At 38.8% G+C, this 72,089-nt stretch overlaps 1 protein-coding gene across 1 annotated transcript; it reads right to left on the bottom strand.

The window, feature by feature from the left end:
• Positions 1–41,254: 41,254 nt before the first annotated feature.
• Positions 41,255–43,084, bottom strand: CIPK5 (CBL-interacting protein kinase 5). The gene has a single exon (XM_079044779.1). It carries the CDS (start codon positions 42,750–42,752, stop codon positions 41,430–41,432), a length of 1,323 nt encoding a protein of 440 aa, XP_078900905.1. The 5' UTR covers positions 42,753–43,084; the 3' UTR covers positions 41,255–41,429.
• Positions 43,085–72,089: the final 29,005 nt, after the last annotated feature.

Raw genomic sequence — 72,089 nt, 5'->3', positions numbered from 1 at the left:
ATTATGTATTAGTCGTCGTTTGGGATTTACTAAACAATGTATTTCTTCTTTTTCATACTTTGGAAGAATGTAATGTTATTTGAATCCTATAATATTCGATGTATGTTGTTAACTATGAACCAACGTTTCACATCGCAACCCCGGTGATTCCGCCATCGGTCGGGGTGTGACAGATGTTGAGAGGTTTCAAGTCCTAACACTTGAAGAGTCTGATAACTCTTTGAACCTTGGATCTTCCTAAGAATATTAACACATACTTCATGTGTAAATATGAGGAATTTAAACAAGATAATATGGAGAATTACTAACCAAGACTTGAGATACTTACAAGGATTAGGAAATTGCTTGAAGAAAATGAGACTTGGAGCTTGCATACGTTAGAGAGTAGTTTAAGACTTCACGTAATGTGACATGAGTTTTTGGTGGGATGAGAAATGGGTTTATGCTCATAAGGGAAGGATAGGAGGATGATTTGATAGTTTCTTGGTTTACTGATGGATAATGCATGAATTACTGAGATTCGTATTGGAAATAGCCATTTACAGCTCATAGTCCGTAAACACCCTTGAAATGGGAAAGGGGTTCACAGTCTAATTGAGTTCTCACTAGGGTTTACGGCCAATTGATGTCCCACCACGGAGTTCACGGTCAAAGGTGCTCATGTGAAGGGGTTTACGACCAAAGTGGCTTATTGAAAGTAGTTCACGGCCAAGATTCCTCCCTTTGAAGGTGTTCACGGCCTAAGTGCCTCCTTGGTAGTAGTTCACGGTCATGGATGCTTCTTAAGGTGTTCATGGTCTTAGGTGGGTCCTATGGAAGTGTTTATGGCCTTAGCTAATAGTAAACTCAAATATATTGTCCTTATAATTCAAGTGTTCAAAACTGTGACATAATTACAAGCTCTTGTGTCTACACCATGTGATCTTTGTTTGATTGCATTGTAGATTGAATTCCCAATTTATTTGCACCACTTTGTCTTGCTTATCTTGTATATTTTTCTAAGAGATTACATTATGTGCGACTTTCAAAGTGTATACTTCCTTATATATACACTTATGCTCTCATGGTTTTCAAGGTTCTTATTGTAATAGGGTTACAATTTAGACCTTGCCTGGTCCAAATAGTTTGGGTTGTCACACTCTATGCTGGAGTGTTGAACCAAACTGAACTTCAATCTGCTTTGCATCTCTTGAACACAAGTTTCACCAAGTTTAACCTGTCTAGTTACATCTCCACTAAACAACCCTTTTTACTCATTATCTGTAATACCCATTCCTTATTGATGATAATGTTAAGGTAAGTTTAATACCATTATGAGTTAAATGGAGGGCTAGAACATGTATTTTTCAAGAATATGCAAAAGGGTGGATATAAAATATGTGTTGGTGTGTAATTTTGATAATGATAAAGTATATCGTTGTGTTTATGGGATCATAATTAAAAATATAATCCTTTTTAGTAGAAGTTATGTAAAACAAAGTTGTAGTTGACTCGAATACGAACACATGTATATAAAAAAATGTCAAAATCTCAGTTCGGATGAAGAAGTTATGGATGTCCGAAGTTGAGATAAAAATGTTGCGAAACCATGACGCGACCAGTTAGCCACCACGGCGCAGAGACGCATCAGAATAAAAAAAAAACGGGTTTTAAAGGCCAAAATCGATCTTTTATCCTATTTATCATATCTACACTCCATAGAATAGAAGAGGGGCGATGAAAGAGCGATTTTGGAATTGGATGAGAGATGAATACAAGGGTGATTTTAAGGAGATGATTACACAACAAGATGAAAGGTTAACCCCTCTCCTTGTTAGGCTTAATTTCTGATGAAACCCTAACTTATATATGGCACAAATTTCTGATGTTAGTGGTTTAGTGAGCTTAATAAACATGTTTATGAATGGCATATATGGTAATCTTTACTAATTTCTTGATTTGGGTGAAAAGGGTATGAACCCTGATTTATGAAATTTTGTTTTAATTGAAATTTAAATGATATTTGGAAGAAATAAGTGATATAGATAACATATTAATGGAGTATAATTGATTTTGTCTTAATGGATTAAGACATGTAATTAAGTCATGCTTTAAGGACTTGCACATTAATCTATAGTTTTGTGTTGATAATATTATTATTAAATGGTGTTTGGTTTATGTACTAAGTGATTAAGATACAAGGAAATCAACTCGATGAGATATGATTAATTTGGAGAAAATAGGACAAAAGGCTTAATGAAAGTAGTAAGCCAAATTGATGAATTAATGGGTTTTGTTTTGAGTTGTAATACTCAAGAACTATGTGATATTTTGACAGTTTTTGGAATTTCTGAATCAAGAGCAGTTATTGAATTTCAAGAGTTGGAAATCCATACGCTAAGCACATATTTAGTTGAGTAACTATACTTCTTCTAGAAAGTTAAAAGCTAGATATATTGTGATTATTGTGTATATGAAAAAATTTAATGTGTGAATTATTATTAATTTAAATTATATGAGTAAATTAATTGGTGTAATGGCGATTTGTAATAGTTATTTCTATAGGAGTTAATAAACGAGTGTATCTAATATATATAACATATTATTGCTACACGAGTTAAAGAGTTGGCGTAAGTGGGATTTATAGTTGAATTTTTCTATACAAGTTACTAGAAGTTAAAGTGTGTCTATATAGTTGTTTGTTTTCATGTGGTGTAGTGAGCTAATATAGATGTTTATAGTTAATTATTGCGATACGATGTAGAGAGAGATAGAGAGAAAGAGAGAGAGTTAGAGAGAGATACTGTTAAGTTATAGTATGTTTAATATACTAAATAATGATTATCTGGTTGTAATGTTTAATGAGTATTTTATAAGGATAATTTACAAGTATGAAATACCACATAACGAGAACCTTGTGGTGATGTGTAACGAGTTTAATGGGTCACATAACGAGTATCTTGTGACAACACTGAATGAGTATGGTGAGCCGCATAACGAGTACTTTATGGCAATATCCTTTGATGCTAATTGAGAATTTATTGTTGAATTTTTATATAAAGTGTAGGATGAGGAGTCGTAAAAACATTTTAAAAATTGTTAGTTGAAATAATGTTTTAAGTAGCTATAATGTTGCATTTGATTATTACTTAGCCGAACTATTTTAACCAAGTTATATTAATTTTGAAATAGCTGATGAGTAACTATAAGGTCATATTTGGTAAATTTGATCAGTTAAAAAAATGATTAAGAGTATATGATTGAGTATAGTGAGTTTCATAATGAGTACTTTGAAACTATAAACGAGTATGTGGAGAAATGGTGTGATTGAGAATTATTGAGTATAGCGAGTCTTTATCGTGCGAATTTTGGAGTATAATGAGTCCTTTTGGTGAAATTCATAGATGTGACAAGTGTAATTAATAAATCTATTTTGAGTGATTATCAAGTAAATTTGAATGCCTCTAAGAGATGAAATTGCGAATTAATAATGTGATTATAATTGTTGTTATATATATAAATACATCTATGTTGAGCATGTTACTCTCTAAGCTTTCATAGCTTATGTTGTTTTTGTGTTTGTTGTGTGTTCCTCTCAGGAAAACTTAGAAGGAGTAGAGAATAAGATTAAAGATCCCGGATCAGATCATTGTTGTAGTTTTAATTTATATGATCCTTTTTTATAACTTCTTGTATCTTGTTGATTAACATAATGTACACCAAGAGATTTTTTAAATTTAAAGCGAAAAGTTTGGGTGTATGTTGTGTTAAAAAGTCGAGTATTACCTTATCAGACCTTAATCACTCATGTGCCCCATATATGATCCTACAACTCTGTTTTATCATTATTCAAATGAGTAAACATGAGTTGTTTGGTGGAGATGTAACTAGACAGGTTAAACCTATTTGATATGTGTATATATATATATATATATATATATATATATATATATATATATATATATATATATATATATATTACATCATATCTTAATATTTTTAGCCATTTTTATGCCCATTATAGAACAAAAGATACTTAATCTATTATATGTTGTGTTGTAGAGGTAAAAGACATGCTCGGGAGCGAAAAGGAAGCTGTAAGCTAGGAACTTGGATCAAAGATAAAATGAAGAAAAGTCTCCTTACCACGTCATGGTGGCATTACCGCAACGTGGCATTTTGAATTTTCCCGATGAACCTTGAATACTTGCGGATTACGTGATAAACCCAAAGACCATGTCGTGGTGGACTTGCCACGACGTGGTGGGCCGACTTCGAGAAATATATATATATATATATATATATATATATATATATATATATATATATATATATATATATATAAGGCACATTCCTCCGGAAATTTAACTTTTCCTGGAGCTTTAGTCGACTTTTAAGGCCAATAATGTACTTGGAAGCTTGGAGTTGCAGAAGATCGTTAGAAGCTTGAATTTGAGAGATTTGAGGCAAAACTTCTTATATTTACTTATTCTTCTTGTGTTTGATCATGTATTGTAAGTTGAATTTCATTTTTACATGTTTGTTTGTTGAAGTTATGGGCTAAATACCCTAAATTTCGTTTAGACTAGATTGTGTGCTTATTTATGAGTTGATTTAAGGATTGGATTATGCTAAGTTGGTTATTTGTTATATTAGCTTATTAAAGAGCCTCTTTATGTTTATGATAACTACTTTTCTATTTATTTTTGAGTTTAATTAAGTTTGCATGACCTTACATTCTTGATTAACTTGAATCTTATGATCTTGTGAATTGCAAAATTGTAGTGTTTTGACCAAAACCTAGGGTTAAATAGAAAAGTGGATAAGTAAATGTAGGAGATAATATATGAGGACCAATCATATATTGAATTGATTTAATTAACCAAATAGATCAATCCACTATTAGTCTAACATAACTCGAACCGAACACTAGCAAATTTGTTAGTTTATCTGCTTGATCACCATATGAATGAACTTAGTTGCTAAAGGATTAGGTTAATGAACATTAATCTGGCCATATTAGGAATCGGTAATCAACGAAGAATTAATCCATTGCACTTCCATAAAATCAACCATAATAGCAACTATATCGAATCTAAACGAAATTCTATCATTTATCTTGATTAAAATCATCTTTTGCATTTCTTGATTTTAGTTTTGCTTTTTGTTTCATTAGTTGATAATTAGTTTCTTTCTAAGTTTTAATTTGATTAATTAAGTTTCTAGTGTTGCAAAACAAGAGAAAACCCCATTTCTTTTATTAAATAGTAATTAGGTAATTTAGTAGATAAAATTACCTAATAATTCTGTTCCATGTGTTCGATACCCGACTATTTGTGTTATTCTATTTTCGACTAGGTACACTGCCTTAGGAGTAATAATTAGTTAAATTAGTTGGTTAAAACTAGTTCATAATTATTTTCTCATCAGTATTCACTAAGGATACAAAAAAAAAGACACATTCAAATGACTAGCAGGCATCCCTACTTATAGACTAGGGATTAAACCTAAAACCCTATGGGATAAGTCCATTAATCCATAGGCCCATGAAAGGTGTCAACCAATCACATTCTGCCATGCAGCCGCTTCTAGAACCTTCATCTTTGAGATACATTGCATGAGCATCAACAAAACACATGATGGAGCATCATGAACCAATACGGCTCATTAGAAGTAACCATGATGCATCATGATGGAGTATTCTCCATCATAATGGCACATTCTCCTCCATAGTGGTGCATCAAGCCATTTGGGGCATCCACATTGAGCACCTTCAACTTCTGAGCACCCTTGGACAATCTAGAGCATCCTAGGGTACATCACAACCTAAATGGAACATCAAGGGATAAAATGGCACATAAAGAAATAATATGACGCATCAAGCCACCAAATGGCGCATCATGATGCACAAATGGCTCATCATAGTCATTAGTGACACATCCATGTTTTAACAACGCATCAGAAACACATCAATACTTTGGAGTACACAATGGCACACTAGAGTGGTTCACCTTGTATGAAGGTATCACGTCTAGAACATAAGTGGTGCACCATGTTCCAAAGATGGAACATCCAACTCCCAAGTGGCACATCCTCTGTAACGTCCCGAAAATCAAGACATAAAAATTTTTGTTTTTAGATTAATAAATCGTTAATACATATATTTCCCACAAAACCAGAGTAACTAAGTTTTAGCAAAACATCGACAAATCAGAGTAATTCATAGAAAGCAGAAACATGTGGTGTGTGCTCTGCAATCATCCCGAGCCCTTCCATTTGAAAACCAGAGTACCTGAAACATAAACTGAAAACCGTAAGCACAAAGCTTAATGAGTTCCCCAAAATACCATACAACATACAACCAGATATTATCATGCAACATGCATACATATAGTCACCATGGGCTCCCCCATGGTCTTTATCTAGAATACTATGGGCTCCCCCATGGTCTTTATCTAGTATGTCATGGGCTCCCCCCATGGTCTTGTTGGATTAGGTGTTTAAGCCCATAACTATAATTGGTATGTACTTGACCCGAGAGTAGCATGGTCCATTTCAGGTTGCCTTCACCAGAACAATATGATAGGATGGATATTTGAGAAAGAGGTTATTTGTGATTTATTAATATATTATAAGTATAATATATTAATTGTGAAATCATATTATTTAATTGGTATTGATCAAGAATTAATTTGGAATTAATTTAGTGATCAAAAGAGACTAATTAAATTAACGAGGACTGATTAGGTAAATCAGTATTACATATAGTTTGGGCTAATGTTCCATGCTGATTATAATGGACTAAGAGTTAGTTCAAAGGTCTTATCATATGGATTATTGGATTAAAGGCCCAAGGGAGTGGATTAGGGTTTATAAGTTGAAACCCTAGGAATTCCACACTCTAAATGTAACCCCTAATGCACCTAAAATTGGTTGAATGATTCCTAGTTGAACCCTAGCCGATTTTAGTGCTTCATGACCTCTCTCTGATTATCCTCCACTTGTTCATGGTGTTTGTGACTTGTTTGAGGCATCACACTTGAGGTGCTAAGCTCTTGAAAGGCCAAATTCTACAAGCTACAATATAGAGGTATTCATCTAACATGATTTTATGTTTCAAATATCAAATTGTATGCTAGTTGTAGGCTTCATGCTTTGGATAATTTTATTGCATGTATAACTAGAGAAAAATTAGATCCAAAGCATTAGGGTTGTACGTGCACCATAGGGATCTTAGAGTACATAAAACCCAACAGTGGTATTAGAGCCATGTGTGTTTTCTGTTATTTGATGCAATTGTTGTTTGTTCAAAGCTGAAAAAAAATCATTTTTTAGCCTCTGCCTGATCACCACGAGGTGGTGACGGGTTTGGCATATTTTTTGAATTTCTTGCCTTAATTTGGATTTGGATAATTACTATAAGTTGTTTTGTTGATCAAAATTCAATTTATGTCATGAAAATAATTATCCTCGTCTAAATTAAAAGATAAATTGTCAAATTATAAAATAATTACTAGATTATATGTTAAACTAATTATTTGTATCATTTGATTTATCTACACGAATTGTAATTAGGTCAAATTGGTAAAAAATAATCCCTAAACCCTAAACCCTAAACCCTAAACCCTATATATATATATATATATATATATATATATATATATATATATATATAGAGAGAGAGAGAGAGAGAGAATCAAGTTCAGCAGCAAAATCTCTAAAGAGGAACGAACCAACAAACTATGCATCTATGCATCTATCAAATCCATAATTTATTGGTTAAAATTTGATCTAAATTTTTTTGAAGAGTTACAAAACTTCCCATCAAGTTTTGGAACTCAAAAGTTTTTAATGAGTTACAAAATTAAGTGCATAAGTTATGGAATCCAAAGGTTTTTAAGAGTTTCATAACTTGTCCTCAAGTTATGGAATATGAAAAGTCTCATTCATGAAAACATTAACTCTTGTAACTAAAAGGTTTCAAAAGATGAAAAGATGCAACTCTTAGGTTCATAACTTAAAAAATTAATTAAATATTTTTAATTTTGAATTTTTATATTTAGCACCTTGATGTTTTGAATAATTCAAATTACATCTTTATGGATTCCATTAAATTAATTAAATGTTTAATTAAAAGATAATATTAATAAATCCATAATCACATGGCTTAAGTTTAATTAAATTAAGAGTATAGTTTAATTAATAGCTTAAACCACAAAGTATTTTAAAAGTTTAAAATACACCCTTATACTATATAAAATTAAAAGTTTAATATATTATATATGTATAAGTAAAAAGTCAGTCTTACCGTTACTATGCCTCATTCACGAAGCCAATCTATAAGGGGGGTATAAGGATACTGCCTATAAAATGGTGGTTTAATGGGTGTCCACTCTCACCCACCACTTCCTTGATTGGTGGAGGGTCGTTAGTCGAACGGTTAGGATAGGACATTAATTATCATTAAAAGTATAATGATAATTATAAAGTAACTAAATGTTTTATTAAATTCCCAATCTTAGTTACTTTAGGATAAATGTGAATTTGATGCTAACCCATGAAATTTCACATTGCACCTTATTGGTCGGTTATTGGAGCGTGTATGGTTAACTGGCACACTAATGTGGACTAACGAAGGATGGCAATGGGTCTCTCGTAAATTATCATTGATCAATGGAGTGTGTGTGGTTAATCGGCACAATGATTAGGTGATTAATGATATCGAGAGTACCAAGCTAATTTTCATGGTTATTCATACCTTGTTTGTGATCCTCGGTATCCCAGTCACAAACTTGAAGGGCATAATCGAGATTAAAAATGCCATGGAAAAGTTCAATGAATCTCAAAAGAATCTAGGAATTTCAATTCATTTAAAACCTAATATTCATTTTCGTTTTTTCATGGTGTAAATTGGTAAATCGTCATTTACCTACCTTTAAATATTTTGCAATTGGATTACAACATCCCTCTTCTGAATTCCAAAATATTGTGTTGGGTCCTAGCCTTAATATTTCATTTGGGTGTTATGTTAAGGACTTAAATCAATTAAGTTGAATTTCTCCCTTCTAGTTTTCTAGTTGTGACAACTATGGTCTACCTTATCCTTTTGGAAAAAGCTTTCCTTATAAAGATGATATTTCACAAGACGATCGAGGTGAAAGATTAATCCCTTCTTCGTGCTGTAGTGGAAATTCTCTTCCTCCGCCTCCTCCGATTATTCTCCCTGGCCCACACGTTCGTCGACTTGAAAAGTTCAAGGTCACTCAAACCCTATTGGCAAGCAAACACCAAGATGGAAGGTATGTGTGTGCACATGTCTTGGAGATGAAGTTACACATTGACAGATTGGGAATGTTGGGAGTCGTTGTGTCGAGGAAGTTGGCTGTTGACTTGGTTCTTCAATCACTTCCTAAGTTATATAGTGAGTTCATTAAAGATTAGTATATGACAGACCACGGCATGACCCTCATCGATCTTACATATTTGCTAATTGCTGCTGAATCAGTAATGATTTGGCGCACTGGTAAATCAAATTTGAATGGAATATCTACTTCCCAAACCTCCATGGACATTGACAATGGAAACATTGGAAGTCCATAAAAAGTCTTCTCTTCCCAATGGAAAGGGATTGGCCAAGGTCAAACAGTTTGACCAAATGGTAAAGAGAAAGGCTAACTCTGAGAATGTCCCATGTGCCATTCCGAAAGAGTCTATTTGTTTCTATTGCCAAGAGAAGTGGCATTGGATGCGAAGTTGCTGCATCTACCTGAAGGACCATAAGGATGGTAAAGTCAAAATGTATGAATCTGCTTCAGGTAAGTCCACTATCTAACTCTATTAAGTTCCTATTTGAAGATTCTTAATACATGATGTTTTGACACGTGGAATACTAGGTGTACATTGTTAAGTTATGTGGGTAGTTGTAGTCTGTAGGCCACCGGACCAATCTGGGAAAGACTCTCGAACGGCCCGATGTATCGTGGGTTTAGCTTGCCCTACTTTCCAAATCGGATCATCCCTTTCTAGGGAGATACCTTTAATAGCATCCGATCTCTGACTTGAAACTCCAGAGGCTTTTTCCGTTTATCAGCATAGCTCTTTTGTCGGTCTCGCGATGCTTGGGGTCGTCCCTTGATTTAAACTATTTTTATTCGTCGTTTCCCGAAGGATCTCGGGGCCTGTAAGAGTGTTGTTCGGTGTTTGTCGGTCATCTCAGCCCAACACAGAGGTATTCTGCCTTCGCGTCCTACATGGGGAGGTGAATTGATGGTCACGGTTAATGAGGATCGTGTACCTGATGCCCCAAAAGTAGTGACTCTAAACCCTAAGGCAAACACTATTATCGCTAGGGTTAAGGTCGCGTGATGTAGTTGGCCTCTTACTTTTTAGGTTGCCATAGGAGTTTCTTACTGCGGGATCCTGAACTAGTGAGATGTTGATCTTTGTTTGTTTCTGAGGGCAGGTCGAGTAAGTCTTCGATTTGGGATAGGGGATATCGCTCCTTGAGGATGGGTTCGTTTGATTCTTAGTAGTCAGTGGTCCTATGGATACTTAGCCTTTCCTCTTTATGAGTTGGATAGGCGTTCTATGAGGTTCAAGTCTTGGTTTGATAAATCTCATACTTACTGGGTCATTCCATTGACCGGATACCTTCGGTGGTTTTTTGTTGGCACTAAGTATCCTTGGTGGTCTGGCTATGGAATGGTTTCCTGGGTTGAGTCAATTTCCGAACTCGACTTGCCACGTATAGGTAACATTTCCGAAAGGACTTCTGGAATCCACTTCAGAAAGATTATAAATCTCTAGGTTACCCTCGATGTCCTTTGCTTCTCATTTCTTGTCTCTATTGTGGGCTAGGAACGAGCGTGAATTTTTTTACATAGGTACTTAGGAGTCTAGATGCCAGAGATGATTCGGGGATCTGTCCTTATAAGTTGTAAGGGTTTCGTTAGTTGATTGGTCAAGGCGTAGGGTCTCTACATGAATTTTGTATGGTGAGGATCAAGCCAGCCCCTGTCAAGTGACGCTGTTGGTCTCCTTAGAGTTTGTTGTAATAGATGTTGGATTGATTCGGAAGGGATGTTTGTTCGGAATGAGTGTGCGTTCCATGTACACGTTTGTAATGTTCCCGGCTTCGTCCTTGTTATCACTATTGCGAACGTTTTTGTACCTCGTTTAGTGAGTATTAGTAATATGAGTGTTCCGATTATTAGCGATGGATTTTGATAACATGGTCCTCACCAGGCCTTTCTATAATCGCTTGGCGGGTATGGATCATGTATTGTTAAGAATGGAAGATTGTCGACTGAAGGGCTCTGTCCTAAATCCACAACCACACAAGGAACAGGAAATAGAACGGGATTACGCACTCTAAACCTTTAGAACCTTAATTATATATGGCCCTAATATATACACTAAGCCATTGTGGCTTACCTGCAAAGACCCTTGTTTTTTATACGAATGATATGTCTCGTTCGGACGATAGGATAATCTATAATTATTAACTAAAGCCTTTGAATATCTTTATTGGGAAAACGTACCGTTGTTCATAGGTGATTCCGGGAGGGTCTCTCCTGTAGTGATTGTCAGCACTCTACCTTCCCTGCCAGAGTTTCTTGTTATTGGACAGTCCCTCCTGAAGTGTCCAAATTCATCACACTTGTAATAGGTCGGGCTCATTCTGATGTTGGGGGACTGGGGGATTGATCGTTCTGATCCCCTGCAGGAACGGGTAGGGTGCCCCTTCTTATTGCAATTCTTACAGTGTAAGTTTCGCCAGGCTCCATTATGATGGAAACTGCACTTGTTGCATTTTGGAAGGTTTCCAGCATATGGTCTTACAGATATTGGTGTGGTAGGTGTCGTGGCAGCATGAACCGCAACAGTCTGTCGTCTCTTCGAGGGCTCTTGTACTGTTTTATCCTTCCTCTCTTTTCGGGACTTTCTTTTCTTGCTCTTAGGTTTATGGTCGGGGGTGTTCCTGTCGGCAGCCCCTCGTTGGTGCCCTTGGTTATTACCACGCTTGGAGTTGTTGACACCTTTTTCGTTTTCATTTCCCTTTGTGTTGTTGAGTTGTGCCATAACAGCTGTCACAGCAGCTTTCACTGCGGCTTGGAAGGTAGCGGAGTCTATTCGTAGGATCGGTGTTTCGCCGGTTGGCTGGTTGTTTCCATGTGAGTAACCAAGGTCAGTTCTAGTGTATTCATCTATTTATATTTGCATATAAATTTCACGTGTGGTTGTATGATTCTAAATGCCTCGACCTACATCCTAATAATGTATTTGTGGTAAGGGTAGAAATGGACATTGTACGAATGCTAAGTTTATCATAATAGAATATGGCTATCAATACAATTAGTGAATCCGGATTACATGGATTCTTGGAGGGCGCACCTCTCTTGATTTACAACTACTAGTTGTAACGAAGACATAATAAACCTAAGATGTAGTGCATGTAGTGTAGTGGCTCTCATATGCTGAAGTGGCGCACCGGGCGCCCAACCATTTCGCTCATTTCACAAGTGGCCTCTTCCGTTCTCTGTTCTGCTAAAGCTGCCCTAGCCTTAGCCTTAATGAGTTGTTGCCTTAGGGTGATCACTTCCTCCTCTAAGGAGTGTAGACGGTCGGTGGGGTCCTCCTGCTCTGGGGGCTGGATTGGTATTGCTCCCGATGGGTAAGGCTCGCTAAGGATTCCTCTGGCGCCTTCATCCTCGTCTGACTCCTCATCGGAATCGTCTCCCTCATAGTCCATATCCAGGTACTCCTCAGGACCCACTTCTAGGTTTTCTTCATGAACTTCTCCTGGTTCTTCCTCGATCCATTTGTTGGTCACTACGGCAGGGTAATAGGGGTCTTCGTGGTGATATTCAGCCATGTTGCCTTTGCGAACATGGAAGCGTGAGAAGCGTGTAGAAAGTGTATGTGCGACAGTTATATGATATCCCAAAATGCTCCTATAGTATTTTAATTGTCTATGTTTGAGTTCCTTAAAACTTTTTGGATACGAGGTTGGTAAGTTTCTAGATTCATTGCCCACCATGATCACTCCCAAGCACATGTTGGTCGTATTTTGAATAAATATAGTTGATCAGGCTATATTTATCCCCAATACGACTACATAACTGTTCGGGTTTAACCATGATGCTCAATTCCTCCAAATACTTTTATTGTTATTGTAATGATGCACACATAGGTATGTATTTTATTTTTGTTCAGAGTAGTTTAGTCCCAATGTATTTATAGTTGCATATCTTGTATGATTAGATATGTCAATTCACTATACACATTGCTCTGATACCAAAATGTCACACCCCCGAACCGAAGAAACGGTGGAAACGTCCGGGGGTTCGGGTGACTTCATCTTGTAATATCATCACAGTGTATATAATTGAATCAAAGACAACATCATCATCACACATTCAATAATACAACATCCAGGGTTTTTACATCATTGTATTTGTTTCACAAGAGTTACATGCCAAAATATTAAATGTATGATGGAAATTACAACAAAAGTCCACATGTCCTTGACGACCAACTTGCTTAACGAGTCCCTGAGAATACAAGTTATTTTGAAAATGGTCAACATATATAATGTTGGTGAGTTCATAAGCATGTTTGTAAGAAAAGTTTTGTATCATTTGTAAACTTCCTGAAAATCCGATATTTTCTGTAAAAGAAATAAATGGTTTGAACGCTTTGTATCAAATCTTGTATTAAAGCATGTGTGTTTCTATTTTAAAAATGTATAAAGAGTGTATTCCAGAATTCCCATGTTTTCTGTTGTAAGTAGAAGGTAATGTATAATTGTACGTTTTCCAATAAAATCCGATATTTTCTGCCTGTAAAAGTATTGTGGTCTTAAAACCCAAAGACCGTAGAATGGTGTTTGTATAGTATCACAACTGTATAATTGTTTATGTATTCCGTAAACTTTACAATGGAGTTAATTTCTATGTGAGTCGTTATAACCATGCTTGATATGACGGAATTGTCTGTCATGACGTTTTTCAGGCGTCGACTTGTTTAAGGTAAGACATTTGTCACCCTAGACTGGCCTAGTCTAGCTGTAGCGAACATATCAGGTGTGGGGCTGTCAACCCCGTATAGATCTATACACAAACTCTCGCTCTCCCTCCAGGAGACTCTGGTTATAACTACAGGACTGAAGGTTGTACACTAGGTAGGTACGGATGAAAGAACGTCTCACAAGAACCTTAACTAAATATACGTGAATAGTGTATCACACTATTTAATGTTTTAAATAATGTTTCCATGTATGTATTTAGGTTACAAGGCCCAATGTCTATGTACAATGAATGAATGAAGCTCAATAAGCATGAAATGTGAATACAAGGTCCGTCGAGCATGTAAATGGGCCAACAAGGCCCAATAAACATGTAAAGAGTATACAGGACCTATCAATCATATAAATGGGTCACTAAAGCCCAATAAGCATGAAATGTGTATACAAGGTCCGTCGAGCATGTAAATGGGTCAACAACGCCCAATAAACATGTAAAGAGTATACAGGACCTATCAAGCATATAAATGGGTCACTAAAGCCCAATAAGCATGAAATGTGTATACAAGGTCCGTCGAGCATGTAAATGTTTCAACATGGCCCAATAAACATGTAAAGAGTATACAAGACCAATCAAGCATATAAATGGGTCACTAAGGCCCAATAAGCATGTGATGAATGTATCAGACCCAATAAGCATGTAAATGGACCACGAAGGAATGACGTAATTAGCCCGTTTGTTATTATATTGCTTGTTTTAGCTCAATTATTTACCAAAACGACATAAAAGGCCCACATCTTGTAAAAATGACATTCTTGGCACATTAAGCCGAAAATTTACAATTAAGGCACATTTTTGGTAAAAATGACACTTTAGGCCAATTGAGACCGAAAGTTTACTTTTAAGGGCTCATTTTGTATAAAATGACATTTTTAACCCACTTTTTGATAGGAATAACATTTTTGGCTCAAATTTTATGGAAATGACATTTTCATCCCATTTAACCGAAAATTTACATTTTTGGCCCATGTTTGTTTAAAATAACAATTTAATCCATGAAAAGTCAATAATTTACCCAAGAAACCGTGAGTTGCTAAATAAGACCCATTTTTTTGTGAAACTTGACATATTTAGCCCATTAAAAATCATGAAGGCCCAAATATAAGCTCATTTGTGAAAATTGACACTTTTTGGCCCTTTTTAAATCCATTAATATCATAAAGACCCATTTTTATTTAAAAATGACTCTTTTGGTCCTTTCCAAAACTGTGAGTTAACCATAGGGGCCTCACTTTTGTTTATCTTGTCAAATATGGCCCCTTTATGCGATTTTCTTTAGTTTTCATACATTTTTAGCATGTTTACTTCTTTCCACTTCATAGTAAGTCACACAAGATGGTTTAGTTTTCAAACATCACCAAGTATGGTAGATATTTCGAGTTTAGTAGAGATCTAGCATGTTTTCATAATATAATAACTACATATAACATGAAAACACATATATACATGCATAAATACATAGATCTAACACAAAGCAACTTGTATCCTCCCCAAAACATAGTAAAAACCAAAAAAAAAAGGGGTATGAACTCACATTGGGTGATGGATTCGGTTTTGATGAGGAAATGAAAAGGAATGGAGGTGTTTTTAGTCTAGCTTTCTCCTTTGATGAGATTTTTGGACTTAGGAAGTTCTAAGAAGCAAGAAGAACGAAATGGAGTGTTCATGAGTGATAAGTTCATAAAAATGAATTTAAACTTCTTGAATGGAAGTAACTTACCAAGAATGATGAACTTTGATGAAGTATCTTTGAACACACACACAAGCACTCACGAAAGGTGAAGAAGAAATGGTAGAACTTTCCTTGTGTTCTTGAGGGTTATGAGAGGAATTCTTGGAGAATTTGAAGTGAAAATATAGGTGATGGTGAAGGGTTTCGGTCATGGATAAGAAAAGAAGAAAGAGAGGTCATTACATGGAGGTTAACTACTTAAACCTAGATACTTGTTGGATAAGTTGCATAGATATTTGTAGGTTAATGGTGAGGTGTCACCAATAACCCAATTTAAGTTTTTCTTTTTTTTTAAAAAAAAAAACAAGATTGGGAGGGAAGATAAGAAAGAATGAACATTGGGCTCCAATTAAATAACAATCGAAATTATAGCCCAAATAAGAAATTTTTCGGCCCATTGGGCCCATATACACATTTTCAGCCCAAATGAGTAAAAAGAATGGGTTTCGGCCTATTATAATCAAGGGAGATGGTTTTCAGCCCAATAAGGCCCATGATGAGTCTTATGGCCCAAAATCAATTACTTAGTGAATGTGGTTCCAATTAGGGCCCAAAGAAGGTATCTTAACCCAAAATAATCAAGTTGTGGGTTATTGGCCCGTTAGGCCCAATAAGTGATTCCTGGTCCAATAATATGTTTGAACCGGGAAGTTAGGGTTACAACCCAAATTTGGGTGAATATAGTGCATTGAATTAGGTTTAGGGCTTCACGAGTGAGTTTTGATTCGAATAGTTGTTTTTGAATGAGTAATATGTATAACGTTAAACTTGGAGTTACAATATACAACAAGAATTGATTACATCTTAATAGAATTTCCTAGCCCAAAAATGCTAGTTGTGACAGTATTGTATGATGAATGAGAACCTTTATCTTTGGGAAATTAAGACTAATTCGTTGTTCACATATAGATGTGAGTCAAGTGAAGGACTAGGGGATCTAGTACACTTTATTGTGCACTGGTCGGGTCCACCACAAAGAACGATAAGACTATTCGTCATGATTTACTAAAAGTTTAGTAAATATGGTTATGCTTACAAGTTTAAGTGTAATTCTGAAACATTGAAAAAGTTTCAAGGTATAGTAGAACGAATAAGAAGAATCAAATTAGGAAGAAAGATAAAAGTTTCTCCAATCTGAAAGGAAAGGAGATTACTTTAGTATCGTGTTTTATGATCATCTTAATGATTATGAAAAACATATCACAATTGATCCTCTAAGGACACCTTAGTGCACTTGTATGGCTAAGAAGAGGAATCAGGAATTGTTGAAATGGTTAAATCAATTAAGGTGAGTCATACTTCGTTCCAAAATCAAGTCTTAGAGTCATACTCCAAGACTGTTCCTTGAGTGACATATCTTAAGTAGGTTTATAACACATTTAGAATTGGTAGTTGTGATGTCTTTAAGACAAAGACCAACTAAGACCAATTGTATGAAGTGTTTTTCCTTGATAAGAATCCGCACTAACTCTTGAATATTTGTTTGCCAAGGAGTGTTTCTTGACAAGAGAATCTTATATGTCAAGAAGTCAGTGGGAGTCTTAAAGATCTTGGAAAGTTTCAGGAACTAATCAAGAATAAACCTATTGTGTATCACTAGCTCATGACTTGAGGTTTGTAACCTATCGTGTTGACATATTCTTGTTTCTGTGCCCATTCCTGTTAAAAGTTGACTATGCATATGAGTTCTATGAGTTCTCAATTGTTTGTATAAGGCGAAGGACCTTGATCAGTGAAATTTCATTGATCCGTATAGGTGAGCTGCTTAACAACTTGGAAGACATGGTAGGCCCTTGTGTTGTCAAGTGGCAAGAAATTAAGATTGAACAAGTTCAGTCCATATGAGTTTGAATTTGTCATAGACCTTGTCTTATGATAATGGTTGGGAATGACAGATTCACATGGATAGGAACACATACACCATAAAATCTAAGTGTCATAAGGTTTCTCTCCAATTCATGAAAATGATTGTGAGGAAACGCTTTCACTAAGTAGATTTTAAGGAGATAGCAGTTGTATTAATTGCATTCTCAAATTCGATTATGATTACGGCATCCCTCTTCATCGTTCGAATTGTGAGAAATGGCAAATAGTTTGAACATTCGGAACTTATTGCTGTAAGTTCTGAAATAATTTAGACACACATATGGGCTTTCTAATAAAAGGTGTATGAGCTTAGATAAAGGCTTATCGAAGCATCTCATATCATAAATCTAAACTTTGGTAAGGAAGTCAATAAAGTATTGATTTCTAGAAGTCCAACTGATTTTGGATACATGTCAAAGCTAGTGGGAGCATAAATGTTATGCTAGTAACAAAATAATTGTTATGCTAATGGGATCATAATTATTATGGTAAGTGTTGCAAGTTAGCAATACTATTTATAGGAAACAAAGTTCTAATTTGCAAAGTTGCAAAGGTTGAAAAGTTGTTTCGCTATAGTAAGGGAGAGGATACTTATAATTTATTTTGAAATCTAAAAGTTTAGATTGAATTATTAATAAAACTTAGTCATGGATATATATGAATACCATGTTGAAATATTTCAACATTGGAAATTCTATATATGGAAATATTATAGCAAAAGATTGGTCAAGTATCATGTCTTTATGTAAGACATTATGAATTGTGTCCCATATGCTTCGGATATAGGATCGATTGCATATGCTATAATATTCATGTGTTCTAATTTTCCAAATGCCTAGGGAATTAAGAGGGAAAAGGACTAGAACCGGATATGGCTAAAATGGTTAAACAGCTGTCAAGGACGATCTAAGGTTCGCTAAGGATTGGTTGCTTAAGGACAGTTGGAAGTATAGTAATGGATGGACCATATTGACATTATTATGAATAGACAGAATTCTATTAATAATGCATTGTCATATGGAAAATATGGAAATGTTTTCATAATGGGAGTTGGATATTAAGAATCTATGTGTAGCTTAGAAACTTTTATGCAAGAAGGATGTTCAAAGGAATGTACTTTGAATTTGAGACTTCGCTTCCTTGGAATTGTTTTGTTATCAATCTCCAAAGGAATACTTTGTAATATCGTTGGCAAAGTCTCTTTGACTTTTGTAACTCAACATTACAAAAAGGATCATTGCATTATAGTGGCAAGAATTAGGTATTCTTACACTAAGGATTTGGAATTGTGAAAGGAGCATCACTGAAATGTTTTCAATTGATCTATTTCATAAAGTAAGGACCATAAGTAAACATAGTGTGCATGCTTGGAGCATGGGATAACTTTGTATTAATTCAAGTATTAAGTTGATTAATCGAAACATTATACAATGAATAATGTGTAATCTATATGGTGATTAAATAAAAGGTGTTTTATTTAAATTCAAAAGTTTTGAGACCATATTGGATTCGATTATTCTTATGTTTCACTTCGCATGTTTTGACTTCCCGAATAATAAGATTATTCAAACCATCCACAGTCAATCATACTTTGGAAGTAGGTATTGAGGCAAGACTGTCATGTATCCGTCTGTAGATTGTCTAAGTGTTAGACATAGCACAAGTTTGCTACAGTATTCATGAGTACTCCTGTAATAAGATTTGAGTATTGAATTAAACCCACGCTCATCTGAATCACTTCATGGATTTCATCACGAGTGATTGTGAGACGATAATATCTTATATTCTTGAAACGGAGACATATTGTTGCAGTTTACAAGTCGGTTGCACATTGATGATATGTAAACACACCAGTAACTTGGTGTTATAAAACATATTGTTGTGTGAGATTTGATAAGTAAATAGAGCAAGCATATGAGTCGAAGTTTATCCGTTCCTTTTACCCTAAGAGGGATAAAAGCGATATTTGTGGGCCCCTCGATGATTTAGTGATGACAACCCTAAGCGCTTGGCCAAGCCTGGACTGATTTGATTTGTTCAATTCGTCGGTCGTCATAAATTGGAAATCGGGAAACAACACATAGACGGAGAGAATGATTATAATTCATATCTCATGTCGATACGATATCTAGAATGGGGGAATATATTATCCCTTATCTAATGGACGCGTCAGAGTTCGACAATGGCTTTTGAGAGCTACGATTGATAATCGGTTTTTGGAGTCGTACTTGCAATAATAATTATTAGACTTATCCAAGTGGGAGACTGTTGGATTAGGTGTCTAAGCCCATAACTATAATTGGTATGTACTTGACCCGAGAGTAGCATGGTCCATTTCGGGTTGCCTTCACCAGAACAATCTAATGGGATGGATATTTGAGAAAGAGGTTATTTGTTATTTATAAATATATTATAAGTATAATATATTAATTGTGAAATCATATTATTTAATTGGTATTGATCAAGAATTCATTTCGTGATCAAAAGAGACTAATTAAATTAACGAGGACTGATTAGGTAAATCAGTATTACATATAGTTTGGGCTAATGATCAATTTTGATTATAATGGACTAAGAGTTAGTCCAAAGGGCTTATCATATGGATTATTGGATTAAAGGCCCAAGGGAGTGGATTAGGGTTTACAAGTTGAAACCCTAGGAATTCCACACTCTAAATGTAACCCCTAATGCACCTAAAATTGGTTGAATGATTCCTAGTTGAACCCTAGCCGATTTTAGTGCTTCATGACCTCTCTCTCATTATCCTCCACTTGTTCATGGTGTTTGTGACTTGTTTGAGGCATCACACTTGAGGTGCTAAGCTCTTGAAAGGCCAAATTCTACAAGCTACAATATAGAGATATTCATCTAACTTGATTTTATGTTTCAAATATCAAATTGTATACTAGTTGTAGGCTTCATGATTTGGATAATTTTATTGCATGTATAACTAGAGAAAACTTATATCCAAAGCATTAGGGTTGTATGTGCACCATGGGGATGTTAGAGTACATAAAACCCAACAGGTCTGACATCCAAGTGCCACGGGCTATCCCCGGGGTCTTCCATGCAAGTATCACAGAGACAACTAGCATACCACATAACACGTAATGGGTCGGCATTGGTGCCTTCGACCCATGGATATAGTGAGAAGACTCAACTCGACAGCTGAACCCACGAATAACTCTCTACTGCTGATCTGCTAAAATCCTCGCGCTATCAAACAGTTGACACCCAATTAACAATTGGGTTCCAAACCGAATCCAATAATCCATATATGGGGTAAAAATACCATTTTACCCCTCTCCTAGTTTGGTCCAAGACTAAAGCCCAAACTCTCAATCATAAAAGCCCACAAACCAAAAATCATCCAAAGCCCACTTATGGCCTAATGTTCCAAATTGGGCCCAAACCCTTACTTGTGCCTTACCCTAAAGCCCACTATGTATCCCTAATCCAAAACACACATTCTCAGATGACCCAACAAAGCCCCAAGCAGCCAAGCCCAAAAGGTAGCCCAAATACACAAAACCCACTCAGATCGAGTACATGGGGCGTACAGGCACGTACGTGCAGAGTACTCGCTGGGAGGCTTATACGCTGCGTGTACCTGCTTGTACGCCCAGCCTTCTCACCTTATTTAGCCTTAACATGATTTTCACTTATTCCATTAAGACAAAGCTTTCCAAACCACAAATGTGACCTCCTTGAGCTGGAATACCATGTAAAGTTGCCAACTTAACGTTCATATATGACTAGAAGAAGCTCTTTAGCTTAAATGGGACTTATTGGTTGACTTAATGCATTCAAGATACCAAAATACACATAAATCTTGCACCTTTATGCTCAAGGATACCAAAACAAACTCAGATCTGAAGGGATGAACCCATAAACAACCTAACTCATCCATAATCTCAAAAAGAAGACCAAAGTCACAATAAGCTAGCCATGAAGAGATCTAATCACATATAAGCGAAGATGCAAACTTGTTACCTCAAAAAGCATCCCCACAAGGTGATGACTCTGGATCCAAAGCTTTCAAACCAAGACGAACAACCTCCAACTTCTCTTCTTTCCTTCCTAAAGGAAAACATTAGTATCAAAGCCTCCCAATGGCTCAAGAACACCTCCAAGAGGCTACAAGGTCGATTTAGGGTTTTTAGAGGGTGGGGGCTGACTTAGGAATGAAGGAAAGAGGCTAACATTAAGCTTATATAGGGTACATCCCTAAAAATTAGGGTTGCCATCTGCCCCTCGTACGCTCAGCGTACCTCCTCGTACGCCCAGCGTACGAGGTCTTGCACCCTGACACATCTTCACATTACGCTACGCATTGTGCACCCGACTTCGCATCAGTACGTCCCGTGTACCACCCTTGTATGCCCCGCGTACTAGGGTTTTTCCTAAACCTTAATTCTTCCGAAGACCATAACTTTCTCGATACAACTCCGGTTTCGACCATCTATGTATCCATGAAAAGGTATCAAGAAGCTCCACACTATTATCAACTCATACTTTCCAAAAGATATCCCGAACGAACATCCGCTTTCCATAAAATCCCGAGATGACAAATTATCGAAATGCCCTTTGACCCCAAAACTCAAACTGAATACCCGAACATCCAAATTACATTATCTAAATCCAACTGGGTCCAAAATTCAATTCCTCAAGGATCCGAAGGCTGCTAATACCCAATCCTGATCACCATCCCTAAAATGGGAACGATTCGAAACAAGGTGTTACAACCCTCCCCCACTTAAATTAGATTTCGTCCTTGAAATCCTTCCATGCCATCTCCGGAACACCCTACAATTTGAGCAACACGGCCACAACCCCAAGCATATCCCTACCTTCCCAAGGCATCTGAAACCAACCCTCGCAGGGCTCTACAAACCTGAAGAAGAACGAACCTTAAACCCTTGCAGAAAACCACCTCTACCTTTCTCGAAACCCAAAATCTCATATTGATCTGACTTCCCGACTGACCGCCCACACTGAACCACTATCATACTAATTCCACATGAATACCATACTAAACAGAATACTTCCAATCCTGATTATCTTGATGCTTCCATAGGAACAAAATCACTGATCATGTATAACTGCAGAACACTTACACTTGACAAAAGGCTCAGATAATCCTTCGAGTAGAAATTCTTCCCTGCAACGGTTACACTCATATAAGAGCTGTGCAGCAGGGTCCAGTCAACAACTCTGAGATTATTTAATCCAACTGCAAGTGACTTAGCATATGCCCCGAATCACAAGCGACTCTACACACGAATCCCAAATCACTGAAACCACTCCAACTCATCTTGCCACCTAGTTGCTTTCCAAAAGCAGCCGAGACCTCCCTGGTCCCAACTTGTCTGCTAGCTATCTGAAACAACAGACTCCTACCCGATTGTTGATCCAAAATACACACAAACACACAGTAGCCCCATGCGACTCCCGAGAGGAACCTTATCTTGCAATAATTGCCCAAACCACCTCGTCACCAAACCTACTGCTAAAAGAATGCCACAAGACCAATTGTAGTCTCATATCATACCCGGTCTCTAACGACCTACCTTCTCCTTATTCCAAACATGCTGTGATCCCCCACATATAGAACCATCCCAAGACACAACACAATAGTTCGATCTGTCATTAAAGCTAAACTCATTAGTTACCCTTGAACCCGGCGATTGATTCCCTTGGCATATAGATACCCTAATTCTTACTCCACTGAAACAAAAATCTTGCACAAAACACGCGCGATACTCGACTCGAGATCTTACCCAAAACCAATTCGATACTCAACTCATAACCCAAGATCCACAAATCTTGCACTTGTGTTTCACATCACAACCTTCTGATTCCTGCCGACCCCTCACCTGACCGATAATTAATTATTCCCAAACCATCTCTGAGACTACCAGTCTCGCATCTGGTCCAACCACCAGATTCCCAAGAGTCCAAACAATAAGGCTACCCAACCCATAAACCCCTTTGCGTCACACACTGACCACCCACTTGCTCCTGCAACTCAAGATCCAACACCTTGACCCAACGGTCTCTACCAGGTCCAACCTGTATTGCCATAATCACACGGGCCACGCCCGCGGGCCCCACCCATCAAGAGCCACTCAAGCCCGACTCCGCCTCAGACCCTAATGGTCCTCAACCTAGAACAGAGAATATTCCTCGACGATCCTGACCAGCATCCTCAAGGTATGAACTGATTCCTCCTCCACGCTCGTGACCATCTTAATAATAGTCTACCTTGAACTGATGAATGCTACTATCCTATCGCAGTCTTACAACACTTCCAACCAACCATGGTTACCACCCATGGCCTTACCAAACTCAAACCATCACAATACCAAGCATCCTGAGCCGAATCCTACAACCAATCAGGAGTTCGGGTCACACATTCGAATCCCACAGCCTACTATGAATAACAATGGAGATGCCGATCTGCGGTTGGAAGTTTCCTAAACTCCCACCAACATAACCTCAATCTGAACAGTCACTTAATTCTCCCCCACTTGGACTTGACGAATCTCTCTCACCTCTTAATCCTTATGGATCTCCGACCTATCTCCCTCAAATAGTATGAACCGCCCATACCCTGCACTCAAGGTTGTAAAAATCGCTCGACGGTAGCTTAACGGTCGACTGGTGTTAAGGGATTAATCGGTCTTGACTATGATTAACCGTGAATTAATCGGGGACCATAGATTATTAATAAAATATTAAAATTAATCAAATATTAATATATCTTAAGAAAAACAAGTACTTCAAATTTAGAAAATAAGAAAATTTGTAATTTGAAAATTTAAAATTTTGAAAAATACGAAATATGAACAGTTTGGTATAATATTTGAAATTTTGAAATTTTAAAAAATTTGGAATAAAAAAAAAGAGTTGATTTTTTGAATTTTTTTTTAAAATTTTTTGACCTTTTTTTTTATTTATTTTTTGAAATTTTTGACTTTTGTTGACCGATTAATCTCGCCAAGACAGATTAATCCAGCCAAAACCGATTAATCCTAAATTTCCGATTAATACCCTAATCCTCGACGGTTGGAGAACGCCAAGCGATTAATCCACAATTAATCGCCGATTAATCCCGATTTCTGCAACCATGCCTGCACTAAACAATACTAGCGTTCTACTGCTAGCCAAACTCAAGATCACCCAACTCCTGAAATACTGAAGAATACTCTTGAAATCTTAACCAGCCTGATAAACCAGATCACCTCCTATGATACCATACCAATTCCTTGAGTTCTTATGGTGGCGACTAAAAATCATAACCCTTGCTCTGACTGGCGAATCTTCATCCCTACTCCCACTCTCGAAGAATCCCTAAATCCTAATGGACTATAACTTGAGCAAATATGAAACTCCCCTATCATTCCAATGACCCAACAACTCAAGCAACTGACCCACCATCTTCCTGCTACCGCTCCTTTCCTAGCAACAACAGCCTTTGAACTCAACAACTCTTCCATAGGTAACTGCCGCTCCTACCTAGACAAATGCTAAAATCGTTGAACTCTGACGATACTGGAGAACTAACCTGCTGAGTCCTGACCATAGACCTTCCAGACAATACCCCCGAACTGATCTCGACCAAAAACCAAATTGATAACCGAACACATTGGAACCCGCTACACGAGATACAACCCCTAAATGACCCACCAAAAATCACGACATGCAAAAGGCATAAAACAATCCTTTGAAGATAGGGCCCCAGAATAACAGAGAACTAATCCAAAGATAAAGCTTGCCCAAACCCAAATAAAATTCCAAGCAACATAAATACTGATAACAACCAAAGAAAAAAAACAAAGGACCGCATACCCGCAATATCATCTGCTGGAGCACTGGCCTCCCCGGTCTGACACTGAAATAATCGGCAACCCTTTGCTGGGGCTCCTGCCCCACCCTTATGACTATCAGAAATATGAAAACTAGCCGGAGCAGGTGCTCCCACTGCTCCTCCCCTCCTCATCGGACATACGACCCTCTTGTGGTCCACCTGGTTGTAGAGAAACATAACGGGCTTACCCCCAGAGGACAATCGCTGCAGACATAATCATTCCTGCTACACTTGTAGCAACCCATACCCCTGGTACGACAAGCTCCCTCGTGCAGGTTCCCGTACGTGTTGTACTAACTCCGGCCCCACTGACCTCCCAATCACTAATCCGAAGTCTTGAGTCATTTCCCGGGACCCTCCCTTGTTTGCTCCTGATCCTACCCCCTATTTCCCTTGTGCCCCAAATCGATCTCCGGCTCACCGAAAGATAGAGTGCGAGATCCACGATAGCCATAACCTCAGCAGGAATCGTGCCCAAGCGCTCATCCTAGATATCCAGAATTCCCCATGACTGAACCAATGATCACAGGAGTCTGCTCCGGAAAACTGCGGGTAATCTCCGACGAGATGAACTCTCGCATCTGCTCGCTAATCGGCTCAGTACCCGCACCTGATCCAGAAGAAGAACCAGAACCTCCTTCCTGGTTGCTCCTCACCAAATTGAATTACAACTTGCAAATGATCAGAACATACCCAATAATCCTCTTCCACAGGCTTCTTAGATTCTCCAAGACTCTCCCCGGTTTGAGTATGGATCCTATGCTTTCAGTAGTACGGGCCCAATACTACCTTCCACACCTATCCATACTTTCCTCAAGAATCATCTTGAATCCTATATGTCACCTTCTTAAACTGATGCACCAAAGCTCACTAAACAACGCGACTAAAACTGTTGCAGCACTCCCTAGGCTCTCCTAGGTTCCCGACCTCACCCTGTCATCAGCTACTGAAGAACTCCCCATAATGCCAATCACCCACCTCATGAATACCATAATATTCACTTAGTAGCTGACTCCCATCATCTAAGAGTTCCACAAACCACAAAGCAAGCAGCATCCGCACAGTAAAACTCCAATCCATAGAACTATCATAGAACATTCAACCCACACACCACCACTCATGCTAGAACTTCCACCTTTAGTGCCGGTTGCCTTATGCATGCAAATTATACGAAGAACAGAATCAAATAGATTATCGAAAAACAAACTCTACCCTAAAACCACAACCAGAAAAGGAGCAGGAAATAAGGCCAAATCAATTATTCTAGGGCTATAAGATCCTAACCGTATACAAATCCTCAGTTTGTGTTCAGACACACCTGAGAGTATGTCCGAATCCCTCAAACCAAGGCTCTGATACCAACTTGTAACATCCCGAAAATCATGACATAAAATTTTTTGTTTTTAGATTAATAAATCGTTAATACATATCTTTCCCATAAAACCAGAGTAACTAAGTATTAGCAAAACATCGAAAAATCAGAGTAATTCAGAGAAAGCGGAAACATGTGATGTGTGCTCTGCAATCATCCCGAGCCCTTCCATTTGGAAATCGGAGTACCTGAAACATAAACTGAAAACCGTAAGCACAAAGCTTAGTGAGTTCCCCAAAATACCATACAACATACAACTACAGATTATCATGCAACATGCATACATATAGTCGGCATGGGCTCCCCCATGGTCTTTATCTGGAATTCCACGGGCTCCCCCCATGGTCTTTATCTGGAATGCCATGGACTCCCCCTATGGTCTGACATCCAAGTGCCACCGGCTACCCCCGGGGTCTTCCATGCAAGTATCACAGAGACAACTAGCATACCACATAACATGTAATGGGCCAACATTGGTGCCTTCGACCCATGGATATAGTGAGAAGGCTCACCTTGACAACTGAACCCACGAATAACTCTCTGACTGTTGATCCGCTAAAATCCCCGCGCTATCAAATAATTAACACCCAATTAACAATTGGGTTCCAAACCGAATCCAATAATCCATATATGGGGTAAAAAGACCACTTTACCTCTCTCCTAGTTTGGTCCAAGACTAAAGCCCAGACTCTCAATCATAAAGGCCCACAAACCAAAAATCATCTAAAGCCCACTTATGGCCTAATTTTCGAAATTGGGCCCAAACCCTTACTTGGGCCTTACCCTAAAGACAACTACTTATCCCTAATCCATAACACACATTCTCGTATGGCCCAACAAAGCCCCAAGCAGCCAAGCACAAAAGGTAGCCCAAACCGACGCCCAAATACACAAAACCCACTCAGACTTAGTACGCGGGGTCTACAGGCACGTACACGCAGCGTACTCGCTTGGAGGCTTGTACGCTGCACGTACCTGCTTGTATGCCCAAAATACTCACCTTATTCGGCCTTAACATGATTTTCACTTATTCCATTAAGACAAAGATTTCCAAACCACTGATCTGACCTCCTTGAGCTGGAATACCACGTAAAGTTGCCAACTTTACGGTCATACATGACTAGAAGAATCTCTTAAGCTTAAAAGGGAATTGGTTGAATTAATGCATGTAAGATACCGAACTACACATAAAGCTTGCACTTTTATGCTTAAGGATACCAAAACAAACTCAGATCTAAAGGGATGAACCCATAAACAACCTAACTCATCCGTAATCTAAAAAAGAAGACAAAAATCACAATAAGCTAGCTATGAAGAGATCTAATCACACAGAACCCAAGATGCAATCTTTTTACCTCAAAAACTTCCCCACAAGGTGATGACTCTGGATCCAAAGCTTCCGCACCAAGCCAACAACTTCCAACTTCTCTTCTTTCCTTCCCAAGGGCAAAAATGAGCATCAAAGCCTCCTAATGGCTCAAGAACACCTCCAAGAGGATACAAGGTCGATTTAGGGTTTTTAGAGGGTGGGGGCTGACTTAGGAATGAAGGAAAGAGGCTAACATTAAGCTTACATAGGGTACATCCCTAAAAATTAGGGTTTCCATCTGCCCCTCGTACGCTCAGCGTACCTCCTCGTACGCCCAGCATACGAGGTCTCGCACCCCGACCCCTCTTCACACTACGCTACACGTACTCTTCACTACGCATTGTGTACCCGGCTTTGCATCAGTACGCCCCGTGTACCACCCTGGTACGTCCCGCGTACTAGGGTTTTTCCCAAACCCTAATTCTTCCGAAGACCATAACTTTCTCGATACAACTCCGATTTCGACCATCTATATATCGATGAAAAGGTATCAAAAAGCTCCACACTATTATAAACTCATACTTTCCATAAGATATCCCAAATGAACATCCACTTTCTATAAAAGCCTGAGCTGACAAATTACCAAAATGCCCTTTGACTCCAAAACTCAAACTGAATACCTGAGCATCCATATTACATTATCCAACTCCAATTGGGTCCAAAAATCAATTCCTCAAGGATCCGAAGCCCGCTAATACCCAATACCATATCACCATCCCCAAAATGGGAATGATTCGAAACAAGGCATTATATCCTCCTCCACAATGGCGCATCTACTTCCCAAAGTGTTGTACCAAGCACCAAGATGGTGCACCATGCATGAAGATGGCACATCTTTTCTATAGGCGACATACTCTCCTACAAAATGGCGCATCCTTGCTTCATGGCTCATCGAGGATGCTTTATTCCCTTCTTAGATGATTCATTCGCTTCTCATGTTCTCCATTCCCTTCTCAGGTGCTCCACTCCCATCTTGAGTGCTCTGTTCATTTCTTAGATGATACATTCTCTTCTTAGGTGCTCCATGCTCATTTAAGTGATCCATTAAATTTCAAATGCTCCATTGAAATCCAAGTGCTCCATTGAAACTAGATGCTCCATGAGAATGCTCCAAATGTTCAAGTCACATTTAACAATGATTTTAGGACAACATTCCAAATTTTTTTGCACTATGTTAAAAATTTTGGTACGTCTGGAATTTTGAGGGGTAGTTTGGGCTACTGGTACTACCCGTTGGGACTGCCCTGCTCCCCCTATGGTTGACCACTCGACCCTGCCATCATCTGATCCTCAAACCTTTTCATCTAACACCAAATATTGTATATATTTCATAGTTTTTGAGTATGCTGATTCACACAAGTAACAGATAGTGTGTCCCCTCCTGAGGCAATTTTTGCAATACATCTTTCGACACACTCCGGTATGATGAAGGTTGCACTTATTATATTCCGGGAGGGTTCCAGCATATCGACTGACAGGGGCTAGAGTGACAGATGTAGTGACGGATGTTGAGGCAGATGTAACTGTTGTTGTGACTGTAAGGACAACCACGGGATATTGTCTCTTGCTAGGACCTTGAGTTGAGTATTTCCTTTTCTTGTTCCAGCATTTACGTTTATTTTTCTTAGGTTTGCGGTATGAGGTGTCCTGGTCAGTAGACACTCGCTGGTGCCCTTGCTTGTTACTGCGATTAGTATTGCCAGCACCACTTCTACTACCGTTGGCGTTGTTAGCATTGAGTTGTGCCATGACGGCTGTCACGGCTGCTGTGACCGCAGCTTGAAAAGTAGCGGAGTCTATCTGCAGAATTGGTGTCTGGCCGGTTGGCTAATTTCCTCATTGTGAAGACATGATTCTGTTGTATGGCGAGAAACGATCTCGTGAGTAGCGATGATCATTGCTAGTTGTGTTCTTACAATTTATATACACATATATAAATTTCGCGCTTTGCTGAACTATTCTCAATGTTTCTGCTAAACATTCCTGAGATGGAGTTATGGTAGTGGGTAGAAGTAGGTTTTGTACGAGTGTTAAGTTTGCCCAAGCACGCTTAACTGCGGAGTTCTGATGGGATCCGGTGCATTAGTGCTAGTATGATCGCACCCTATAGGTCTATAAAGAGGCATCTTTCAACCATAAGGTTTATAAGATGAAATGGTAATAAGTATTTAGTAGGGGCTACTAGTCGAGTGTTATTTAAACTAAGCTATCTTAGTTCCGAGTGTATCATGTTCCGACTTTTATATTTTTCTAAAAACAATTCATAACAGAGGTCTATATAAAATAGACTTATGAATTAGTAGTGGCTACCATCGAATAATTTTCCAATGGATTGTATAACTGTTACTAGTTGTTACGAAAGACGAGATAAACCTAACACATAGTGTGAGAATTGTAATCACTATCTCATTATGTTATATTATTTTATTAAGTGTTTGTGTGACGTATATAGTGCTTGGTCCCTTCGCGTATCTCGTGAGTGATTTCCCTTGTTCTATGTCCTTACTATGATTGTCCTAGTTTCGGTTGGTAGGGATTGGTTGCCTCTGAGCATTCCTATGGTGTTTGTGTTCTCCACGGGTGTGTTGAATCTTTGCTATATCCTACTTCGGGCTTTGTTACTGATCTCCATTGACTTCACAATGGAGGGTCGGACCCCGAATGTCCGAGCGAGTTTCTTATGTGTGATCTCGCTATGGTAAGGTTCAGTAGTGATTACTCTGATGCCTTTCTCTGCGGCTGATCCTTTCTCAGAATCCTCTTCATGAACCTTTTCTTGTTCTTCCTTGACTCCTCTATCAGTTGTTGTAGTGGAGTGACTACATCTATCTATGTTGTTTTTGTGAAAATGGGAGTGTCTAAAGAATCTATGAGATTAAATAAAACAATTTTATCTATCGGTGACCCTTACCAGGTCCTCCTATAATCACACAATGTATACAAGTTGTATATAACTTAAGATTAAATAGACCTTCGAATAAGTGACCTTACTCTAAAACCACAACCAAACAAGGAACATGATATAGAGCGTAGGTCACAAATTCTAAGTCTATAAAATCTCAATTATACACAACTCTGGAAGTATACACTCTGCAATCATAGACCTTCTAATAATGGTCTTTTAAATTTTCACATATGTTATTTATAGTGCCTAAAATACTCCTATAGTATTTTAATTGTATGCCTAATTCTAGAGCTTCTTGGTATATGTACTTGGTAAGTTGTAAACTTGTTGTCATCTTATAGTACCATAAAATACTCCTATAGTATTTTAACTTTATGTTTTGTTCTAGAGATCCTTTGTATTTAGGGTTGGTAAGTTTTAGACTCGTTGCAACACCACTATCACTCCCAAACACATGTTGGTCGTATCTCAAATAAATATAGTTGATCAGGCTATATTTATCCCAGATATGATTACATAACTGCCTAGGTCTAACTGTAGTGTCCAACATCTAAATACTTTTGTTTTGTTCTTCTTGTGATACTTATTCTTAGTATGTATGCATGTCCATATACTTCTCGTAAAATACTTATATTTTAAAAGTATACTTTTAGTCAGAGCACTTCAGTCCCATTGTATTTATAGTTGTATATCTTTTATGGGTTGATATACTTAGTTCACTATAAACAATGCTCTGATACCAATCTATCACATCCCCAAACCGGAGTGGCGGAAACGTTCGGGGGTGGAGGACGTCATGTATAGTATCACAACAATTGAATAATAGTAATCGAAGCAACAACAACCATTGTATTGATAATATAGTGTTTACATTGTATTTGAATCACATATGATTGACTCCAAAAGTAAATAGCAACACAAGACTTGAAGCTACTATGCTCCGCCATCTGGAACCCTGTACGTGTACCTGTCTACTAGTGACCTGAGAATACAAGTGGTTTTGAAAGTGTCAACATTAAAGTTGGTGAGTTCATAAGCATTTGTATTTGGAAAGTATGTTCTTTGTTCCTTGAAAACCTTAGTTTGTTCTTCCAGAAAAATCCTATATTTTTTGATGTATTGAAATGAATGTTTTGCTGATTCGTACTTATAAAAGTAATGTATTACTGTTGTGTATGTATACAACTCTGTTTGTATGTATGCCCCTAGTTAAACGTTCTTTCGGAAAAGTATGTTTTGTACTAGAAAATAGTATGTTGATTCTTGTATTTAGTGACTCTTGTTGTAATTGTATTTAGTGACCTGACCCATACCTGCTTCCCCTTAGGATTACTTAGTGTATACAGGTTACATATAACCAAAATCAAATAAGTAGTAGACTGTGTGAATCTGCTCTAAGCCCACTACCAAACAAGGAACATGAAATAAAGCGAAAACACCCATTCTACTGTCTACCGGATCTTATATATATATATATATATATATATATATATATATATATATATATATATATATATATATATATATATATATATATATATATATATATATATCACCTGATGTATAGAATAAGGGATCATAGAATCAGAGTTATAGGTCCCTTCTACATGTATGTTCATGATACTAGAACCGTAGTGTAATATTTATAATGTAGTAGTGTCTATAGTGACCGTAGTGTTTGTAATAGTGTCTGGAATCCACCAGAAGTAGTGTAAATAGCGTACTACAGTTTGATTAGTTATCCAAACATTTGCATAAATGATTTTCCAAAAATGTATGTGTTTTGTACTAGGAAAGTAATGTAGTAAAGATTTAATATTTAAATAAAACCTTTGATGTAGTGTTAATCCCGTAAACCTTGTTTATACTATTGTGAGTGATATGGGCATATTTAGTTATAAAATGCATGCATTATCTTAATACTTTATGTTGATTTTATCTCATTTAATGAACAAAAGATGCTTAATTAGTTTTAAAATTTCATTTTCAGCAATAAAGACATGCTCGGAAGGAAAAGGAAGTGGAATTGGCGATTGGAAGTTTGGATCTTGGATTTTGAAGAAAGAAGGATGTTGATGGACAGCTTGACCCCTCGTCAGTGGTTTGGCCATATCTCATGAACCGTAACTCCGATTGACGAGATTCAAAATGTTCTAAAAACTAGACAAAATTTCGGACGACTTTCGTGTTTTGAGAAAATGTTGATTCCAAGAGAACTCGACGAGTTGGGCCTAAACTCGACGAGTTGGTCAGAATGTTCCCGATTCGAAGATGCCTTGCCGTACACGCTGTATACGCGGATTATCGAAAAAACTCGATGAGTTTGTGGTGAAAACTCGTCGAGTTGGCCCTGTTTTCATAATTTATATATAGAAATGCTTCTCATTCGAACCCTAACACTTTCTGGAGGCTAGCTGCGATTATTGAAGACCAGAAGGGTTCTTGAAGCTTCAGTTTTCGAGATTGCAACATAAGAGACAATTTAGAAGAGAATCAAAGGCAAATAATCATTCTTCTTTTCTTAATCTTTGTTTTGAACCATGTTTGAATCATTAGATTTTGATTTTAGGTTATTACTTGCTGTAGATATGAGCTAAAAGCTTTTTACTTCTGTTTGGATGAGATAATCTTATGAACATGGTTTGATTGAGTGGTTGGATTAATATTAATTTGGTTATTTATCTTGTTAAGCTTGTTAAAGATCCTCCCGTATTGATGATAAATATTTTGTTAATAAGTGAGTTATTAAGTTGTATGAACATCTTCTTGATTACTTGATTCATATAATTTTGAGAATACAAGATTGTATGCCTAGGAATAGTGAACATGAAACTAGGGTTAACTAGAAAATATGTAAATCAATGTGTGAGCATGTGTGATGAACAACCACATATGAGTTGATTGAATTGAACAAATTTGATTAGCTATTATTACAAGTCTTACTTGATACGAACTGAACACTAGGAAACTTGTTAGTTTAATCAACTGGCCACTGTTTGAATTAACTTGTCTACTAAAGGATTGGTAATAGTGAACATGAACCCAATCATATTAGGAATCGGTAACCATTGACATATTGATCCATTGCACTTGCCACGAAATCAACCATAGGAATAAGTGAATCAAATCTGAACGGAAGTCTCTTTTATCATTGAATCTAGTTGTCCTTTCTTGTTCTTCTTAATTGTTAACTGTATTTTGTTTGAGTGTTAATTGATTGTTTAAGTTTCTAGTCTTGCAAAAATAGAGAAACCCCCTTTTATATTGTTTTATTTAGATAATATTAGCATTTATTTTAATTGTTTACCGTTCCCTGTGTTTGATACCCTACTTACCTGAACTAAACTACTAATCGATAGGTACACTGCCTTTTGTGTGTTTGTTTTTTTTTGTTTAAGTTAGTAGGATTAAAACTAGTGCGTTTCACACACATCAAGTTTTTGGCGCCGTTGCCAGGGAACGGTTCTAAAATTTATTTTAATTGCTAGTATTATCGATCATTTGTGTGAGATTTATCTCATATAAAGTTACGAGTTTTTTTTGTTTTAATATTTATTATGTATTTTCCAAATCTCGATGCTTTTGATGCTTTTCTTGAGGAAGTAGTACAGGAAATTGAGCAAGAAGATGAGGAATATGACTCAGATGATGATTTGAAGGAATTTGGAAGATGGTTAGATAACATCTTGCCTAATAAACAAGAGCAATTTGAGTTACAAGAGCTAGAGTTAAAAGATGAAGAATTTAATCCAGAAAGAGATTTGGAGGAGCTGGAAAGATTGCTAGCAGAAGGGTCAGATGAAGAACAAGAACAAGCTGAGTTGCAGGAACCAAGCCGTGGTTTGACCATTACCACGACTTGGCCCCCTATTTTCCCAGATTGTGTTTCTAAGCATGGGGTGACGACTCCAACTTTGGAGAAAGTTCTGAAGCGCGATCCATTTCTGATTAGTATCCAACCGGTCCCAACCCTTATCAAGATTCTTGGGTTTTATATATTCAAGCTCGTTTGGCTAATTTTAGAAGCAAAGAGCCAAATTTTACAAATTGGTCCACCAAAGAAGATATTCAATGCAACGGATGGATTGGCATTGAGTTTATTGGAAGTTTATTAAGTTGAGAGTCCAGCTAAAGACTCGCACAAAAAGAAGCGTTTGCGGGAGGCAACCCGTCATTAGAGTTTGCTTTTCTTTTTCTTTCTAAACTTCTAGTATTTAAGGATAATTTAGGATTTTTATTTTGATGTTTTTTTTTATTACTTGGTATTTGTTTTTGATCTTTTCAGAATATAGGGTGAGGGATAGAATGAAAGAATAAAGCGTGAGGAATAAACGTGAAATAAAGTCTAAAACGAGAAGAATGGGAGAATTGAGTCTAATTACGAGTCCGATAATTAAACAACTGAAGGGATGTGCTTTTACTGAAGAAAAATGAGGGGGAATATTGCTATAATAATCTCCTCAAACCCCAGAAACGAACCTGAAGCAAGAGCTAATTTTTTTCACTCAGTGAAGAAAACTCGTCGAGTTCCATTCAGATACTCGACGAGTCCATTTGGAAAAACCCGACCGTTATCGACTTAACTCGGCGAGTTCACTCTGGACTCGACGAGTTACTCTTTCTCTTACCTTCAAGTTGGTGATTGGATTACATTTGACAAGGGCAATTGGCTATATTATTAAAGATCAATTTCCGAGAATTTCCAAGACCTTTTCCTCTATATTTTGGAGCCTAACCACACGAGATTTGACACCCAAGGCATGGATGAGCTGTTCCCATGTCTAAAGTCAACTGAAGATGGAACTTAACAAGAAGAATACAAACCTCGCAACTACTATCCCAGGGGAGTTTGTTCTAATTCTTTCTTTACTTTTATGTTCTTTTTCATGCATAACATGCAATGGGGACATTGCATAATTTAAGTGTGGGGTAGGGGGTTGATTACATTTAGTGAAAATATTAGAATCTTTTGAATCCTTGGTTTGAAAAAAAAAATTGCATAAAAATTTTGCCAGGGTTAATTCAGAAAAATTTGGTAGAGCAATTAGGGTTCCATGCTATTATTGTGTTTGATGATTCTATGAAGACCCAAATGTTTAGTTGAGCCAATATACGTTATAGTGCATTTGTGGCCTCCTTTATTCTAGTGAAATCATGGGACAAAAACACAACCTCGCTTAGTTTGAGGATCGCAACATGTTTAGCATCGTGTACTTGTAATGTATCCAGGAAAGCTCAAGTAGTCATTGCACACTAGACTAATGCCTTTAACCAATAAAGGATGAAGTTAAATTCCCTTGCTTAAGCATATGTTTTTCTAGGTTTTTAGTTTTGAGTGGAAAAAGTGCGTTGAAAAAAGAACAAAAAAAGAGAAAAAAAAAGAAAAAAAAGTTGAAAAAAAAAGAGTGATGAAATGTTTGAATAAAGAATCTACAAAGCTATGAAGACAAAGAAGAATATCATGAAGAAAAGCTACAAAGTATAAAAGATTTAATCAAAAGTAGTATTTATTTTTTATTGTAATTTTCTTTTCTACGTTATTTTATCATATGTATGCTTGGGGATTTAACCAGAAATGACTTGAGGTTAAGAAAGTTTTCTGAGGATGGATTCGGAGGGATGCATAAAATGAGCAATGTTCAAAAGAAGTGGGCAAGTGTTTATGAGGATTGTAAGTATTTAGAATTGAGGGGGGTCCTTCGGAAAAATTTTAGACACAAATGCATGCGTTGCGGTCTTGGCATAATGGTTGGGTTCGATTTGGATTGTCTTATATGATATTGGTGTGATAAAATTCAGTTTTGCTTGGGGGCAAGCAAAAGTCAAGTGTGGGGTATTTTGATATGGGCATATTTAGTTATAAAATGCATGCATTATCTTAATACTTTATGTTGATTTTATCTCATTTAATGAACAAAAGATGCTTAATTAGTTTTAATCTTTCATTTTCAGCAATAAATACATGTTCGGAAGGAAAAGGAAGTGGAATTGGCGATTGGAAGTTTGGATCTTGGATTTTGAAGAAAGAAGGATGTTGATGGACAGCTTGACCCCTCGTCAGTGTTTTGGCCATATCTCATGAACCGTAACTCCGATTGACGAGATTCAAAATGTTCTGAAAACTAGACACAATTTCGGATGACTTTCGTGTTTTGAGAAAATGTTGATTCCAAGAGAACTCGACGAGTTGGGCCTAAACTCGACGAGTTGGTCAGAATGTTCCCGATTCGAAGATGCCTTGCCGTACACGCTGTATACACGGATTATCGAAAAAACTCGACAAGTTTGTGGTGAAAACTCGTCGAGTTGGCCCTGTTTTCATAATTTATATATAGAAATGCTTCTCATTCGAACCCTAACACTTTCTGAAGGCTAGCTGCGATTATTGAAGACGAGAAGGGTTCTTGAAGCTTCAGTTTTCGAGATTGCAACATAAGAGGCAATTTAGAAGAGAATCAAAGGCAAATAATCATTCTTCTTTTATTAATCTTTGTTTTGAACCATGTTTGAATCATTAGATTTTGATTTTAGGTTATTACTTGTTGTAGATATGAGCTAAAAGCTTTTTACTTCTGTTTGGATGAGATAATCTTATGAACATGGTTTGATTAAGTGGTTGGATTAATATTAATTTGGTTATTTATCTTGTTAAGCTTGTTAAAGATCCTCATGTATTGATGATAAATATTTTCTGTTAATAAGTGAGTTATTAAGTTGTATGAACATCTTCTTGATTACTTGATTCATATAATTTTGAGAATACAAGATTGTATGCCTAGGAATAGTGAACATGAAACTAGGGTTAACTAGAAAATATGTAAATCAATGTGTGAGCATGTGTAATGAACAACCACATATGAGTTGATTGAATTGAACAAATTTGATTAGCTATTATTACAAGTCTTACTTGATACGAACTGAACACTAGGAAACTTGTTAGTTTAATCAACTGGCCACTATTTGAATTAACTTGTCTACTAAAGGATTGGTAATAGTGAACATGAACCCAATCATATTAGGAATCGGTAACCATTGACATATTGATCCATTGCACTTGCCACGAAATCAACCATAGGAATAAGTGAATCAAATCTGAACAGAAGTCTCTTTTATCATTGAATCTAGTTGTCCTTTCTTGTTCTTCTTAATTGTTAACTGTATTTTGTTTGAGTGTTAATTGATTGTTTAAGTTTCTAGTCTTGCAGAACTAGAGAAACCCCCTTTTATATTGTTTTACTTAGATAATATTAGCATTTATTTTAATTGTTTACCGTTCCCTGTGTTCGATACCCTACTTACCTGAACTAAACTACTAATCGATAGGTACACTGCCTTTTGTGTGTTTGTTTTTTTTTGTTTAAGTTAGTAGGATTAAAACTAGTGCGTTTCACACACATCAGTGAGTTTTATATAACCATGCTAATATGACCTAGTGGCCTCTACGACGTTCTTCAGGCGTCGGTATTTTATGACATTTGTCACCCCAAGCATGCCTGCCTAAGTGTAGCTAGCAGTTTGGGTGTGAGATTGTCAGTCCCGTATAGATCTATACACAAACCTCACGCTCTTCATCCGGGAGACTCTGGTTATAATTTATAGGACTTGAACCTGTACCCTGGTGGGTACCCGAAGTAGTGCCTCACAACCTTGTATTAACTAGTTTATGTGTAGTGTTATAGTGTTCTCTTGTAATTGAAACTGTAAGTATTACTTTGTAGTGTAAAATAATTATACTTAAATAATTATTTTAGTAGTGTATCCTTGTAGTAATGAAATAGAGTAGTGTTCCATAAACTATACCTATTATAGTTTATATATTTGTTTCTGTGTAGTGTCCTTGAACTTTGTAAAATCATGTTGCGTTTTCCCCAAACTATACTTTTAGTAGTTTGTACGTATGTTATTGTATGTTTCTTGAACTTAGTAAAATAGTGTATTGGTTCACAAACTATACCTATTATAGCTTAAATGTATGTCTGGTATGCAATGAAAGTCTTAGTAATTTAACAGTTTGAATAACACGATAAAACGATGAGATAGGTACTCTTTTTGCTCGACATGTTACAATAGGGTTAAAACTTTATTTAGATAAGATTATATGCATATATGTAGAACGCATACATATAAAGATGTACTTTGAGAAATAAAAGTATAAAACATTTGCAGTAGTTTGAAGTACAATTGAAAATAGTTTGAATCAGTTGAAACAACTTGATATGCTTTAAAACTGTTTGAAATCTTTTGAAAGTTAACCCAAAACTATTTTTGTGTTTTACTTGTATCCCCCCCCCCCCCCAAACATTGGAAAAATAGTGAAAACGTAGGGGTATGAACTCACCTCAAATGTGCGTTAACTTGAATTAGCGAGTTGTAGAGACGATTCCCGGGTAAGCGTACGTGCGAATAACGTTCTTCTAAAATAATTATATTCGATGTCGTATTTAAATTAATTATAAATTAATTTAAATAATGTGTTAAATAATAATTTAATTATAAGAAAGACTTACAATTAAATTTGAATTATTTGGAAATGAGGAAATGGAGTTTTCGGATGGCAAAAATGGGTTTACGGTTGGAGGTAAGTGAGTTCACGGTTGGATCTTGAAAATTATGAAGATTTGAATGAGGGTTGAATGTTCTTGGTGGGGAAATATGAAGATTTGAAGGAACTGGGCGTAAACTCTTGAAGATTGAGAGGAAATGAGACTGTTCACGGATGAAGATTGAGAAGATTTTGGGAGTGTTTACAGATGGAAAGTGTGTGAAATGAAAGTGTTTTCGCCATAATACACACACATATATATATATATATATATATATATATATATATATATATATATATATATATATATATATATATATATATATATATATATATATATATATATAGGGGTGGTTTACGGCCTAGGGCTTCTAGAAGGGGGGGGGGGGGTGTTTACGGTCTTGAATCAAAAGAATAAGTGGTTTACGGATTTGCCAAACCGTAAACACCTTTGTGAAATTAAAACTTCCGTGAACACTTATTTGGTTTTATTCCCAACCGTGAACTCCTTTTGGAGTTAAGTCTTGGACCGTGAACTACTTTGGCAATTAATTCATTAGGCGTAAACTCCATTAATGCATTGATTACTTTGGGTGAAAACTCATTTAATGGTTATATTTATGTTTTAAACCCTTAATTAGTCTTTTAACCTATCCTCATTTATATCACTCTAATTTAGCTTAGGATGCCCTATTTTAGCTTAAAATCCACCTAGATTTCAAACTACACTTATTTGTTAGTTTATAAGGGCAATAGAGCATACAATGCATCGAGGGGTGAAATGTGGTTTTTTTTTTCATTTGTACTTAGGCTAGGGTTTAAGCTTTGTTCAGTATAAAATTTCGAGTTGTGACCCTTATACTTTTCAATTTGGTGTTTTTGATTATACTTTTCAATTTGGTGTTTTTGAGTATGCTGAATTCACACAAGCAACCTTGTACTTTTCAATTTGGTTTTAAGCGGCTGTAAATTCGTCTTAAAAGAAATCGAAAAACCACTTGGTGATGACTTGTCCTTGTCCCATGTTTTAAAGAGTTCGGGGTAAAAGTTAAAACATTTCACAAGAATTGTCCTTGTCCCATGTTTTATCTCCATAGACTTCAAGTATTGCATGCACCTCACATCCTTTGAGAATGATAGTGCGCCAGCTGAAGTTAACTCTGTGAACTTTACATCCTTATCTAAAATTAAAAAATCAAAAATCAATTATAACTGTCACATTGTTTTTATTTGTACATTTTTAACACCAATTATAGGCCAACACTTGAGAACACGACAAACCAAGCACAACATTTAGTGATTTTGTTTCTAAAGTGAGTTGTCAAGTACGAAGCTCTTCTTGTGTCATTCGCAGCGTCCAGCCGCTCGGCCCAGGCTCCACAAAACCGACACGTGTACACGTCTTTGCATGGTCAAACTATAAAGTCATAAGTCAAAACCATGGTTTTATATTCTATGGATTAAACCTTGCAAGTTACTAATTAAAAACCCAAAAAAGGGTGTCCATGCATACGCATCGTTTAAAACTTAGAAGTTATATGGTTATATGACATCATTTAAAACTTAGAAGTTGTATGGTTATACGACATCGTTTAGAACTTAGAAGTTGTATCATTGTATGGTTACTCTAATAGTAAAAACCCGAAAAAAAGCGTGTTTGTACATGCGGGAAATAACTAATAATTAAGCGCTTGTTTGGTCTACGGTTAACTAGGTATTGTTATCTTCGCCTTGCCACTTCCAAACGATGTCGTGTAGGGCAGGTCTAACGTCCTCTTCACAGAATTTCTTGTATTCGAGTGTATCACCAGCTGACTTCGAAAACTCCACCACCGAAACCCCCGGCGCCACCTCGAACACCTCCGCCGTCAACGACAACTTCCCTTTTCGACCCTCCGAGATCCCCTGCATCTTTATTTTGTACTCGTTTTGCTTTGAATTCAAAATCTTGAAGTTCAGTTTCTTAGCAGCTGAATCGAGTTTGTTGAGAATGGCAGAAGCAGAATATCTTGACGTGAATAAAGATCCTGATTTTCGTTTACTCTCGAACATGTTTGATAAATCGAAGCCGGAAGACATTGATGAAATGAACTCGAAAGCGTTGTAGAACGGCGGTGATGATTTCGATTTTGGGAGTTCTGTTTCTGTTCCCTGATCTTCGGTTTCTTTGATTGAAAACGCGAGTGGTCTTTGAAATCCTTTCAAGAACCATGGTAATCGCATGATCTCCGGAATTGTGATTCTACGCGACGGATCCACAATTAATATTTTGGAAATCAACCGCCGTGCGTCGGCGGAAAACCACGGCGGACATTCGTATTCGGCTTTGAAGATCTTTTTATACATGCGCATGATATTTTCATCTTGAAATGGAAGAAACCCGGCTAACAAAACATATAAAATCACCCCACAAGACCAAATATCCGCCTTGGCGCCGTCGTACCCTTTTCGCCGGAGAACTTCCGGTGCAACATAAGCCGGCGTTCCACACTGTGTATGAAGCAACCCGTCGGTCGTTAACTGCTCCGGCAACGCCGACAATCCAAAATCTGTTACTTTTAGATCACCATTTTCATCCAAAAGTAGATTCTCCGGCTTCAGATCACGGTGGGAGACACCACGGCTATGGCAGAAATCGACGGCGCTAATCAACTGCTGAAAATACTTCCTCGATACATCTTCCTTCAGTTTCCCTTTCAAAACCTTAGCAAAAAGTTCGCCGCCGGTGACGTACTCCATAACGAAAAAGATTTTCCGTTTGGTAGCCATAACTTCCTTTAATTCAACAACGTTTGGGTGTCGAACAAGCCGCATGATGGAGATTTCACGAGTGATTTGCTCCATTAAACCTTCTTTTCGAACTTGATCTTTCTTGATGACTTTAATCGCTACACTCTCGGAAGTAACAAGATCTTTAGCATAGTACACCTTTGCAAACGTCCCTTGTCCCAACAACCTCCCCATCTCGTACTTCCCAAAGATTATATTCCGGCCACCACTACTGCCGTGACGATAATCGGTAAAATCTTCCATTTATCTTCCTTTCCTTTTATCTCTCTATCAATGGGAGGCTAGGTAATTGTTTTAGATGGGGTTAAGGTGGCGGAGTTGGCTTCTGTTCATGGTGTTATAGAATATAGATGTTCCGATGTATGAATGAGACGGTGGTTGACGGTTGTCGGAGGGGTGTTTTCTGTTGAACTTTGAGAGTTTGAGGGGTGGAAGCCGTATATAAATGGGGTGTAGAGTGAGAGTGGTAGGCGGAAAAGGGACCCAAGATTGTTGGGTTTTGTGAGGTGATGATTGGAGGACATAGTTTAGATGAATATTCAAGGAGCGGCTATACCCACAGTTTTTGCATTATTGATGATGTTTCCAATGGTCGACTGCTACGTGTAATTCATGAAAAAACTTTGCCAGCTTACATACCTAATTAGCTTTAATTGCTGTTGCATAATAATAATTGTATTTTTGTGTATACGATTTGTGTTTGATTAATTATTCTAATTTTAGTTTGATAGGATATGAACATGTAATGTCGGGTGTTTGTTGATGATGAATGGCCATAATAAAACGAGATTAGTAAGGAGGCAAACACAAGTAATGTCGTTGATGGTTCGATCGAATTCAGAAATTCCACAAAATTTAATAATTGATAATAGATTGTGTTGGGAAGAAATATGTATATTAAAGGTTTAAATCTATCTAATAATTATAAAAAACAGAGAAAAATGAATGTACTTAGAGCATTTAGAGCATTTATAATGATTAACAAAAATGAATATACTTAACCACTATTTAAACTTAAATATAAAACCTTATAAACCGATATAGTTTTAAGCAATAAAAAAAATCATTTTCTTTTGATTTTGTTTTAATAAAATACAAATGAATTGTATCAAAATAAAAAATAAAAAATATCAATTATATGATTGTTTATTGCAAAAATACATCAAAGTTTCTAGGAACAATAAAAAAAAACAATATTTTTAATGAATATAAATCAAAATGTTAATTTGTGAAAACGCGCTTGATTGAACGATCTGTATTTTCATTTTTTTTAACTTCTGTTCTTTTATTCTCAATTTAAAAATTGGTAGGCTTTAGCAACTTGTCATTACTTTCAATGCTTTATTCATAAACATAATAAAGACAATGAACATAGATTTGATCGACTTATGAAATTACATGAGTTAATGAAGAATTGTAACTGAAAGATCATATTAGCTTCAATATATATGAATTAAATAACAACCACATATTTTATATATATATATATATATATATATATATATATATATATATATATATATATATATTCTAATAAATGAAACCTAAAAATGACACGTATCAGTTTTTTAGAATGTCTCTTTGATACGTGACATTTTTTTATGATTTTTATTATTTCCTTTTATTTTTGTAACAAATCAAATTCAATCCAAAATTTGAAAATACAAAATCTTATCTTAATAACATTATTATTTTATTTTGCTTAACAAATTAATTCATAATTACTTACAATCGACAATATCTTGGTTTTTTTTTACATTTGTTATTATTTTTATTTATATAGAAATTTTAAATATACCGACCGTGGTTTCCACGGGTTATAACCTATTTATATATATATATATATATATATATATATATATATATATATATATATATATATATATATATATATATGATCATTTAAGAATTCATGGTTTTATGAGAACTCGATAACTAAAAGTGGAACATCAATGAAAAAATGCATGACCAAGATCACTTGTAGCATTATTGTAAATAAATAGAAACTTATAGGGCGGGGGTATCTTAACTTAAAATTAAAAGGGTATTATAGGAAACACAAAATTAATTCAATAATATCCTAAATCATAGATTTGATACATGAAACATATCTCGTTCTCTCTCCTTCTTCCTCTCATCCTCTCTCATGATTTACCCTCCAACGACCATCGTAACTTTGTCGGTGACCACCGCCTACAACGACCTTCGAGATCGTGATTCATGAAATATTCATTATCATTTCCTTTCCTCCTCCCGTCGTCGCCTCATGTACGGATTGTGTCGCATCATTGGTCACGCTGTTTATTGACATCTATGGATCCACAATCGATCCAACTTTCATCTCTGATAATCATCAATTGATATGAAATCTAAAATCCTCCAATGATCAAAGCTTCTATATCACCGATCATTAACACCGTTGTATCCTGAAATGCAGTTCCTTCAAGTACAAGAGAATCAATCGATTAACAAATGAGGCAAAATTATTTACCAGGTCCAAAAACAAGAAGAATGGAGATTCATATAAAAAATCGAATACGTGTCCTCTCTGTTTTTTTATTCTATTCGGTTTCATTGTGCATAAATTATCTGAATGTGTATAGATTGATGCAAGAGAATGCATATAGACTGAATCAAAGAGTCAACATATCTGCAATCTAATGCAATGAACCAGATAGACGAGTTGTTCTTGGTTGTGATTATCAACAACACACCAGATCCAAGACATTCACTTGATGTGTTGATGATCGAAAGAAGATGAAATTGAAAGTTGTTCCAAGGTTCCGACGAGATGACTGCTCATGAACAGTTATCTCCGGCATGCCTAACCTCAAAGATCATATTTTGATCAACTCCGATAACACTTTAAATTTTGGTATCGATTAATGAAACATTGGTTATCATCTATTTCTATTGTTGATCTGTGACATTTGATTGATCGCATATGAATTGTTTTTGCCTAATCATTAAGTTAAACCGTGTTTTAGTCAATCTGTTTATAGAAAGAGCTAAACCCTTGTGTTGATTGTAAGTAGAAGAATAAATGCATGTGTTATGGAAAAATATAGATATTTGTTTACACTCAACATGTTCGATGAAATTTCTCAATGAGAAATATCACATGTGTAACATTCTGTTTGAAATAGAGTAATTAAATAATAAACCCAGAACCCCAAGATATAAATTTATATTTTATATTATTTTATAACGGCCCTAAAATCCATAATATTTAGTGGGGTGTTGGTTTCGGGGAGCCAAATGATATAGTTTAGACTTTCGGGGGTTAAAGTTTCACACCCCCAAATCGGAATAGCGGAAACATTCGGGGATGGATGACTTCATGTGTAGTATCACAACAATGCACAATAGTAATCAAAGTACAACATTCATTACATTGATAAAATATAACATTACATTTGTGTTCAAATGATTGTACATCTGACACCAAAAAGTATAATTAAAAGACATAATTATATGAAACTGCGTCTTCCTCAAAACTTGTGGGTACATGTTTATCGATTTCCTGAAAATACAAGTAGTTTTGCAAAAATGTCAACAATTAAGTTGGTGAATTCATAAGCATGTTTGTAATTGAAATCTGAAATTTGTTCCTTCGAAAATGTAAAAGAAAATCTTATATTTTTGTTGTATATGTATTTGTGTTCCGAAATAGTATGATATAGTTTCAAATTCCCATAAAACAATGAAAAGTAAGTTTTCTCTGTGTTAGAATAGTATTCTATATTTGTACTTGTACTTGTATGAAGTTGTAAATATCTAGATTCACCATTTATAGTTTTATTTGTATAAAACTATGTGAAGTTGTTTGCTTATTCTTACACTAAACGTATTATTCAATACCAAATTGTGAGTTATCATAACCATGCTTGATGACCTAAGCCTCGCCTGAAACACGACGTTCTTCAGGCGTCGTAAGATGGTATGACAATTGTCACCACATGTGTGCCGACCTAGCTGTTGCAAGCAGCTCTGGTGCGGGATTGTCAGTCCCGTATAGATCTATACACAAGTGTCACGCTCTCCCTCAAGGAGTCTCTGGTTATAATTTTCAAGACTTTTGTTTTATACTTAAATAAGTACTTGAAGCGTGTCTCACAAATGCTATATTGATATTTACGTGTAGAATAATGAAACATATATTTGTAATAGACATTTTGTAAATATCTCATAAATTATATTTAATATAATTTATATAGTTGTTTTTCGTAATCGTAAGTTATTCTGAACATGAAAAGAAATATGTAAGTTCCATCAACTGTATTGATAAGTATGTGTGACTCATAAACTATACCTATTATAGTTTATATGTTTGTCTTTATATGAATCCTGTGTAACACCGAAAATTTCCAAACAAATTTTTCTTTTTAAAATCATATAATTCTCATAACGCATTTCACCAAAATCTCATTTAGTTAATTTACAAAACGCATCTCCATATTGTTTAATTAATAATCCAAGATCCTCAAACATAACTCTTTCTCTGGTGTGTACAATCGAGCCGGTGCCTTCCCGAGATCCTGAGAAAAACCTGAAACACATAACACATAATATGGTAAGTACGAAGCTTAGTGAGTTCCCCAAAATACCACATACAACTCTTTAGCCACTCGAGGCTATAACTCTGTATGACCCTCCGTTCAATGTGTCTCAGTGGGACCCTCCAGTCCCACAACTCTGGTGGACCCTCCGGCCCTAACTCTGTGGACCCTCCAGTCCTAACTCTGTAAACTCTGAGTAATACACAACATAAATCACAAAGAAATAATGCAGGATATCACAATACACAGATAAGCACATAAGACATCTCAGTCACACAAAAATACCACTCATGGTAAAGTATAGTGAGAAGACTCACCTCGGATGATGAACAGCTCCTATAAACGTTGTTGCTACGCACCGGCCTCTAACTCTGAGCCAAAACCACAATTAACCAAATTAGGAACTAAGTCCAGACTCTCACTCATTAGGTCTAAAGGAAGACCACTAACCAACCCATTAATAGCCTAAAACCCATTGGGCCCACCAAGGCCCAATAATAAATAGGCTCACCCGAGGCCCACTCTCAAAACTAAATGGCAAGCCCAACTCAAGGGCCCAAGCACGAATATATGTATATATATTCCTCTGCCCCAATACTGTATTGCAACAAGCCCAAACTCCAGGCCCAACACTCAAGGCCCAAAATGAGACTTAGCCCAAAAGTCCACAGTGAGGTTACGAGGGGCGTACCTCCCTTGGTACGCTCAGCGTACTCAAAATCCAGATTGGCCATTGGGGACACTGGGGCAGTACGCGGGGCGTACAGGAATTACGCTCAGCGTACTCCCCAGATTCACTTTTTCTACTCACCTGGTCTTAATCAGTTAAGACATTACCTCAAACCACAGATCTGGACTCCCTAATGGCTCTTACTCCATAAAGTCAGTGACCTTAAGCCTTTGCATGGTTGGAAAGGTCACAAACACCCCAAACACTCACTCCCTTATCTCAAAAAGCTCACAACTCATGCATGGCTTGATTCCAACGACCAAGATTGGATTTTTATGACATTACATTACTAATCACACTCAAAGGGGTTGATCATAGTCTTTGGAGCTCACTATCTCATAAAGTCTCCACCATTTGGGACAAAAACCCTAAAATACTCTAATATGATGCTCAAAACAAAAGAGTGAGAAAGATTGAAGCTTTATGCCTCTATATGAAGCTTTCAACTCAGATATGCTCAGATCCAAGGCTTAGACTTCTCACTCCTTCTTCTCCCAAAACTCCTTCTTTACTCCAAGAACACACCAAAATTACTAAAGGCTCTCAAATGCCCTTAAAAGCTCCAAGAATGAAGGATTAGGGTTTTAGAGGGTTTATTAACTAAGGATGGTGGCCAGGAATGAGGCCATCTCATTATTTATATAGTTACACATCCAAAGTTAGGTTTTCCACTCTGTGCCTAGTACGCCTAACGTACTAGGTGGCTCCGCTTGAAAATCATGCACACGAGTACGCTAAGCGTACACATATGTACGCCTAGCGTACTCAGCTACCACCATTCTCAAATAAGGGACTGGTCCTGCCATAACTTCAAACTTTCATTGCTTCCTCGATATAACCCCGATTCCCATGAACCTCCAACCCATAGAATGGTGACGAGATGTCCTATGCTTCTAGCAACTCGTCGCAACCCCGAGACCTCCTCATGCCCGGTTTGCAGCCCACGAACCCTAATCACGGACGATCCGAAACAGGATGTTACAATTCTCTCCCACTTGATTTAGATTTCGCCCTCGAAATCGTTCCTTATCAATACATAGACCGAACCCAAACCCGAGAAGCACCACCGAAAAGACCCCATATAGTACAACAATCTTATCCAAAAGCACCTGAACCCGACAAGGACTCCCGACCCCGAAGAAGGACAGACCCATCTGCCGTTGCGATACTCGATCTGACTCTCCAGAACTTGAAACTCTAGTGGTCTATCTCCCTGCCAGACCACCCTCGCAAACACATCATCCTGCTAATCGCCCATCGACTAACAAACTCTAAGAACACTCTTCCAACTCTGATTCTCTAATCGATCCCAATCGCAACTCAAAAGGAACGGAAATATCATAATCTCCTAAGGACCCACCGCCTGAACAACTATCAGAACTCTTGGAAGTATCCTCTGATATCTATAGACATAAGCCTCAGCTTCCTCTCAATTAAGCCCTTCAACACTGATTATCAGGTCAGCTCCAGACCCAAAAGATGAACCTCCAAAGGTTACCCATTGCAAACCAAAAACGTCTCACCGACTTCCTTCTCACGATAACTATCTCGGCTCATCGCGACACATAATTTGCGAAGTTTGATTTACCCCAAGTGAATGCTACAACTCATCTAAAATCGTCTCACCTCCGACCTCTGTTGTCTACCACCCATTGGTTCCATGCATCTCGCGGTTCTTCCCATACCAATGAAACTGACCCACTCCGGCCTAAGATATCAGATGGAGGTCAATACCCCCCCCCCTAAAAATGAAACTCATCCACGAACCCGAAACCTCATCTTGACTATTCAATACACGAATGGATCCAGACTCGAGCTCGAGAGTCTGATTCAACAGCAAAATTGGAACCACTCATTTCCAATCTGGTACTTAACCCACGACCCAAAATTCGAGGATTTATGCACACACCATTTCTCCAATTCCTTCTGATTACAATATTCCTTACTCAACTTGGGATATAACAATTCTCGACTGACACGGAGACCCCCGTCTCGCTCCTGGTTCGGCAACCAGGCTCCTGAAGACTCAATTGGTAAGGCTACCCAAGCCTAAGAACTCCTATGCGCCATACTCTGTCTAGTGAATACTACAACTCCCGACAGGACAGTATTCACCCTTATCGACTACTGAGTGCTACGGCCTCCCCCGTAGTCTTGCGATACTCTCTCACTGACTTGCAAATGCTACTGCTCCCCGCAGTATCACAATACTCTCTCTCTAACTAGTGAATACTTCAGCTCCCCGTAGTATCACGACACTCTCTTGCTGACTAGTGAATACCACGGCTCCCCGCAGTATCATAGCCCTCTCCCACTATCCAGTGAATACTACGGTTCCCCGTAGTATCACGACATTCACTCGCTGACTAGTGAATACCACGGCTCCCCGCAGTATCACAGCTCTCTCCCACTATCCAATAAATACTACGGCTCCCCGTAGTATCACGACACTCTCTTCCACTGACTCATGGATGTTATGGCTCCCCATAGTCTTACGACACTCTCTCGCCCACTGACTCACCATGGGCTCACTCCACGGTTTCTCCTGATAATCCCAAGCGATTACTCCCACCCGGATCCACTCCTAATGTAAGTTCTCGCTGCAAGGCACTAGTCTCAGCACAGATACACCCTTAGACAGTCTCACTCCGGCGAAAATTAACTGATGGGTTCCTACTGGAACAAAATCACTCGGTACTCCACTCGCCATCTCACAACTCGAGTCCTAACATGACCAAAAATTAGGACATCATACTCGGGTACCTCGGTACACCATCACAGCGTCTCACGTGGTCTTGCCTTTACCACTGATCTTCCACTTACACAACTCGAAACCTCGAAATACTCCCATCTCCCAAATTGAAACACGGAGGAATCGTCAACTACTGAATACACGTTGACGAAAATCCAAAGCTCCACCCTCTACTGATCACTGCCCATAGGAACTACTTATACCGACTCTAGAATTGGTTGATAAACCAACTGCTGCCCTCTTCTAGAGTATAGATAACAATCTATACCTATACCCGCAAATCTCAGCTATTGCACCCTGAACTCAGCGACCCATCCGCCTCGAACTCAACATTTGCAATCCCGAAAATTTCTAGCCATAATAAATCCTCTGACCAACAGCCACCTGCCGTGGATTCACTCATCCTTCCTTAAGCATATACTCATACATCATCCTGCCTCACACCTCGCCGCCTCCACCCATATCCCAGGTTTTATGTGTCCGCACCGCAGGTTTTCTATAATCAGTTACACTTGAACTAATTGTTGATCTTCTCAATTGAATACCCAGTTCTCCCCCACTTAGGGTTCGAACCATTACCAGTCGGCATACCAACAATTTACTCCATGGAGTGTTCCACCAGGTACATCAAACTTGACTCTAGTAACGTACCACACAATCACTCAATGATCTTCCCGATGGAAACCAAACGACTCCAAATATCTCGTAACTTAGACAAGAATCTCATAATCCTCCCAACTTGACTGCCTCTGGTCATCTCGAAACCTCAGGCTAACACACCGCCGGATACCTCAACTGTTCCAAAATAACCCTAACCCTCAGTCCCGAAATAATGCACTATCACACACCTCATCTCTGACTCCTTGACCGGCCTCCCAACGCGGGAATCATCATCAAAGCACGAGACCTCAATCTCACAACCGATACACATCATAACAACGAGGCCACTGCCCCGATATATTCCTCTTAACCACCTGAAATTGCTGCTATAAGCATGTCATACTCATAAAGGCACCTTCCTGGGTATCTTCCGTCTCAGCCTCTATTAATGACTCCATGGTACAAGAAATACCTCACAGCAGACAAACTGCCCACATACTCTGATGAGAAGGTCACCACCATATGCTACCCCACGGGGTTACCTCCAAACTCTGAAACCGGAAACTCGATATCTCCTTCACTTCTCCCATAAACGGGAACAACGCAACTCTTGCCATAGAAGGTGACGTCTCATCCATCAGCCGATGGCTCGACTCATACCTCAATCCTCCAATAAGCATCATCTCTACTTATCCTTTAGCCTTGCGACTCTAACTAACATCTCACCCATAAAATCCCTCGGAAACGAACTCGATTTCCCTTTCAAGGTACACTCCATTAAAAATTGCTCGACATGGCCCTCTGGCCCCACACTCTATCATCTGATCTCAGACGAATCAACCGCCACGGGACAACTGGTAAAACCAGAAGTACTAACCGCCACGAATCATGGTACTCGAACCATGTGGTCACCTCTCAATCTGCTATGAATCATGGTACCCGAACCATGTTATCTCCTCTCAATCTGCTATTTAGAACATCTGGTATTCTCCCTGTTTTGAGTACGAGTCCTCTGCTTTCAGTAGCATGAGCCTATACTACCTGCCACATCTACCCGTACTCTCCACACGGATCGTCCCAGAATTCCTAAGTAGCTCCTCATCCTTCTCGACCACCAATCCCGCTAAACCTGGTCACTCCCCAGCGACTACTCTCCTCTATCAGCGTACTCATCTGACTAAGGCCACTCCCTAGGCTCTTCTTAGGTTCCCTCACTTCTCTGCCATCAGCTGCTGAAGAACTCCTTATGATGCCAACCATCTACCTCCTGAATATCGTCATATTCACTTAGTAGCTGACTCCCATCATTAAGAGTTCCACAAAGCACGAAGCAAGCAGCATTCGGGCATTGAATAATCTCTACCAACGCTCAAAACCACCCTAGGTTACCACTCCACTTGTTCTACTCAAACTCAAAAGATATCATCGAACTCAAGCAACTCTACCCCTCGCGGGTATCTAATTTCTCTCTCAGTAGGCTCCTCTGATGCTCTTCTAGGTATCTTTCCTAGATTACCCCTCTACTCAAGTTCTCTCTAAAAGATCTCTGCTGGATACTCTTATCCCGTACATACTCAAAGCACGTCACAGATAACAAGACCCCTAGGCTAAGGCATCACAAATCAGGCAACTCTAGCCCTAAAATATGAAATACCTAGCCTATCTTCTAGCATGCATCACTAATATCTCAATAATAACTCATAACACAAATAAGTAAGGGTATTTTGGGAAATCACCGTTCGGGCTCTGGCTGATTGTACACATTGCTCCTTCTCGTTTTTATCTTAGAAACTTTTGCTCGTTTTAAAAAAATCATTTATTTTGAAATTTTTTCTCAAATCCTCAGTTTGAGTCCAGATATACCCGAAGGTGCATCCGAATCCCTCAAACCAAGGCTCTGATACCAACTTGTAACACCGAAAATTTCCAAACAAAAATTTCTTTTTAAAATCATATAATTCTCATAACACATTTCACCAAAATCTCATTTAGTTAATTTACAAAACACATCTCCATATTGTTTAACTAATATTCCAGGATCCTCAAACATAACTCGTTCTCTGGTGTGTACAATCCAGCCGGTGCCTTCCCGCGATCCTGAGAAAAACCTGAAACACATAACACATAATACGGTAAGCACGAAGCTTAGTGAGTTCCCTAAAATACCACATACAACTCTTTCGCCACTCGAGGCTATAACTCTGTATGACCATCCGGTCAATGTGTCTCAGCGGGACCCTCCAGTCCCACAACTCTGGTGGACCCTCCGGTCCTAACTCTGTGGACCCTCCAGTCCTAATTCTGTAAACTCTGAGTAATACACATCATAAATCACAAAGAAATAATGCAGGATATCACAATACACAGATAAGCACATAAGACATCCCAGTCACACGAAAATACCACTCATGGTAAAGTATAGTGAGAAGACTCACCTCGGATGATGAACATCTCCTATAAACGTTGTTCCTACGCACCGGCCTCTAACTCTGAGCCAAAACCACAATTAACCCAATTAGGAACTAAGTCCAGATTCTCACTCATTATGTCTAAAGGAAGACCACTAACCAACCCATTAATAGCCTAAAACCTCTTGGGCCCACCAAGGCCCAATAATAAATAGGCTCACCTGAGGCCCACTCTCAAAACTAAATGGCAAGCCCAACTTAAGGGCCCAAGCACGAATATATATATTTCTCTGGCCCAATACTGTATTGCAACAAGCCCAAACTCCAGGCCCAACACTCAAGGCCCAAAATGAGACTTAGCCCAAAAGTCCACAGTGAGGTTATGTGGGGCGTACCTCCCTTGGTACGCTCAGCCTACTCATAATCCAGATTGGCCATTGGGGACACTGGGGCAGTATGCGGGGCGTACAAGAATTACCCTCAGCGTACTCCCCAGAGTCACTCTTTCTACTCACTTGGTCTTAATCAGTTAAGACATGACCTCAAACCCCAGATCTGGACTCCTTAATGGCTCTTACTCCATAAAGTCAGTGACCTTAAGCCTTTGCATGGCTGGAAAGGTCACAAACACCCAAAACACTCACTCCCTTATCTCAAAAAGCTCATAACTCATGTATGGCTTGATTCCAACGACCAAGATTGGATTTTTATGACATTACACTACTAATCACACTCAAAGGGGTTGATCATAGTCTTTGGAGCTCACTATCTCAAAAAGTCTCCACCTTTTGGGACAAAACCCTAAAAATACTCTAATATGATGCTCAAAACAAAAGAATGAGTAGATTGAAGCTTTATACCTCTATATGAAGCTTCCAACTCAGATAAGCTCAGATCCAAGGCTTAGACTTCTCACTCCTTCTTCTCCAAAGATCCTTCTTTACTCCAGGAACAGACCAAAATTACTCAAGGCTCTCAAATGCCCTCAAAAGCTCCATGAATGAAGGATTAGGGTTTTAGAGGGTTTATTAACTGAGGATGGTGGCCAGGAATGAGGCCATCTCATTCTTTATATAGGGACACATCCAAAGTTAGGGTTTCCACTCTGTGCCTAGTACGCCCAACGTACTAGGTGGCTCCGCTTGAAAATCACGCACACGAGTACGCTAAGAGTACACATATGTACGCCCAGCGTACTCAGCTGCCACCATTCTCAAATAAGGGACTGATCCTGCCACAACTTCAAACTTTCATTGCTTCCTCGATATAACCCCGATTCCCATGAACCTCAAACCCACGGAAAGGTGACGAGATGCCCTATGCTTCTAGCAACTCGTCGCAACCCCGAGACCTCCTCATGCCCGGTTTGCAGCCCACGAACCCTAATCACGGACGATCCGAAACAGGATGTTACATCATGAACTGGTAAAATAGTATGTTTGGTTTAGTAAATATAACAATCGTAAACTATTTGAATAAAAATTGTTATTTATACAAGATTTCCTTGTATTTCCCCCCTAAACCATTATAAAAATAGTGAAAATATAGAGGTATAAACTCACTTGATAGGTGGTGATTCGGGCAGCGTTTCGTTTCATAGAAAGGAGTTTTCTTGATAAAAATGAGATTTTTTGATGAAAAGTCGGCTTCACGTGGGCAGAGTTTCAACTTAAAATTGAGAACTTCGGGGCGTCGGGGCTTGGTTCGGGTGGTAAGGAGGTTCCCGGGACTTCGGAGGGTTTAGATGGGCTTAAAAAGGTGATTAAGTGGAGAGAGGTTTTGAATTTTGTAAGCAAAACCCAGAGGCCTCGCATCCTATTTATATGAGGGGTTTGGCCCTCAGTACACTACGTGTAATGTTCGTGTACACTGGGCGAATTACTAAAAACCTTAGTTCGCTGGGCGTACGCCTTGTACGCGGTGTTGAGAGAAAAACTTTGAGACACACTTGAACAAACGTTAGAACAAGTAGATTGCAGAATAGTTAATCTCGAAGGATTTAAAAGCTCAACAATAATATTAATAAGTTAGAGTTAGATAGTTAGAGATTTAGTTGCGGAAAAGTAAAGAAATAGAAATGACAACAATTGTTATATCAAGTATACACATAATTTGATTCATAACAAGGAATGCATTCAAACCAAGTTAATAAGGAAGATCAAACTTAGTGATTAAGTCACAAGAGACTTGCTCCGAAGAGAGGTTATAATCAGTTATATTCTAGTAAGATTTGAGAGTAAGAAGGGATGCGTAGTAAGATAGAGAGTTAGAAAAGATATCTTCAGAGTTATTATTGAGTAAGAACGAATGAGCTCTATTTATAGAGTGTCAAGAAGTACACTAGATTACATCTCTAAGAGTAGCCATGCAAGGCATACTGGACAATAGAGAGTATTACAGAAAATAGACAAGTAAAGTAATCTAGTAAAAGTGACTGAGGTTTAAGATGACTCCGGATGCGGTTGCTGATGAGGGAGCTTGACTGCGGGTGCTTGTAGGCTGCGGTAGCTAAAGTTCAAGAGGGTCACTTTTCATGATTCAATAATTTCCCCCTAAGTGACCTCTTTAACTTTTCTTCAAATATCAAGTTTAAGAAACTTGATCAGGATCCACCAAAACTTCCTGATATTTTCCAACCAAATGATCCTCCTTAAAATTTCGAACTTGACTTCTCCAGTAGTGTGCTTTGATTTTTCAACTGCGGTTCGACAGATTTCAAGTTGCTTCCTGGTGAGGCGATGCATGGCAGTCATAGGAATGAAGTATTTGACATTATCGATCTTCCTTTTGAAAATGACTCCGAGTTCAGGGAAGTTGGTTGCACCTAAGGATCTTTCTTAATAGCCTTCGGTAGGCATCGGTGCAGGATCGAGTGGTGGCAGATCAAACTTTTTGGCAATTGTGGGGTAGATGTCTGCGTCGATTTTAGCAAAATCACAGACATTTTCCTTCAAAAACGTATTAGCCCTTTCAAGCGCTATCTTCATCTTCGGGTGATTCTCCGACTTGTTCTAGAACACCTTTGCTATGCGAAAGACTTCTTCCGGATTCATGCAGGGGAAGTCAGCTTGGGTACGGACATAGTCGTGTTCCCTTCTAGTGAGAGTGTATTGGATGAAGTCCACCTTCATGAACTTCCGAAGCTTGTAGTTTTTGACTGCGGATGGTCTATCGTTAGACCATATTTTCTCAATGGGGGAGGCATGCTTTTCATAAAAATGGCTAAGTCTCTCAAATTCCATTGGCAGTCTTTTGTGGTCTGGAAGGCTGCGGTCGAACTGCTCAAACACTGTGAAGTATTTATCATTTGGAGAGATTGGAACATCCCAGTAGCCATCCGAAGGGGGTTCAACATATGTGAGATAAGGTTTGTAGTCGTCATCCAACAGTCTGCGGTGGGGATTGATCCAAGAATTTATCAAAGATTCATCCATGATAGTGTCAAAACCGCATTCTCTCCATATGAGCTCAGCAAGTTTAGCTGCCTTCCATCTTTTTTCTTTTGAGTGGTGGCAGGGGAGTCATTTGAGCTTGGAGAGGACATGTGATCCACCAGATTTTTGAAGTGAGGGGGAGTCTCTGGTTTCTCAATAGTGATCTCTTTTTGTGGTGGAGTCTGATGAGATGGTGGTGGTGAAGGTTGTGGTGTAGGAATTCTTTCTGTAATGATGGGGGGACTTTGATGTTGTGAGATGGAGTGATTGGAGTGATGGACTTCGTCTTTACTTCCCCCTCTTGAGGAATGCAACCCAGGAGCATCCTCAATCCATTGTCGTAGGCCATCAACTTTGGCATATACTTCTTAAAATTGGGCTTTAAGGGCATCCGCCAGTTGTTGATTGTTGGGAATGGTGAAGTTGAAGAGCAGCCTGTGAATATCCTTAGTGAGTTGAAGGATTTCAGGACTGTGGAAGTTGGAGGATAAGGACCGTTGCAGTCGATTGATTGTGGCTTGAAGAACTGAGATAGTGGATTCATACGCAGTGTGAGTCTCAGCTATCAGTTTTTGAGACTGGGTGGCTTGGTCCGCAATTGCTGCTTGTAGATCTTTCTTGATTGCGGTCACCTCAGAGATGAGGCGTTCCGCAGTGGCCATGAATGCCTTGTGATCTGCTTGACGATTGCTGTCCAGGGACCGGATTCCCATTTCAACTTTGAGAGAGATGCGCTCAGCAGCCAATCTCTCACGAGTTTCCAATCTTTCGATCCTCTCGATCAGGGACTGCGGTCCGGGCATGTCTTCTGGTTGCGGTTGAGTTGGCTTGACCGCAGCGAGAATTTGATCTACCTTTGCTTGAAGACTCAAAAATTCTTTCCTTGAAACCACATTCTTCTTCTTTTTCTTCTTCTCTTTGGGCTTAGAAGTTGAATGATGAGAGCCACTGGATTCTTCTTCTTCATCAAACATCATAAGATCATCATCAGAAGGACTGGGCTTATTTACCTCCTGAAGATCATCATCATCAAAACCGAAGGTGGGAGCAGAACTGACTTCTATTGCGGTTCCTTCGTCTTGTGATTCTCGAACAGTTGGAGTTGGAATTGGATTTGGAGTTGGAGTTGGAGTTGGAGTTGGAGTTAGAGTTGGAGTGACTTTGGAGGGGCCTGCACCTTCAGCAGTAGATTGAGCTTTAAGGATCGTCTCAGCCATCTCTGTCATCCAATCTTGAACCTTCAGTATGGTGGCTACGGTATTGGCATTATTGATTGCATCTGCCCAATACTTAGCCACTGATTGGATTTCCTGTTCCTTCTGTTGCTGTTGCTTGATTTGTTGTTCCTTGCGTGCTTGGAATGCCCTACGGAAAGCGGCATATTTCTTGATGTCGGACTCAGTCACAGGAGTGTAGTGTAACCATGAGTCGTTTGATTCTTCACCGTCAAATCCTTGGTATCGCACCGAAGTGTCCTTCGGGTCCACGGATCCTTGCACATTTGTGCTCACCGTGCCTAAACCACCTGTTACTGATGTAAGTAGAGTAGGATTTCCTGAGCTTCCTCGGTCTCCTTGACCCGTAGTCAAGTTTGGCCTCGGCTCAGTTCTGGCAAGGGTGGAAGAAATGCCCTGCGGTTGGGAAGGTGTTTGAAGTGTTTGGGTTACATTCAAGAGGATGGAGTTCAACTCCTCGGGAGAAAAGAAATGAAGTCGGGAAGCCCTGGAGACCTTAGGGCGTGAACCAGTGTCATCCTCTTGGGAGTGAACTGGGGGGGAGTCTCCACGATGCGGTGAATCAGACTCACTTTCAGAGTCTGATTGGAAAAGGATAGTGGTGTGGAATGGGTCTGCGGCCACCCCAAGGACTACCAGAGCCTTTTGAGAGGCTTCGGTATTTGTCCGGTCATGCATTTGGCTAGTGGGATTGGTTTTCCTTTTCTTAAGGATGGTAATTGGTTGTGCATCCTCATCAGAATCACTATCATTTGTGGGTGCGGTTGGAGTGATTTTACGTTTCTTTGTGGATGCGGTTGGTTTGGGAGCATCCTTCTTTGGAGTTCTTTGTTTCTTCTTTGAGGCCAATTGCTTTCTTCTTTGAGAAAGATTGGAGAGAGTAGTGGAAGATGGGACTGCGATACTTCCAGGGGTAATGATTGCGGATGGGTTTTGAAGAGGCGGGGAAGGAAGGTATGGGGCAATACCTTCTATAGCCTCAATATGATCTGAGACATCAGCAGTCTCAAGACCAAGAGTGGAAAGAATGTGGATTGGAAGTCTTCGAATAGGTCCAAAAACAGATTGATCAGATGAGGGATTGTACCTTTTGAGATCCTTGGTGACAAAGAAGTTGATGTCGTTGCCCATGTTGATTCCTGCATCCATATGGAGGTCTGAAATGCAGAGGGACCAGAACCTTGCAAATGTGAGTTCGGTTGGGTTCTCCCTTGGGCTCTCCTTGGGAATGTATTGCAGAAAATCATCCCATAGAATCTAACCGTAGTTCACGTCATGGCCGGTGAAGATACTCCATACTAGCTCTAGGAGTTTGAGTCCCATGTTATCCGTGCCTCCGGTTCTGCCGGATAGACTGCGGATGACAAAATGGCAAACGAATTGCCAGACCGCAGGCAGTTGGTTTTTCTAGAATTCCCCAATCCCTTTAATTTTCTTCTGATGTCCCATCTGGTACAGTGCAGAAGTGATGTCCACCATGGATGGAGAAAACATTTTGATGGAGGGATGAACAAGAAGGTTAATGGCAGTAAGAAACTTTTCTTTAGACAGAATGACCAAAGAATCGTTAACCAGGTTAAGATGCACTTCTTGTGGGTTCTCGAGTGGCCGATAGGCTGAAAAGGAACATTTGAATAGGGTTGAAAGCGGGACAACGTCTGTGAACGAATCGAAGGGGCCAAACAGGGGGTGATTTTTCAGAAACTTGATCATTAGCTTGATCGGAGCATTATAGGATGAATGATCTTCGAACACGGCTCTGAAATTGCTTGAAGCAATCGTAGGTGTGAGATGTCGTGAAGCAGATTCTGAACCAGTAGGGTTCACTGATCCAGATGCTTTGGGTTGTTTCTTGGATACACCAGATTTCACCATTGTAGGAGTTTGAGAGAAAGTGTAGAAAATAGAGTGCGAAAATGGAGAAAAGATTCAATGTCCAGAGAGCGTAAAGTGATCTTGAGGAAGAAGAAAGGTTTTTAAAGGGATAAATTTGAACATTAACTGGTTTTACCCTAGGTAAAAAAAAGGATAAAGTAGAAGGTCGTTTGGGGGGGTTCTTTTGAATTGGAAATTAAATCTCAGCCACATAATATGAAACGATTTAAAAATATTTTTGAGATTTACCAAAAGGGGTTTCCATTTAATGAACTGTCAGACGTACAACATCACGCCAGGTGATCGTGTGGATGCGGTTGGTTTAATCCGTTGTGCAAAGAGAAGTTGTAACGGATTGGACGTGCTGGGTAAGAGGAAAAGACAGATTAAGGATTTGTTTATGGAAAAACGTTCTTTTTGTCATCATACCTAAAATAGGTCTGACACAAGGTTTATTCAAAAAGGTGAGGGGACAGTTTCTCAAGGGATGTTTTTATTTAATGTTTTCCTATTTAATGAAGGGTCATTAAATAGCACACCATGAATCAAAGATTAATGAAACAGTTGAGAAACTATCAAGGTGGTTGCAGATGGAGATTTCATTGCGGATGACCAGATGAATGTCTGCAGTAGAGGCACTGAGGAGAACACTTGCACAAGAAGTTAGTAATAACAAACAATAAGGACCCATGAAAGATAAGTATGATATATGGTTGCGGTACATAGACTGCGGTACACAGGATATACCAAAACCATCTATCATAAGTAACTTTCAGTTAGGACCGCAATAGAGACCAATGATGGTCTGCGGTATCTATCAATTCAAAAAGAATTGCGGGTCTGGATTCATCATTCCTAACATTTGCAGGAAGGTGTTAAGTTTTGTAGAGTCAAGTGCTTTAGCGAACACATCAACAATCTCTTCATGAGTATGGACAAAGATGAGTTCAATGTTACCTTTCAAGATGTGGTCTTTGATGAAGTGATACCGTAGCTCAATATGCTTAGTCTTGGAGTGCTGAATTGGATTGTGAGAAATAGCAATAGCACTTTCAGAGTCACAATAGATCGGTATCCGCAACATTCTATATCCGTAGTCCAGTAGTTGAGTTTTCATCCAAAGGACTTGAGAACAACAGCTGGCTGCGGCCACAAACTCAGCTTCTGCGGTGGATAGAGAAACACAACTTTGTTTCCTTGATGACCAGCTGACGAGTCTTCCTCCCAGAAATTGACATCCTCCTGAGGTAATTTTGTGATCTAATCTGCATCCGGCGTGATCAGCATCTGTGAATGCTTGAAGGCTGAAATCATTGCCTGTGGGGTACCATAGACCAAGAGTTTTGCTTCCTTTCAGGTATCGTAGTATTTGTTTGGCTGCGGTCATGTGAGACACTTTTGGGTCAGCCTGATACCTTGCATATACACCAGTTGCAAAGACGATGTCTGTTCGGCTTGCAGTGAGGTACATTAGAGAGCCAATGATACCTCTATAAGTCTTGTGATCCACAGATTCGCCTGAGGGATCAGCAGAGATCTTATATCCGAAGGCCATGGGGACCTTAGCCGAAGAACAGTTATCCATAGAATATTTCTTTAGCAGTTATGTGGTATATTTTTCCTGATGAATGAATATTCCTTGAGGAAATTGTTTCACTTGAAGTCCTAGAAAGAAGTTAATCTCTCTATTCATGCTCATTTGGAACTTGTTAGTCATGAGCTTAGCAAATTCATTCACCATTCCTTGATCAGTTGATCCGAAGATGATGTCGTCCACATATATGTGTACGAGCATAAGGTGGTTACCATTTGCTTTTCTAAATAAAGTGGGGTCAATCGCTCCTCTCTTGTACCCGGATGAGACAAGGAATTCAGAAAGAGTCTCATACCATGCTCTTGGGGCTTGCTTCAGACCGTGGACTGCCTTTTCAAGCTTGTAGCAGTGGTCTGGGAATTCAACATTTTCAAAGCCCGGAGGTTGCTGAAGATAAACCTCCTCTTTTAGTTCCCCATTGAGAAAGGCACTTTTTACATCCATTTGATGAACCTTGATATTCTTGTGGGCTGTGTATGCTAAGAAGATCCGGATAGCTTCCATGCGTGCTACCAGAGCATACGTTTCATCGTAGTCAATACCTTCAAGTTGACTATATCCCTTTGCAACTAACCTTGCCTTTTTTCTGACTACCGCACCAGATTCATCCAGCTTATTTTTGAACACCCATCTAGTGCTAACAATGGTGTGACCACGTGGCTTCGGAACGAGCTGCCATACTTTGTTTCTTTGAAATTCTTCTAGCTCTTCTTGCATTGCGGATATCCAGTCAGGTTCAAGCAATGCTTCTTTGATCGTTCGGGGCTCAACCGAGGACATAAATGCTGTGTAGTAGCAGTGATCAGATAAGTCCTTGGAAGATCGAGTCTAGATACCTGCTGATGGGTTGCCAATGATTTGACCTGGTGGGTGGTCCTTCGTCCATACATGTAGACGGGGTTCCAGATGATCAGCAGCTGCGGTAGAGGGAATGTCTTCGATATCAGAAGACTCTGCGGTTGGAGATGGCAGTTCCCCCTGGATTTGAGAACATCCTGCGGAATCATCTTGGATTGTTGGTGCGAGAATGGAATTTTCTTGAGTAGTTGGAAGAGGTTCCCCCTGTATTGCTGATGGGAGATCCTCTGGAACTTGAGAAGATTCCCCCTGGACTGTGGATGGGAGAGTGATAATCCTTGAGTCGGTTCTTGTGTCAATGTTCTCTATGTGTTCATCATCCGAATCCGAAGATACGTTTGATGGTAATGATTCTCTGCGGATGGGAACTTGAGCAGCATCAAGTACTGGAACTTCGATGGTTGTTGCTTGATCCGGAGTAGAGCTTCCCCCCTCAACCGGAGAGGTGGAAGTATTGAGAGATGCTACTTCGGATAGTGATGGACCAGATACATCAACGTGCTGCTGTTGAGCTTCCGGAGACACAAGAACTTCGGATAATTTCGCCGTTTCAACAGGGTCGAAAAGATCGTCATAATTGACTTCAACTAGATTTAAAGGACCTGAAGAGGCAGGAATATCGCTTTCCATGATTGCTGTGGTTTCAGTGGATGGAGGGGCGTTGCGGATGTGAGAATCATCAAATTTCACATCGAAGCTTTCAATGATTAGCCTTGTACGTCTGATGAGAACCCTGTAAGCAACTTTGTTAGTGGAATAGCCAAGGAAGATGCCTTCATCAGACTTCGGTGCAAACTTGTTAAGGTGATCTCGGTTGTTGATCACAAAACATCTACACCCAAAGATATGAAAGAAGCGGATATTTGGCTTTCGGTTGTTAAGGCCCTCATATGGTGTTTTGTTGAGACGTTTGCACACAATGCTTCGATTTTGAACAAAGCATGCGGTGGCTACTGCTTCAGCCCAGAAGTAGAGAGGAAGGTGTGCAAAGTTAAGCATGGATCTTGCTGCTTCTACTAGAGTGCGATTCCTTCTCTCTACTACTCCATTTTGTTGCGGTGTATAAGGAGCTGAGAAGTTGTGAGTGATGCCCTTGGAAACCAAGAAACTGTTGAGGAGATGATTGGTAAACTCGGTTCCATTATCACTGCGGATACGTCTTACTGGAAGCTTGATCTGAAGCTCTATTTCCTTGATGAAATTGATGAGAATATGCGGTGTTTCTGACTTGAGTCTAAGGAAGAAGACCCATGTGAAGCGTGTAAAGTCATCTACAATAACCAGTATGTATTTCTTGTGATGGAGAGTGGCTACGGTGGATGGACCGCAGAGATCAATGTGAAAGAGCTCCAGTGGTTCAGAAATTGAAGAGTCAATCACCATAGGGTGACTTGCTTTGGATTGCTTTCCACATTCACAAGCCGGACAGAGAGTATCATTGTTGAATTTGAGAATAGGGAGACCTCTGACTAGTTCTCCGGTGACCAAATTGTTGATGTACCTGAAGTTGAGATGAGCTAGATTGTGGTGCCATAGCCAGCTGACTTCGGATACTGCTTTGGATAGGAAACACAACTGCGGTCTGCCAATGATCAGAGAGACATCCAAAGGATACATGGTACCTTCGGATCGGGATTTGATCAGACACGTGTTCCTATCACTTGTCATTACATAGCAAAATTGATCATCAAATTCAACTCGATGTCCTGCCTTACATAGTTGGCCAACACTGATGAGATTGTGTTTAAGGCTTTCTACATAAGCAACCTTCTGAATAGAGAAGTTCCCCGTAGTGAGAACACCATAACCTCGGATGACTCCATTCGCATTGTTGCAGAATGTGACATTTCCACCATTGCATATTGGCCTGAAATCCCGAAGGTATTCTAACCTTCCGGTCATGTGCAAGGAGCAGGCACTGCCAATTAACCATTCATCTTCTTGTTCCTCCTTGCACAAAGCCTGAGAATTACACGGTTAGTTTAGGCATCCAAACTAGTTTGGAGCCTGGGGCAATTGGTGAATTTCTGAATGATGCATGGACCGAGGTTGCAGGGACAGGTCTCTTGTCAACTTTTAATCCTAGTCCTGGGTGTTTGTGCAGTTTTGGAGTGTTGTGAGTTTTTGAAAAAGTACGAGGTTTCTGACTCCGACTAGATTTGACATAGGATGAATCCTTTTGAAAACTACACTGACATTTACAAAAAGAGATTTTGTCTTTTGTTCTGACACCATGCTTGGTCAGCGGTCTATAGGTTGAATTGGACTTGTGACCGGTCCGAGGTTGGTAATATCTGACATGAGTGTTGTTGGGTTTTGAAAAAGTTTGTTTTTGAAAAGGTTTAGCACGTGTAGGTCTTTGAGTCCTTTTTGGTGGATTTGGTAGAATACCCTTCCACTTTTTGAAATTGTGACGTGACTTTAAAAGTGTTGGAGTGGGTAAGATACCCTTCCATTTTGGATCATCTGAGGAATAGACTTGAAAACCATTGTTTCGAAAAGACTATACACTCTTTTGGGTTTTGTCAGATGAATTAGGAATGACTGTTGAAACTGGACATTCCTTTTTGTGTGTTTTCTTGATAGGAGAGTTTTTCGAAAAGTAGTGTGAGAAAACAAATTTTTCTGGACTCTTGGACTTTGGAAATCTGACATGCTTCTTGTTTTTCGAAAAAGTTTGTCTATTTGTGCCTCGGGATCGAATTTCCTCTTTGAAAGCCTTTTTAGCTAAGGATTTTGGGGAACCGCAGTGTTTGTTGTTCAACTGCGGTTTCCTGGAACCCTTTGAAAATTTGTGAAAATGAGGGCTTGAGTCATCAGAACTTGAAGATTCAGGGATTTGAGAGCATTGACCCACTTCAAAGTTTTCTATGGGTAATTCGTGATGAACTGGTTGAAGAGTTGCAGAACTTTTGTTCGAAGACTGCGGTAGGGGTGTTTTAACTACCGCAGAGTAAGTCTTAGTTGGGACTGTAGTGGGACTTTTGTGAGACTTCTGTGATTCATGACTACAGTGAGAGGTACTGCGGTCTGAGGGTAGAGATGGAAAGTTTTGCGAGACTTCCGGACCCTCAACAACTATTTCTTCATCGACTTCGGATGAAGTTTGAGAATTTGGGTAAATGGTGCCACAGATAGGAGTTTGATCACTTGTGTGACCCGAAACCTCAGACACAATTTCCTCAATGACGCAATTATTGCTTAGATTATGGAGTCTACCGAAGTGTGTTCTGATGTCTTCGGGAAAAGTCTTGTCATTGACTGGGAAATGAAATTCTCGGTCTGGAGGGACATACAGTCTATCTTTGTTAAACCAGGGTGAGGAATCCATTGCGGTAGGATATCCATTTGACCAACCCCAATTGTATGTATTGTCCACGGTTCCATTATTTACCAAATTTTCAATAGCTTCACTTTCATTGAACAATTTTTCGATTAAAAGATTTAAGCGTACAATTTCACTCTGAGCTAAATCTCTCTGGTTCAAAGCTATCTCTAATTGTGTTTCACTCAACATTCTTGCATCTTTTTCTAACTCTAAGTCCTTTTCTAACATAGCCATTTTGAGTCTTTTGTTATCCAGTCGTCCTCTCACATGGAACATCTCTTGGGACGCAATGTTCTTCTCATCTAAGGCTTTGTTATAGTCTGTAAGGATGGCAGCACATATGTCATTAAGATTATCTATGAAAGGTTGACAGTCATGCATGCTATAGTTTAGAGTTTGAATCATGAGTTTTACCTGTTCGGCGATGCTTAGAGTTCCATCATTTGCCATGTAGCAGTAGTTTTTTTCCCAGCTTTGTAGACTCATCATCATCCGTAGTTGCCAGCATGCAGATTTTCCCTTTTCCTTTGACACTGCTGATGGCATCATCTTCATCTCCGGATGACCAAACTTGATGGTCTCTTTTGACATGGGCTACGTATGCCCTTGCCTTTTCCTTATCTTCCAACTCTTGAGCCATTCTAAGATAGAATGCTTTATCTCTTACTACATTGGCCTTACAATCTCTTGCAAAAAGATTCTCTTTGTTGCACTTGTGACAAATTACAACATCAGTTTTGTCATCTGAGGGAGTACCGGAGTCAGTGGTTTGAGTAGACTGTGGTGCCTCCTTTGGTATAGTATTTTGAGATTGTGGTGGTGGATGAGAACTTTTGGGATAACGAGAATGATTATTCTGTGGGTTGAAGTTACGGTTGAATGGAGGTTTGTTGAACTGACGATTCGTGCAAAAGGAAGGAGGTGGTAGACGGTTGAACTGTTGGCTAACCAGAGCAATAGCCTTCTGAAATTCTTCTTCATCATCATACTCTGAATCAGCTTCGTATGACTGCGGTGGAGTGTCATACGAGGGAGAGTAGGATTGATTGAGTGGGGCTTGTGCTATGAGAGCAAGTGGTCCTCCGAAGTCAGCACAGTCTTTGAGTACGGTGGATTCTTGTGCTTGCAATTCTCCATAGAGCTTGTAGAGTGACAAAGAGTGAATCTTTCTATCGCCTTGGACTATCATCTTAGCCGTAGTCCAATGTCTTCCCAAGCCATTTAGAAACTGAAGATTTATTTCATGGTTACTGCGGATGGTGCCCGCATTGGATAACTTGGTGACTATCAGGTTGAACCTTTTGAAGGAGTCTTCCAAACTTTTGCCGGTATGAGCTTTGAAGTTGTTGAACTCATTGAGTGCGGTTGTAAGCTTCTTGTCTTGTGCTTGTTCTGAGCCTTCGTACAAATTCTTGAGAACTTCCCAGATCTCTTTTGCAGATTTGCAATTTATGATAATATCGAAGTTGTCAGGAGCAACTCCACAAGAAATTTCATAAAAAGCAACAACATCATTTTCCATTTTATCGAGATCATCCTTGGTGGGACGGCTCATGACTGGTTTCCCTCCTCCTAGTCTGGCTGTAGCGCCGTCAGTTTGGACTGGTGTAAGAACTGGGACATGTGGTCCTTCTTCTACGGATCGTCATACATCTCTACCAAGTCTCCTTAAGTATCTTTCCATTCTTTGTGACCAGTGATGATATTCATTTGCTACCAGTATTGGAGCTCTATTAGAACCACCAACACTGTTGGAAACATTCAGAGATAACGATTGTACCATATTTCCTTTTTGAAGTTTTTTTTAAGAAATGAGCTTCAGTATATAGAAGGCCTTTTGAAAATCAGAGTTCCGTTTTTTTCAAAAGGCAACCACTATGGCTCTGATACCAATTGTTGAGAGAAAAACTTTGAGACACACTTGAACAAACGTTAGAACAAGTAGATTGCGGAATAGTTAATCTCGAAGGATCTAAAAGCTCAACAATAATATTAATAAGTTAGAGTTAGATAGTTAGAGAGTTAGTTGCGGAAAAGTAAAGAAATAGAAATGACAACAATTGTTATATCAAGTATACACATAAGTTGATTCATAACAAGGAATGCATTCAAACCAAGTTAATAAGGAAGATCAAACTTAGTGATTAAGTCACAAGAGACTTGCTCCGCAGAGAGGTTATAATCAGTTATATTCTAGTAAGATTTGAGAGTAAGAAGGGATGCGTAGTAAGATAGAGAGTTAGAAAAGATATCTTCAGAGTTATTATTGAGTAAGAACGAATGAGCTCTATTTATAGAGTGTCAAGAAGTACACTAGATTACATCTCTAAGAGTAGCCATGCAAGGCATACTGGACAATAGAGAGTATTACAGAAAATAGACAAGTAAAGTAATCTAGTAAAAGTGACTGCGGTTTAAGATGACTCCGGATGCGGTTGCTGATGAGGGAGCTTGACTGCGGGTGCTTGTAGGTTGCGGTAGCTGAAGTTCAAGAGGGTCACTTTTCATGATTCAACACGCGGGGCGTACTAGTTCGTTCCTTATCCGACCTTCGGACGTGGGGAAGCTACGAGGCATGCGTCGAGGCTAGTCCCATTACGCTGGGCGTAATCTTTTCGTACGATGGGCGTAGTGGCCACAAGGCTTCGGACGTGTTGGTTGAACGAGATACGTGTCGTATGCGAAGAAAGAGGCGACGTGGTCAATCCGAGGCCTAGTTTCCGAGTACGCTGGGTGTACACATGTACGCGGGGCGTACTTCCTTTTTCCAGATTTAAAAAATTCATATATTTCGTATACGAACTCCGTTTTTGACATTCTTTATATCCACGCGTAGGTGAGACCATGCTCTACAATTTTCGTTTAGACTCCATCGGCTAATTTTGACTTTATTTTTAAAGTTATATTTTTAACAGGCTGTGACAGGAAAAGTCGGTTAAAAATTCATAACTTCTTAATCTGACGTCCGTTTTGTCTCTCTTTTTATAGTTGGATTTCTTTTGAAAAGATCTCCGATTCACATTTAGGTTGTTTTGGGCAAAAGTTACTCGATCTAACTTTCGAGTTTCGGGTTGTGTACTGTCGTGTCGAAACTTAGAAAAAATCACAACTTCTTCATACGGAGTCACATTTAGTCGTTCTTTTTATGAACACTCTCGGTTTAACGTATACTATAACTTTCATTTAGATAGTTAAGGTTAAAAAGCATTTTATTGAAAACTCACTTTTTACGTTAAATAGTGTTTTGTCGGTTTTGTCGCGGAACTTCGATAGGTCATAACTTCTTCATTATAACTCGAATTTGGGCGTTCTTTATATTTTTGAAATCCTTGTCACGATCTCTACCACTTTATTCATCCCAAAAGAGTTTATTTAACATTTCATTTTTTAGGGTCGATTATGGACATAGTATACAAAAATTTCTCTTTATTATTTTAAAAAGAACTACAATTTGATCTATACTATTACATTGATACGAAATAACGGGTTGTTACATAAAGTGTAAGTTCCGGATTGGTTTTGTATAGATTATTAGAAGTCAGGGGGTCTTTGGTAATTATTGGACTTAGATTGAAAGGATTTTGTAATGTTGGGGGTTAAATGGTAACTGATGGGACTTGAATTGTGATGAATCTTAGATATTGGGGGCTGTTTTGTAAATTGTGTCCTTGTTTCGAGAAAGATCTTATGGGGAGGGACCAAATGCATAAATTTTGCATAAGTTTGGAGATTTGAACCCGGTAGTCTTCCCTCCCGTCTTAAGGTTGTTATTTCCTAACCCTAACCCTAGCTCTTCACTAGCCGCCACCATGAGGGAACCTTCTGAGCCGCCGCCTGCAAACCGAGTCCGAGCGCTACCAGGTCTGCTGCTACCTGTCGCCGAGCGCCGCCATCCACAACCCCGCTGCCGGACGTTGCGGGCAGCCGGAAGAGCACCGATACTGAAGTTTTGAGCTGTGATCGACGAGTTGTAGGTCGTGAGCAACAAGGAAGGTTCCGGTAGGCCTAATCGCCACTTCTCTCTCCTTCGCGTCGTCCCTCTCGGAGTTTGTCGTCGTGAACATCATTGCTGCCGCAAGAGACTTTTACGCTGCTGTGGTCGTCAACTCCGGCGACGTCAGCCGTTTAATAGGTGGCTGGGTGAAGGTACGTTCGATTATTTATGTGATGTCGGTGTTTGTGTGATTGTATGAGCTATATTTGGCCTGAAAAGCCAAGGAAGACCCGCCACCACCACTGTGAGTTGGTGGCTTCCATCTATTTTGCTGCCACCAACCACCATGAGGGGTGGCTGTGTGCGTGAATTTGTGTGTGTAGGAATGTAGTTCATGAGTTTAATGTTGTATGGATCTCTCTTGGCCAGGAAACAGAAGGGAACTCATCACCACCACCGTGACGTGTTGGCCGCCATCTTCTGCCGCCGTTCCGCCACTGCTAGCCACCATCTTGGATGGCTGTGGGCTTTCGGGTGCATATGGATTGATTTTTGGAGTGCTTTTTGTGTTGCTTTAGCCCAAGATCATAACCACCACCACCACTGTAAGGTGGTGGCTGCCGCCGTGAACCACCGCTAAACCGCCACTGCCTGAGGTGGTAATGGGTGGTACCCGACTTGATTAGACTTTAATTAATGTAAAAACTTAACTATTGGATTAATTGGTTTTGTGATTTGGTTGCAAACCCTAATTTTGGGAATGTGAGTTTTGGATTGGTCGGGACCCGCGTTTGGACCATTGGATCTGGAATTTTGAATTAGCCCGATTACTTTGTATGTTTGGTCTAGTGGAGTAATGGACTTAATGGATTAAGTCCTTAATAGCTTAAGTAAGAACACTTAACCCTAATCGTCATTTTATGTGAAAAACCCTAATTATGATTGGGCTCCAAGTTAGGCCTTCTTTTGGGCTTAGGGTTTGGGTTCTTGTTGGGCCATTTCTTGGACTGGGTTGCTAGGGGCCTTCGTGGGCCAAATGGGAACAAGTTTGTTGACTAAGGAAATTATTGGGATTTAGGATAAGGCCCATTGGAAAGGCTTGGGCCTAATTTGGAAAATTGGGCCATAAGTGGTCCACAATTGGGCCTTGATGATTATGAGATATTGGACCATCAGAATGTCAATTTTTTGGACTAGAATAAATGGTTAGGCCTTAAGATAAGTCCATGTAGAGGTTTTGGCCCAATTTGGAAAATTAGGCAATATGTTGGGCCTTGGTTCATTGATTGGTTTTTGGGCCTTTAGAGTGTGTGTTTGGGCCTTGGTTTTGGACCGAGTTAGGTTAAGGGTAAAATAGTATTTTTACCCCATGCATGGACTTATGGTTATGTATTGGAACCCATATATTAATTGGGTGTTGTTTTGATGTTGACAGTTCGGGAATCTGTCAACCAGCAGCTAGAGTTTTGTTCACGAGACTTCAGCAGTCCGATGTGAGTCTCCTCACCATACCACTGGGTCTAAGGCACCAAGTCCGGCCCATTTTGTGATATGTGGTACACTAGTTGATGTAGTGATATGTGGTATACTAGTTGGTTATATGTTATGTGCTATGCTAGTTGTTTATGTGATATTTGCATGAAAGACCATGGGAGGAGCCCATGGCACTTGGATGTAAGACCATGTGGGGAGCCCATGGATTTCCTATTAAAGACCATGGGGGAGCCCATGACACTTGGATGTAAGACCACGTGGGGAGCCCATGGCTTTACTATTAAAGATCATGGGGGAGCCAATGTCACTTAGGTGTAAGACCATGTGGGGAGCCCATGGCATCCTGGAGTAAGACCCTAGGAGGAGCCCACGACATCCTTATATGTTTATATGTATGGCTTATGTGATTGGTATGGCTCACGTGATTGATATGACTTATTTGATTGCTATGCCTTATGTGATTGATATGACTCACGTGATTGATATGGCTTATGTGATTGAGATGCCTTACGTGATTGATATGGCTCACGTGATTGATATGGTTTATGTGATTGATATGGTTTATGTAGCTTTTATAGCTAATATGGATTATGTGGTTATGTGGATTATGTGGGGTATGCTCTAGGGAACTCACTAAGCTTCGTGCTTATAGTTTTGTTTATTGTTTCAGGTATCATCGGTTTGGAAAGAAAGGGCCCGACTTGATCGTAGCGCACACATCCATGTTTTCCGCAATGAATGATTTTGAGATGAAATCTGATAAATGTTTTAATTAGCAA

This window comes from Lactuca virosa, chromosome 4 (genome assembly GCF_052849685.1).
Source record: "Lactuca virosa cultivar CGN04683 chromosome 4, Lactuca_virosa_CGN04683_v6, whole genome shotgun sequence".
In the NCBI taxonomy this organism is placed as follows: Eukaryota; Viridiplantae; Streptophyta; class Magnoliopsida; order Asterales; family Asteraceae; genus Lactuca; species Lactuca virosa.
Note: the sequence above shows the minus strand (reverse complement) of the source record. Positions and strands in the feature narration are given on the sequence as shown.

Coding starts and splice junctions, on each gene's coding strand:
- CIPK5 (XM_079044779.1), bottom strand. CDS start 42,752: ATGGAAGATTTTACCGATTATCGTCACGGCAGTAGTGGTGGCCGGAAT.